Source organism: Heterocephalus glaber, unplaced genomic scaffold, assembly GCF_053883595.1.
Source record: "Heterocephalus glaber isolate CG9 unplaced genomic scaffold, H.glaber_assembly_v1.0 deba00001497, whole genome shotgun sequence".
NCBI lineage: Eukaryota > Metazoa > Chordata > Mammalia > Rodentia > Bathyergidae > Heterocephalus > Heterocephalus glaber.
Window position 1 is genome coordinate 4,249,644 of NW_028258320.1, and position 59,223 is coordinate 4,308,866.

The following is a 59,223-nucleotide window of genomic DNA, read 5'->3' on the forward strand; positions in this document are numbered from 1 at the left end:
CGCACTTCATATTTACCAACAGTGACAAAAGCATTTTTCTTCGTTAAGCATTCACGGGTCCTGATGAGGTAGATTGATGTCATCATTATTAACAATAATGACACCTCAGGCATAGAGAAAGTGGTTTTCTCCAGGATCCCAAGGAAGGCTGCATGAATTAAACCGCACCTGTCCTTCCCAGGAGAAGTGAAATCTGGGTGCTCTACCAGCCAGCCACCCAAAACTGGACCCCAGTTGTAGAGTTTGCAGAAAAGACTGAAAGGCAAATGCAGACAATTGCGGTGTGAGGAGACCAGTGAAGCTCAGCACACCAGGAGGTTGTTATGGGGCCCCAGAGGGAGAAGGAAATTGGGCCAGTGATGAGACAAAGGTCCTGAGGGGTCCAGGGACTTGCCCTGGCCACAAAGCATGATAGTGGCAGAGCCGAGAAAGAGCCCAGGGCTCCTGACTCCCACCCCTGGTCTTTCCCTACTTTCTGCTCCTCCCTCACCACCAGAGGCCGAAAGCCCCCTTCTCACTGAGCAGGTGACAATGGCAGGGTCTGTGGTGGGAGGTCACACAGACTTCTGAGGAGTCAGATCCACGGGGACATCTCCAGGTCGCTGTTTCTAACGTGGCTGGAGTGCCCCCTCCCCTGCCTGTGAGTGCTGGGTGGTTACAGGAAAGGTGACCCTAGGACACCCCAGTGAGGTGGAGAAGGGGACAGGGAAGTAGAAAAGCCGATCTAGACCGCATTCACCAGAGACTCCTGCCCTGGGCTCTGGGCTCCCTCTCACCGGAAGAGGCGGTAGAGAACACGCCTCCCTCGGAGCTGTCTCGGTCCTGAACAGGAAGTGGGCATTCACTGGCTTCTGATCTCTCTGGTCACCTCCCCCAGCCTGAGCAAGCTCTTACAGAACCGGAAAACAGAACCAGAAAGCTGAGCATGTGGGTGGATGTGTCAGGGGCCCAGACACTGTCTATGGCAGGTACAGAGGACTGTGGGCCCAGAGGATGGGCGTGAGCAGCCGCAGCCTGCTCTACTCCACCCTGATCTAGTGCTCTCCCCTCCTAGTGAACACAATCCTTCTGCCTCTGATGGCCAGAAGCCATTTATCTGATTTTCTCATGGGTCACTTCATTTTATTTATCTTCTTTAATATCTTTTCTGTCCTTCCAAATGGACCATAAGTGGTTCAGGGACAAAATCAAACCATTGTCATTTAGTCACTCAACAAATGTTTATTGAGCACCTGCTGTGTGCTAGATCCTCTTTAAAGCACAAGGGACATAGCTCCAGAGATAGCAAAAATTCCTGCAGTTTAGGGGTAGAGATAGATGGGGAAAAAATACTACAATTTCTAGCAGTGCTGAGAGGTTCAAAGATAAGCAAAGCATTGTAAGGGGATCATATATTGGAAGTGGAGTGCTCCTAGGGTCATCTGAGAAAAGCCTGAATAGAATACAGGAGTGAACCACCACAAGGAACTGGTAAATCATCCAGTCAGAGAGAACATCAATGCAAAGGCCCTGGGGAATAACAAGGTGGCACTCAGCAGAATAAAAGAGGAAATGGTAGGAGATGAGGTAAGGAGGGGCCAGGTTGCGTAGCAATTTATCTTTAAACAGTGCTTGGCTCAAGGAAGGCACTCTGAGAAGACTGGGGGGCGGGTAGATGAACAGTCCATGGTTGGATGAGTGGATGGATGGACAGATGGATGATTGGATGGATGGGTGGATGGATCAATGGATGGATGGATGGGTGATTGGATGGATGGATGGATGGATGAATGGATGGATGGATGGGTGGATGGAAGGGTGAGTGAGTGGGCTTGGGAAGAATAGAATGTAGTTTCAATTTATATTCAAAGCCCAACTTTGCAGAAAAAAGCAAATACTGGACAAAAACTCCACAATGAGTAGCTATTTGACTAAGGAAAAGTTGAAGTGGGGAATGTCCCTCTCTGGGACTCAGTCAATGAGAATCCTAGAAGGATGAATATCCTTATTTTTCTTTCTTTCCATTCCTTCCAAAGACCTAGCTTTCCCCTCATGGTGAGTGTCTGATAACATTTAAACCATTAAATCTAAAAATATTTAATGGTTTTACAGGAGCATTAATTAAACTGGGGTAGCTGCAAGCTAATGAATCTTCCCCTCTGTTATATCTGACCGTCTCTACACATCAGGACTCCATTTTTAAAGGCAGTCCTTTAATTAAAGCATGCCACCACACCCCATTAGTGAAGCACTCAGAAGAAGAGAGGTTTGTGAGGGTGTGAGCAGAATTCGATTCAGCACTTCTTTCCTGAGCATGTACTATGTGCCAGGCAAGTCAGGGGCTACTGGAGAAGCAAGTGTGGGTGCAGGGCCTCAGAGAATGTATGTGCTCAAACACAGCCAGCCTGTTCACACTCCCAAATGACCGAGGGACGACTACATGCCAACTACAGTAGCCCAGGTACTTTATTAGCAACATTTCCAGCCTAGTTGCACTGGGAAGATGAGGCCAATCCTCACAAAATTTCCAGGATTTTTTTAAAATCAAAATTTACAGGCTCTGCTGCAGCCCTGACACAACTGGCTACTTTGTGAGGCTTCTGAACCTTCTGAACCTTGGTCCATCTCTCCTGGGTAAAAGAAGAGGCTTTTCTTATCCACAAGTGAGCCAGGAGAATCCAGGATTCCAGCTGTAACACTGGCTCATTGCTGACCTCCAAACCCCAGGTCCAGGCCCAAAGGATGGGTTTCCAAGATGGCGGGAACCCTGGAATCACACCAAGAGTTCCATGCCCCAGAGAAAGGTTCTGTGATGTTCGTGACGTTTTGTTCTCTGAGTTTTCACAGGGGACCAACATAACCTCCGTGGACAGACAAAGAGCTATCATCAAAAGCATTGTCTGTGCACCGGACTGAAGAGGAACCCACTCAATACGAGCAGAATTTAGAGAAAGGCGGGGGGGGGGGGCATGCTGTCTTCACTGCATGACTGGTGGAAGGCACCTGAACTGGCCCCAAAGACTGAGCAATCATTCGAGAATATGAGAGAGGGAAGTAGGAAGCCCTTGAAGAAAGTCTCCTTTCTTTCATCTTCAGAATGCTGTCTTGCAGTAGTGTGATGTAGCAGCCATACTGACACCGTGCAGCATCACAGATACACACAGAATAGCAGAACAGAAAGGTGGACTAAACCAGGATCCTGAGTGGGCCAGTCCCATGAGGCCTTCCTCCAGTTGTTATATTCAGTCCATCCTGCTGGCTTATGCCACTCTTGGTCAGATTTCTGTTACCTGCAGCTGAAAGCACAACTCTACTTCCGGTCTGACGCTCACCCTGCCCCTCGCTTTCCTCTGCCCATGTGCTCCATCCACATGCTCTGCTGGCTGCCCTCCATAGCTGCAGCCCCTTTGTCTCAAGGCCCCAAACGCTCCCCTTCCAACTCCTTCTTCTTCCAACTCTTCTAGAGCATCCCCCTTACACATCCTAAGTCCCTAGATGAAAAAGGAATGAAAACAAGGCCACCCAGATGCAGCACCCTAAGGCCAGGAAAACCACGTCATCTAAGAGGTTGCTTTGCAAATGACTTTTTTCCTCATTAAGCCACAATAACTCTGGCAGTGACCTGAAAACAAACATTTGAAACAAGCATGGCAGAGTTTTAAAAAATAAAACACTTTGTTTGCACTGAGGGGGGAAATTGTATTTAACCAAAAAGCACCTGCAGGATATATTAACATTCCCAAATCAAGGGCACCTTGAGTCCTCCCTGCATTAGCATGGAGCACAGCCATGAAGGCATCAGAGGGCGCAAAGTGGGCTCTGTGGAAGATGTGTTTAAGGCGATGAGATGTACATACAAACACACATGGAGCACTCGGCTTCCGCACAATGATCCGCCCCCGTGGTGCGGATGCTTTGGCCACCGTGAGTCCTGTGCACGGACAAGAAGCCCACAGACGTGCTGCCAGGGCAACGCAGGAATCCAGGGTGCCTCCTCCCGCTCGGGCAGCCGCACCCCTCCTCTCCCAGTTGAGCACACCTGGCAAAGCAGGTCCTGTCTGCTCTGCTAGTCTTGCTCAGCTCACCGAACCCCACTGTCTCTCCACTCTGCTGCTTCCATTAGTTTCCACTGCTCCAAGCCATTTCCCAGGTGTGGACACTTTCAGCTGCCGAAGCGGGAGGAACCAAGTCTCAGGCTTTGTGTGTGTGCGCACGCGTGTGCGTGTGGTACCAGAGATTGACTCTAGGGCCTTCACGCTGAGCTACACCCCTGGCTCTCTTTATTTCAAAACTGGGCCTCGCTAAGTTGCTAAATTCCCCGGGCTGGGCTCGAACTTGGGTTCCCTGGCCTCTGCCTCCTACGGTGCTGGAATCACAAGCACATACTACCATGGCTGGCTTCTCATATTTGGTTTGGCCCGGGTCTCTTCTCCAACCTCCTCCATTCTTGGCAGATTCACTCAAACCCAAGAGTTAAATCCCACGTCTCCTTTCCCAGCCAGCACCCTTCTGTCGTCCCAAAGCTGCCTACCCAGAGTCAGCTGCACCTTCCTGGCACAGCACTTAGGGGGTCAGGACATCTCATTCATGCCACGGCCATAACAGCTCCTAATTCTGTGCCCAGCATGTGGGTCCTCCTCCTTTGGGTCCCAGAATTTAAATAGTTACATATTCCCTAGAAAGAGGAGAAAGTAGATATACAGTGGTGCCTAGGCTCACGAACTTCATTTGTTCTACGATTTTGGAAAAGATGGCCATGTTTGCATTCATGTGGGAAAGATGGCCATGGTCATGTTTGTCACCCGATGCAGAGTTCTCGAACAAAAGCAAAGTTTTACCAAACGCTTCTGTTTAGGAACCAAATTGTTTGTAAGCAAAAGCATTTGTGAACTGAGGTACCACTGCATACTTTTGAAAGACATATATAATCTATCAAGAAAGAATCAGTGCCTCCCTTGTCCTCATTCTAGACACACCCTAGGTTCAGGTCCCAGAACTGGCATCCTCAGTAAGAACGTCTTTCCGGCAGGATTTTAAATCCCACAGGGTGTAGAGCAGCCTTCTGCTCCCATCGCCCCCTGGTGTCTGCACTGAGCCTAGCAGGTAGCAGGCCTGCTGCAGGGTGTGTTGGGGAAGTCCTGGGCTCCCCCCACCAGACAGATGTGCAGGCTCTTGCATAAGCAGGCCGCCAGGGTGCAGGCCTGGGCTCCATGGGGTGTACACTTGGACACTCCTTCCGGCCAGGTTCTAAACTAAGTCCTTCTCCCAGGTCACCTCACAGGATTCTTAGAGCAATCCTAGGAGGTGGGCTCCTTGCTGCTCACTTTAGGGAGATAAGGAAGCCTGGCCCGGAAGACAGCAGGTCCCCAGAGGCCAGAGCCATCCCCTATCCTGCTAGGCAGCCAATGGTCACACCAAATTTGGTGACACAGGGGGACTCTACACCGAAATTCCCAGGCTCAGAATCAAAGGCCTGGGTTTACATCCCAGTGTAGCTCTTCCTAAGTAACTTTGTGCCCTAAGTTGCCTCAGTTTCCTCAAATGTCAGTTTCCTCATCTGCCCCTCGGCCTCCATAATAGACAGGGTGGGACATCACAGAAAGCCTGTCCAGCTGCTGACAGGAAGACAGCTCTACAAACAAGGACAGGGCAGCTGCTCGCTCTGGAGCAGCTGCTGTCAGTTTCCTCTGAACTTGAACTATTGCCCCACCTTCTGGAAGAAGCAAAAACCAGAGCTGCAGGCTAAGTGAGCCCACAGAGGTATTTTGTCTGACTCACAGAATGTCTGAAACTATCTTGTGCATTTGTTGAGTGACTCTTCAGGGGCTTCCTCGGAGAGCCCCGGTTTTCACCTCTTCTTGAGAGACCAAAGCTCCTATGCTGTCAGCCCGCAGTTTCTCGAAGTGCTGACTCACAGTTCACAAACACGTCCGTCCATCCATTCAACATGGATTTGGTAAGTACGCGTTGAGCTTCGAGTACAGGCCGTGGCCTGGGAACATGGTGCCACACCAGGCCATCAAGATGGCTGCCCAAGGGAGCTTCAGGTCTGGCGAGGAAACATCAGAGGGCTATAGAGTCTGCAGCATCGACTATGAGCTCGTGCTTTAACCAGAGCAGCTTATTTGCTCTTCCCAGTAACTCTGTGAGCTCAGCATGGATGGTGTTCCCCTTTCACAGATGAGGAAGCTGAGGCTGCCGATGTGGAGTGGCTTGTCAAGGTCAGTGGGACAGCCAGTGACCTGATTCATGCACATTTTCCCTGGAGGTGGCTTTTGGGGCCATAGATTGGGAAGCTACCATCATCAGTCACAGTGACAATTCCCAAGGCCAAGGCCACATGGCCCAGCCAACCCACCCATGACCCTGGGCTCTCCTCCTTCACTCCAGAACTTGGAATCACACTGGTTGCTGTAAGTGCCAGGCTGAGAGGCAAGGTTTGCAGGTCCCAAGGTAATTGGTATCTCCTGTGGGAAGTGCTCCTCATGAATGCACCAGAAATCAGTGCAGAGAACACAGCTATAATGGAGTGGCCGCTCACACCCCTGCATCTCAGAGAGATGGGCTGGTTCCAGCCCCAACACAGCCTGCCCCGGTCCTCCCGCAGGAACCCCTCCCTGCTCCTGCCAACAGCATTCAGGATGTGTTGGAGCTTTGCTTGGATGCTCTTTGTTGCTGAGGATTCCACGAAGCGAAGATTGAAGATTCAGATTCCTGAGCACTGTCCAAGCACCTCCACTTCAGAGGGAAGTAGAGAGACACCAAGAGACCATCTCAGCTCGTAGCAGTGGAAACTGAGGCACAGAGAGGGCAGGATCAGCACATCAGTCCAGCACCAGCAACTCCCGCCTTCTCAAACCCATATATGAGGATCTTCTGCAGAAAGTGCTGACCGCCATGCTGGTGACCCTGAGCTTAGATGCCTGAGCCCCGAGTCCTCTGGCCTTGGACCTTGAGTGAGTTCACTGACCTCTCAAAGAGTCTGTTTTCTCCTATATAAAAGGAGGATGACAAGAAAAGCATCCGGTCCATGGAGCTGTCAAAAACTTGAATAATACAGGAAATTGTGCCTAGCACACAGTAAGTACTCAAAACAAATGTGATGTAAAAATTTAACTTTTTAAAAACTGTATTACAGTAAAAGACATATTGCTATTAATCCCTCTCCAAATCCTTCTCCTTGCTTCAAATATATTTGCCTCGTTTTTGCCACATTCTGAAGCAGTTCTGGAAGTCTTCTTTCATGAATATCTTTAACTCTACTGTTGTGGCTGTCTCATTGTCCTGAAATGATTCAAAATGTTTACCCCTCGTGGTCATTTTGACTTTGGGGAAGAACCGGAAGCTGCCCAGTGCCAGATCCAGTGACTAAGGTGCACAAGGACACAGCGTCATATTTCTCTGACCCTCCCTTTCTGTTAGGTGGCACTGGGGAGCAGCATTCACTGTACTTTTAATCACACCTTGTAAAGACACTCACAAGACAGCATAGCCAGCCCCTGGGAGGTGCCACATGGATGAAGGATGCGGGCCATACCTGACCTACAACAGTGATACCCAAAGGGCATTGTGTGAAACATTTGAAGTCAAGTCCATGGGCAGAAAGGAAACCATCAGAACATTGGAATACTCTATTCCTGTCCCTGAGAAGATGCCAGAATTCCTCTAAAATGATAGTGTCTGTGTGTCGGGAACTCACAATTGCTGGCTATAGCTCGTTTTACCTTTGAGTAACTAAGTCTATTAGAAAGATTATATTGATCTGAAATCTATCTCACCAGAGCTTCCTCCCCGTGCCGTAATCTAATCCTATGTAATCCCTTGGAACCACAGGGATTTATTCATCCAACAAGCACCTGTAGCCTCTGCACCCATGGATACTCTGCTTATCCCATGCCAGGTGCCATGGCCCTGAGAGGGCTAATGGGAAGAAAGACAAGATAAGCCACTTATCTAGCAGCACAAATTGATTCAATTAATTGTCTTTCCTGCTATCATGGACAGAAATGCCCTTCTGGAGTGGTTTTCATCACAGGCATGGGGGCGCATCAGGAGTATCTAATTCAGAGAAACCCTGAAAATTAGTAACAAAATTGAAAGTATCCTAGACTCTCAAGCAAAGAACACAAAATTAAGATTACCAGAAGAAATACAAGTGGACAACACAGGGAAATGATTTTGTCTCATAAGCAATCAAACAATGCAAAACAAAGCAATGTAATTTGGGGTTTCATGTATCCTATTAACAATTAACCAAAATATAATGTCCAGTGGTGGCAAAGGTGTGGTAAGACAGATACAAATATTCCTTGTTGGGATAAAAACTGGTGCATCCACGGTGCACAGTGGAGCAATAAGCTCTATCCCAGAACACAGAGATTCCGACAGATGTTTATGCCATAAAAATATGGATCAAAAATGCTTGTATGCACCAGAAATTGGAACCACTTAAATACCCAGCAGGAGGGGAATGGTTACATAAATTATTATACATTGATATGCTAGAATAGATTCTGCAGTGCAATCAAGCACACCACACTGAAGTTTTGGTCATGATAGACAGCATGTGTGACATGGCCCCATGAGATTATATGGCCCAGGGACATCATCACCATCTTAGTCTGTATAAGGACACTATGATGTGTGCATAATGGCAAAATCACCTGGTAACACACTTCTCAGAACGCGTCCCCATCCGTAAGTAACACATAGCTATAGGTGAGTGACATGAGAAAGTGCTCACAATACAATGTGACATTTAAAAACCAAGGTCCAACATCAAAATGTACTTGATGTCTATTTCTATGAACCATCTACCAGTCTATAGTAATATGATTGGAAAGAAATACCACCAACTGCTTATAGTTGTGGATACTGGGGAGTAGAAGGAGACATTATCTCTATCTTTCTTTTTTTATTCTTTACTATATTTTCCAAATTTCCTTAAATGATCATGTGATTTTCTTTTTCCTTTTTAGAAAGAAAAAACAGTCTTATTATTTAAAAAAAAAAAAAAGAAAGCAGTCGAAAATTTTAAGTCACCCCAGCTCCTTCTGTCACTACCAGCTGAGTCTTCAGAGGCTTCATTGGTAAAATAAGGACAATTGTACCTAAACTGCTTCCCAGAATTGCTGCAAAGATAAAATAAGAAAATGTAAGTGACATGTTTTGTAAATTGTAAGGCACTGTTCAAACGTTAGCTGTTGTTAACGTTCTAACACGAAATTAACTCCAACAGTCTGAGAGAGAAGAAATCCGTAATAAGGTAACTCGGGCTTTGACATGGGAAGGAGGAAAATACAAGAATGAGCTAAGAATAGAAAGATGTAAAAAGTCCACAGGAATCCTGAGGGAATGTTCCCCAGCGTGGCCCAGGAAGCCCAGGGAAAACACTTAACAAGAAGCCAAGAGAAATGTACAAGGGAGCCAGATGTTAACAGCACTGCTCTGCTAATGAGCCGCACAAGATGTTCTGTCTTCATTTAAAAACAGAAAAATCTTCTAAAAACTGAGAAATATTCAAGTCAGGAGGATGGGGAGAGTTCCCTCAAAGTGAGGGGCAGATGAAAATCAGAGACAATGCAGGCCAAATGTACTGGAGGCGCATCTTGCAGGGATCTGATTCCAAAAATAAAAATAAGTACCCAAAGAGAGAAAACTGGGGCAGACTATGCTCTGCATAGACACTGCTTACTGGGAAACAATCTTTAACCTCCTGTTTCCCCCCTTACACTTATTCTAGACCAGAGGCAGACAGGTGTTTATGGGATAAAGATATTAATCAAAGGTGTTTTAGATTAGCCAGACATGGAAAAGATGCCCTCAGAAGTGACAAGGAAAAAAAAAAAAAAAAGAAGTGACAAGGACCCAAAAAAGGATAGGAGGCCTTAGCTCTGAGACTTCCGGTGCTGGCCACGCCCTCCTGTTTGAAACCTGTCTCCAGCAGCTCCCATTTCCTGTTTTTCTGCTCCTTGCTCCTTCTCTGGCTTTCTTTCCCCTCCAGCTTCACACAGGGCCTGCCCTTCCTATCTTCCTTTCTCAGGTTCCAGCTCTCCTTCAAATCTGCATCTTCACCAGGACCCATCCTCCACTAGATGCCATCTCTCCAGCTGCCTGTAGGACAGAACAGCTAACAGCCCAGTGTGTCTTCTTAAAAGCAAACTATGACGCAAACCCTGGCCCTAGGAAGCCTCACCTGCTCTTCCTGATAAGGCTTTGCTGGAAACATCAGTTTCTTGTGTTTCCTTGTCTCTTCCAAACTAAATTGAGCATGATGCAAATTCTGTTGACACAAGCTTCTCTATGTTTCCCATCTCAGGCCTTCTGCCTGACCATCTCCCAGTCCAGGTCTGTGTGGGGTACAGCAGCAGCACCCCCCTTGAGTCTGCTCCTCACTGCCTATCCTCTCCCCAGTTCCTTCCAAATGCCACTGTCAAAGGACTGTCCCAGCCAAGGTTTTCCATGGCAATCCTTTGCCTATTTGATCAAGAACAGATGTTTTGGTGGCATTCAAATCTCTAGCTAGGGGCCAGACACATGGGAACAGCCAAGATGGTGGCCAAAGTTAGACCTCAAGCAGGAACCCTCAGTGGACCAGCGCTCAGCAGCTTGCTGAGCTTGGGTAGTAAAACAGATCAACAACAACAACAACAACAAAAAGGTGACTGTAACCTTAGAGCATAAAGAACAACATCTCAAAGTGGATTGTGGCAGTGAGCTTCTTCTGGAGATGGGAAGGAAAACAGAGTTGAGAGGCAGGAGAGCTGGCTCCTGAAACAAGAACCAGCTGGGTGGAAGCTAGAGTTGGGGCCCAAAGTTCCTTCCGAGGAGAGTAGATCAGAGTGTGCATGAGGTAATCCCAGCACTCTGGGAGGCTGGGGCAGGACGATTGCAAATTCAAGGTGAGCCTGGACAGCTTAGCGACTTAGTAAGATTCTGTCTCAAAGTAAGAAATTTTTAAAAGGCTGGAAATGTAGCTCCATGCAAAGGCCCTGGGTTCAATTCCCAGTTTTTAAAGGAAAAAAAGTGTGCATGAAAATGTGAGGAGAGCCGAAGAAGCTGATGCTGGGAATTGAGATGCAGCTGAAGCCAAGCTGGCCAGGCACTGGGCCTCAAGCTCACCCACTCCTCTCCATGCACAGTGGGCAAGCGGCAGCTTCCCTAGGAGGTGACAGTGCAGCTTCTGGAGACTCACCCTGAAAGCACCGCTGCGGATCCATTTCCCTCCCACCTGCCCGACCCAATGGGGCTGCTGGAACAAAACCCCATCAACTGCGTAATTTATTTATAAATAACGGGAATTCACCAATCACAGGTATTTAATACATTTTTTAAAATTTATTACAGTAAAAGACACATTGCCATGAACTGCTGAAAAGATTCTCCCTCACTTTGAACACTTGTATCTCATCATATTTGTCCCTCTCAGAAACAGTTCCGGAAGTCCTCTCTCATGCCTTTTCATGGCTTCCTTGATGTCCTGAGTCAATTCAGAATGTTTATGATCCTGCTGGGGATTTAGCTCAGTGGTGCTGCACTTGCCTGGCAAGCACAAAGTCCTGAGTTTGATTCCTGGTACCAAAAACAATGTTCACGGCAACTTCTGTCCAATAAAAACATGACGGTTTGTCCACGTACATCTTATTCATCCTATCTGGCACTGTGCAACTTCTGGCTCTTCCCCAAAGCCAAAATGACCACAAAGGTAAGCATTTTGTACTAATTCAGGACATCAAGGGGGCCGTGAGACAGCCGACTGCAGACACTCGTGAAAGAGGACTTCCAGAACTGTTTCAGAAAGTGGCAAAAATGATGGGAAAGGTGTGCTTGAAGTGTGGAGGAGTGTTTTAAGGGGCAGTTAAAGGTAACGTGCCTTTTACTTAAAGTGGTTTTTTAAAAAAATTGAAACTGTCACTGTATTTTTTTATCACAACTGAGACAGCCCCTTCCTCACACCCTACCAGGCCCTCTACCTTCCCCATTCACCTTAGCGGTGGCATCAGGGCCTCTCCAGGCACTGCTAGCCTCAATGATCGGGCCACTGTGAGCTCCAACACTGACACAGATTCATCAGTGCTGTCTGGCATTCGCATCCCCATCCACACGCCAGCTGTCCACTTGGGAGGGTGGCCAAGAGAGGACATGCCCATGCTGACCACGATTACCCACTGAGCCATGCTCCCCTCACCACCCAGGACACTGGGACGGGGCCAGCTTCCCCCCGGGGCCCTTCCCTCCTTTCCTCGTGGCCTTTGCCCCTCTCCTGTGTGCACTTCTGAAACTTAAGACCTCTGGTCCCTCGTGCTGGGCAGTGACGCCCGTGCCAGTGAGGAAACACAAAGCAATGCTACCCTTGTCCCCCACAGTGAGCAGGCACTGGACGGGCACGCTGTGAGAGGCCTGATGGTGTCGCAGCCCCTCCCCGCCAGCAAGCACCCTGTGACCCCAGGCCCTAGCCCCATCCTAGCCCAGGCCAGACACCCAGCATTTGTGGTCCAGCTGCCACGGAGTGAGCATTTAGCAGTGCCACCCACCAAGCCAAATCATTGCTCCTGATGGCAGCTTCACCAGATGCATGCTGTTATTCTCGGGGTACAAAGGAGCTACCGCGAGCTTAAAGTCACTTGTCCAGGAGCCCACAGCAGCTACGTGACAGAAACAGGTCTCTGAGCCCCAGAATCTATGGTTTCAAACAAAATGCCACACAACAATTCCTACAAGAGACAATAGGGGCAGGGCAACAGTGGCAGGCGTCGAAGAAAGAGAAAGAGAAGGAAAAAGATGGGAGATGGGGATTGAAAGAGGAAGCAAAGAAGAGAGAGAAGGAGGGAGGGAGGGCCGTAGGAGGCTGTCACTGTGAGAAGCAGCTGCTCTCTCTGGTCCGCACCCTGGAGGTCAGAGATAGACCCTCCTGGACAAATTCTCAAGTGACCGATGAATAGGCCAGATACTCAGCCAGTCCTTTGGTCTTGGAGAGAAAGCCAATGTGTAGAAAACCCGAGCTCATGTCCACCAGCGGGGCCAGCATGCGCAGAACAGGGCTGTTCTCATGCAAAGTTGGTGTGGGGAGCGAGGACTCAGGGCCAGAGGGTGGTGAGGTGACGTTAATGGCTCATGGCGGCAGCCAGGACTGCTGGGGGTGCCCTCTCTCTCAGGCCCACTTGTCAGGCAGAGCAGAAGCTTCTGACTGCCATCCGAGGCCCCCAGGCCTGCGCAGCCCTGGGAGGACAGACCAATCCTGCTCCTTGGGTCGCTTTCCTCTCCATGATGTGCAGGTGACACCTGCGTCCCCTCGGCTAATGCATTTGTTTCCCAGAGAAGGCACATTACGATCGATGAGATTTCACAACTGATTAGGTTTCACAATCACAAACGCTCAGCTCCATTATGCATGAATCCTTCTTACTAGTTTTTCTTTCCAAAAGCAACTATGTTCTGAAAAGGGGGGAAAAATACCCTCCTCTGATCTGTGGGCTGATGGTTACCTGATTCTCCGGCCTGTCGCTGTCCTCCACCCCCAGGCTGGCTCTTTGTCCCAGGAACAGGTCCAAGGCCCCCAGGGTGGGAACACCCTGGGCAATGGTGGGAGGTGAAATATGACAGGGTGGATGCAAATCAAGACAGAGGTGAGCAGCCAAAGGCTCACTCCAGAGCCAGGGAACAAACTGAAGTTACAAAAGAAAAATTATGATGCTACTCAAGTCAGTTCAATCTAATCCTGGCTGCCTGTGAAGGCTCTGATAGGCTGCCTAGCTTAGGGAATTTGTCTAATAGAGGACAAGGACCCCCTCGAGTGCCTGATGAATACCCCTTACCAGTAACAGAATTTACTGGTACCTCTGCTCAGAGAAATATGTCAATTGACTGATTGCCCTCTATGTTCCCAAAGTGTGTGAGAGTCTTACATGCATGTATCAGCTCTCCACTGCTGTGTAACAAATTACCCTCAAGATTTTGCAGCTTCAAACAGCACACAGCTATTATCTCATCGTTGGAGAGATCCAGGCACAGTTCAGCTGGCTCCCCTGGCTTCCCTGACTGGGAAGGGCCTGCTTCCAAGCTCAGGCACACAGTGGCTGTTAAGCTTTACTGTCTCCAGCTACTGAACTGCGGCCTGACTTCCTCATGGAGCACCTGCGAGCTTGTGCCTGGAGACCTCCCTGGTTCCTCCATATGTGCGTCATAGTAACGTGACTGTCACCCACTGTGGCAGCTCACTGCATCAGAAGGACAGAGAGAGACAGAGTGTGTGCCACCCAGAAAGAAGGCACAGCCTTCTGTGACCTAATCACAGAAGTGATGCCTGTCACTTTGCCACATTCTGTTTGTCAGTATTAAGTCACTAGGTCTTATGTGCCCTCGAGAGAGGGAAGAGAAGAGTGAGTATTGGGAGGTGGGAATTATGGGAAGCTATGTCAGAAACCCATAATCTCTCAGAATATGCTCACTATACAGGATCTCCTCCAGGCCTCCCCAGGAGGCAGATGGGATTGCTAAGGGAGTTGGCCGAGGTCACGTGGTTCATCGATGGTGGAATCAGAACTCACACAATGTACATTTTTATAACCAATGACTTCAGCCCTGCCAGGTAGCTTTCCTGTAATGGTCCCAACATCCTACCAAAAAGGAGGTCTCCCCACCTGCCCGTGGGTATGGTTGTCTTCTTCTAATTTAGTATGAGATTCACCTTAAGGGAGACCAAGTAGTGATGGCCACAGCACCACGACCACGCTGTGGGCCCTCTGCCCTAAACTTGCTGCAGAGGTGCCCTGTGCTCCCCCTCCATCCTGGCTAGCTGCCCCCTCCCCTTTGGCCATTGCCTGGGCTCCCCGCTCTGCTCCTGAAGTTGGTGCCTGTACAAAATAACAGGTGCAGTAATATCTCACAAACCACTATGCTGCTGCACATTGAGTGCCACAGACAGAAATCAGACTCTCAAACGTTCACAGCAGCTCTTGGCGGACGTCTGACCACTGAGCAGCTGAAGAGTGGCTGGTCTGAAATGAGATGCGCTGCCCCTGTAAAAGAGCAGTGGCCTCCTAAGACATAATTTTTATAAATTAAAAATAATGGCACTAAAATATTTATGGGAAGTGTTAAAATGCTAATATTTGGGAGAGATGGAGTTCAGTAACATAAAAATAAATTAATTTCTTTTCTTTTTATTTTTTAATGCAACTGTTAGAGAAGTTAAAATTACACACATGGCCCCAGTGTGTGGCTCTTGTCAGACTTCTAATGGACAGCACGGGTCTAGAGGCATAGGGACAGATGATACCAACAACTACCAGGGATTGAGGGCTTGCCAACACCTGACCGGGCTTCACAGTCTCCCCATACTCTCTCCTCATGGGATGCAAGTTGTTTCACTTTGTTCTTATAATAAACTCATGCAATGGCATCAATACTCCCATTGCATGCCAAGGCAGAGGTGCAGAGCTGACGCAACTCTCCCAGAGTCACATGGTGACTCCAAAGTCCTTCAAAGAGAACCCTATGCTGTGCCCTCAGCCATGGGTGCTGTAAACAGAGGCACAATGCCAGGTTGGGCACCCAGGAGAAAGGGGCCAACTCCACCCTGGCACGAATCCACATGGTGCATTAATAAGGGCACAGCTTGGGTTTGGTACAGCCGGTCCTCAGGGAGGAAGCGAGGTGGGTAGGGACTTTGCAGGAGAGGCCTTACACTGCACACGCGAGTTTGGACTTGACCCTGCCAGATGGAAGCCTCAACTCGGGCTGCTCTTTAGCAGCACCCGAAGAGCTTGCTACCAAAGCTGATGAGATCATGCAACCTGGGGGATTAGCAGGAACTGGGTGGAGACCCTCACCACTGCACAAGGAACTCATGGAGGAGAGTTAGGAAACAGAGTCATATGACCAAGGTTCTGCCTAGCAAGATGATCCATCCATCGAGTGGATTAGTGGACAGGAGTGAGACCAGAGGCAGGGACAGCAAACAGAAAGCAGGAAGCAAGCTCTCCTCCTCCCTTCCTCCTGGGACGGACAGGGACATCGTCAGTGGTCACACTGCTTGCCCCACCACCTAGCTCCCTGGGTGCCCAGTGACAGACTGCTTGGTCTCAGGAAAGGGACAGGCTATGGAATCTGGCACACTCAGTGAGAAGGTGCAGGGGGCTCAGAGCCCGGGGTGGCCTGGGCCTCAGACACCTGCACACGGCTTCCAGCAGGCTCCCAAATGTCTATGGCTCGGTCCCCTAAATCCTCTCCTGAGACACCACATGTGTCTGAGCTGTCCCCATTTATGGCTGAAGCCTGCCATGCCCTTCTAAAGGTCTCTGACTATTCTCCCCAAAGCTCAAGGATGCAGCAGTTGCTCCCCCTTCCCACCGTGCGGAATCCTCTTTCTGTCCCAGATAACTGAGCAGCTTGGCGTCAGGACCCTGCATAGCCTGCCCCCTCCAGCAGTCTCTCCACCTCGAGCTGCCCTCTGCCCTGCCCGTGGGATTTCTCCGCCCTCCACACCTCAGCTCCAGTTCTTTGCTAGGAAATCCTCTCTCCCGGGCCCACCTGAAAGGGCGTGACCTGGGTACAGCTCGCCATGGTTCTCTCCCAGCTGGACGGGCCTCTGCCCTTCTTTCAACCCCCTGGCACTGCGACCTTCCCTTTTGGTTCTCAGCTTTCCCGTGTCCTGTCACAGTCCTCCTGGCTTGTCTCATCCCGGCCACTGGAATAAAAGCTCACAAAAGCAGGGGCAATGTGCTACTTCCTTTTGTCTGCCTTTCAGACCAAGCACTGGTACCAGCTCTGTAACTATGGGATCCCTGCCCCCTGAAATGTATCTGGATGTGAGCCAGCTCTGCTGGGACCTGCACTGCTACTGCACTAGTCCATTTTCCTGCTCCCTTAGTCACCAGAAAAGCAGGGATCCCTTCGTGTCCCTGGAACTGATGTCGTTTGTTGAATCAGCCAAAGAGCAATAAGCCACACACAACTCTATAGGGAAAATATGTTGTGCCTCAGAGTGGGCAAAACCCTATAGATTTCCCCAAACTGTGGACTGAGAGTGGGTTTCAGGTCAGCTCAGAAACCTGGGCCTTGGGGTCACAAGGTGAGCCTGGGTTGGGCTGACCTCAATGGGCTACACAAAAGTCACTTTTTGTGTCTTCACAAAAATAAGAAGATTGTAAGTTGTCACATTCCTAGAATCTAAAGGCCTGCATCTTGAGGGTTTCATCTTATAAATGTTGCCATCCCATTGAGCACCAAAATAATGAAAAAAAAACAAAGGACAAAAATGAGGAATACAGAGGAGAATGGGCTGTGTTGGGAAGCATGAAGAAAAGTGGGATGGCTTTGAACGGGGTCGCCATGGACCCTGAAGGCAGGAGAATGGAGTGGGCCTGGCCTCAGCAGAGCAGGAGCAGAAGGGATGGGAAGAGGATGGGTAGCTGTGAGCTGGGAATGGGATACGGGACCAGGCTCCTCCCAAAGAGCCCTGCTAGCTCATCAGAGTGTCCACTGCTCACCTCCCCGGCATCCTGGGGCCCAGCACAGGTGGGCTTTGTCCCAGACCATGTCCAAACCACGTGACAAATCACCTCTGCCCATTTGACGCTACTTAAGGCCATGTCTGTAACTGACCCCGCTCTGAAAGCCCATGCACCAGGAGGGGGTCAGTGCTCTGTGGGCCACTCTGAGCTTAAACCTGTGCTTTCTCCCTTTCCCTCTGCCTCTGTCTGGCTCAGGGGCCGACCTGAGCCACACCGCTCTTCCTGCCACTCCTTCTGCCCCTGCTGCCACTGTTCTCTCTGCCTTCCAGGCTCCCTCTCTCAGCAGCTCCTTTTCAATTTAGGCTGAAATCAGACTCCTTCTCCTTTGCCTTTGCTTCCCCACCTCCCGTGGCCTCTCTTGTCATTCATTATTGAACTCAATCACCATATTATATATGCACAGGAACCATCTCTGAATACGGCTGGTTTGAAACAAATGAGGACCCAAACCAGCAGCTAACTCACCCCTGTCAGCCCGCCTGGTAGCTCCATTGTCATTTGTCATTCAGCTCCAGTCCTGGGCTGGGGCCCCAGAAGAGCCACCAGCAAGCATCACATCTGACCGCCAAACTCTCTGGCCCGTGTTCCATTTTGCAGGTTGGACACAATGGAAATTTCCAGACAGCTTCTTACAGATGTCCTTCCTGAATGGGGTGTCTGAATGGCATCCGTGTAACATGTGGGTGGGAAGCACACAGGGTACGCGGTTCAGGGACCTGGTCCTATTCATCAAATGGCCATTATCAACTTACTCTTGGACCTCAAGCGAGAAGTACACCTCACCAGACCTCAGTATTCTCATCTAATAAAACCAAATTCTAAAACTCATATTTACCCAATGGAGCACAACAGTCTACTTGAGTCCATTGGCAACCTAGTCTCATAGTTAAAATTCAGCTCACTCCCAGTCCACAAGCAATTATGGAGCTCCTGCTGCACTGCTGCTCCTCATTGGAAGGGACTTTAGATTAACCTGGCAAATGTCTCATTTTACAGATGAAGAGGCTGGAGCCCAGAGAGGAGAAGCAGCTAACCCAAGGTCACACAGCAAATGGGGGACAGAGTCCAACTGCATTTCACAATTCCTAGTCCCAAAATATTCTTCTTTCCTTGCGTGGTGCTTTTAAGGATGACTTCAAATATGCTGGCCCTCCTTCCACTGAGAGGTGGGTTTCTGTCGCCTCATGTACATCTGGATGAATCCCTGACTCCTCCCACCAATACAGTATTTGGAAGTGACGCTATGTGTCTGCAGAGGCCAGGGCATGAAAGGCTTCACAGATTCTGCCTAGCTCTCAAAGACCATTTCTTTGCCCTTAGAGCCCTGAGCCTCCATGTGAGAAGCCCAACATCCCAAGAGGCCACTCATAGACATTCCTGGGAACCATCCCAGCTCAGTCTGCCCACTGCCAGCCCAGCTTAGCTGCTGGAAACTATACTGGAAGTGGATCCTGTGGCCCCAGCAGTTGAAGGCACCCTCAGCCTTCCCGTCTACCCCCAGACACCAGGGAGCAAAGAAAAGCTGCCCCCACACCCTCTGACAGTCATTGTTTTATGCTGCTAAGCTTTGGGGTGGTTTTCAACATTGCCACCAACAACCTGAACACTTAGTAAACTCTCACGGGGCTCACCAGTGGATCTCAGGCTCCCTGACAGTGACGGGTGCCGGAAGTTTGTGATGTGCCACACAGGTGGAAGCCTGTGACTCCTCACACCCTCCAGCACAAGGCATTGCACATGGGCTTTCCATGCCCCAAGAGAAATTCTCTTCATGTCCTGAACCACAGAGTAACTGGTTTATCCCTGTTTTCTCTGCTGGACTGTGAGCTCCACGAGGGCACAAGCTACTCTGTTCCTCTCCTTGGGCTAAGGCACAGCACACAGCAGATGTAAAACAAATTCAGTGCAATGAAACTGGCAAAGCCCATGTGACTAGCTGCTGGCCGGACCCCTGCTAACAAGCAGCAGATCCTGGCTTCTTCCTGGTCCTCCTCCAAGCAGGGAACGGTTGTTTCCTCCCTGGCTCTGTCTGCTTCACGTCCACTCAAGAACAGGGAACAGGGGAAAAAGGAAGCCAGAGAGAGCTCAGCCGACTGGCTCTGGGAGCAGAGGAGAGTGGAATCATCCAGGGGCACCGGATGTCTATTCTGTGGCTGTTGCCTGTATGAATGCACTTATTCTGAAACCTTGGTTAATTTTCTTGTCCAAACATTGATTTAAAATTGCTGGCTCTAGGAGAGCTACTGTCCTTCAGCAGGTTCTGTTAGAAACTTTGCAACTCCAAGGTCTGCTTCTAGCCATGAGCTGGAAAAGTTCCTGGTTGCTAAGAGACATGAGGGCAACTTACCAGCTCACAGAGACCCTGTTAAAGCTGTTGCTGTTGTTGTTGTTGTTTTTAAGTAAAACAAAGCAAAGCAGAGAATGAACCTCCTCAAAATCAAAACAAGTTAAATAAACTATCCAGGAAAGTATCTAAAAGAGAAAAATAATTATGAATATTGACCATGCTAGAATGCAAAGATACACTACAGGCAGCTAAACCCTGTGTTTTGTCCCTTGAAGGAAACAGCAGGGGATCTTCCTTTCTCATCTTGAAGTTCAGAATCTAAGAATCACAGGTAAAAACAAACTGTCCCAGTCGATAAGGAGGCAAAACAAAAAAAATTTTTAAAGTGCAATCAGCTGCCCCTTTCCTGAGGTCTTCCTGCCAGGATGAATAGGCTGCTTATGGCTGTGGCCCAGAAATGTCCCTGCAAGTGAATAAAAGCTCCCTTCAGGAAAGGATCCCTGTTGATCCAAGGCCTCCCCTCCCTCCCCCAGGAGTCTCCAGAAACTTCCATATCGGACCCTAGCATAACTCAAAGGTGAGAATTAACCTGGCTTGGAATGGAAAGGAGCAAAGAGAAAAGTTCTGAAGGGTCCCAGGTGTTTGTTTTGTTAAAGCGCCTTTTAAGCTGTGTTGGCCGTCATTTTCTTTCCTGGCCAAATGATTTAGTAAGATGTTGTATCAAAATTTTCTTTCACAACGAAGAGAGAAAAAGTTGCCCATCTTTTATCTAGGGATGGAAACTCAGCCCCTCAGACAGAGTCTTCCTTATGCTTAGCTGCATAAACTGCAGGGGAAAACCCCAAGTAAAAAGTGCCAGGCTTTTCAGAAAGGGATAGGACAATGTTAGGTGACCACAGAGGGGTCACAGTTATTTGGGATTTGGAGACCAGAGAAATGAAGTGGGGCATAAAAAGGGGGGTGAGGGAGAGGGAGGTAAGAATTAGAAGACAATGAAGCCAGCCTACAGGTGTATGTCAGGGAGTTCTGGAGCAATGTGGCTAACAGCAATGTAACTGAAGAGCTTCCACTTATCAGTGTTCCTTGGACAGCAAAAGGATTTCAGAATATGATGGATCCAACAAGCATGAAATAATCTTTAGGGGAGAAAATACAATTCCCCACATGGCAGCTTCCTTCAGATCTTTTCTGACAATCTGGTTTGTCAGACTTCCCAACAGCACAGAACTGCTATATTTTAGGTCGAATGAGTAGCACCCAGAGTTTTCTCTGCATTATTGTCCCAAAGATGGGTGTCCCGCCCTGTAGGAAGAATAGGCAACCTCCTCTCTGCTGGGGTCAGCTGTAGCCATAGGTCATGCTTTGATCCATGAAATGTGAGCAGTAGTCCCATGTGTCACTTAGCGTGTGGTTCTCCAGCTGTTGTCTCAAGATGACCAGGAATGTTCTGGAAGGGCCTTTTCTAACAGCCTCGGGCCCCAGGAGCTGCAGCTGAGCCTCAGGCACACATAGCACAGAGAAGGACGGAGCACTGTGGGAAGCCAGAGGTTTGTGAGGTTATCTGTCATCACAGCAAGGATCAAAAGTGGCCCGAGTCATCCTCACCCAAACCCCCTCACCACCTGGCCATGGACTCTCCATGAGAGAGTCTCCAGTGATGGAGTTGAGGAGCTGGAAGGTAATCTGCAGGGCAAAAAAGCCACATCAGAGCTGGCTCATCGGTGCTAATTTAACAAAACAAAACAAAAACAACAAAACTCTAGAGCTTCTCCTTCCTACCTTTAGAACTTTACAGAGGATTGATTTTTAAAAAAGCAAAACGTGACTCCTTAAACCACAGGAAATAATAAGTCTTTACTGGAAAAATGGTTACAGTTCCCCCAAAGCCTCTTTACCCCCGCATAGCCAGCAGCATCTTGCTCTTCAGGGCTGCTCTGCTTCCAAAGCTTCCTGTTTTCTTTCTTTCTTTCCAAGCTCCAGCCTGAGTCTCTCACCTCCCATCTGCTTGCCAAGAGCCTTTCTCTTCATTGTCCTTTCTGTGAGATTTGGTTCACCTCCTTCCTGTTCTCCTCACTATCATCCCAGCCAGCAGAAGCCAGGAAGCCTGGGTGGGGTCCTATAGAGAAGAAAGGCCAGGGATTCTCCTACCATTTTCTTCCTTACTGTGGTGTGACAGCAAGATGGGGTCACGGGCAGGAAGTCAACCCTGGTGACCAGCAGCAGAAAGGAGGAGCTGAGAGCTGCTCCCAGCACATCATAGGAAGTCAGGGGAGTAGGCTGTGTATCTAGGGCACAGGATCCAAGTTAGACGAGCTGGGCAAGCGGGTCCCAAGAAGGGGACCCAGCCAAGAAGGAAGCTTGAACACACAATGGGGTACCGAATGGGACCTGTCTCACAATCTCAGAGTATCTGCTGAGGCCCCAAAGTGGAGGACAGTGGACAAAAGTGCCCCACGTTCTAAACAGGAAGTGGTCAAAGCACATCTGCCAATGATTTATTTAAAGTTGGGTGATCCAACCCAAAGTTGGGTGATCCAACCAAGAGAAGACCAGAGGACCGTTGAAGTCAGGGCCTTCCTAAGACGAGCAGGGAGTTGTCAGGTGAGCAGGAAAGTCCCAGCTGTCTCTCTCTTTCTCCAGGGAGCCAGCAGGGATGTGATTCTTGCAGCCCTTGAGCCAAGCCTAGGGTCCAGGGGAGTGGCTGGGGACAAGTAGGCTGCAAGGATTGAGGGAGTCCAGGGTCCAACTGGATTCTGCCTGGGCCACAGAAGGAGGAGAGATAAGGAAAAAAAGCTTTAGGCTCCACCAGCCAGGAGAAGCCACCTTGGACCTTGGTCTGGAAGCAAACCCAGAGCTCTAGGTGCTGTGTCCATTTCACTGGTGATGCAAGTGGCCCAGGCTTCTTGGTTTCGTGCAGGCAACGTCAAGTCTCTTCTTGGCATCCAGTGCCAGCCAACTTCCCTTTGGGGAGAGATATGAAGACTAAAAGGTCTGAGAAATGAATAGATGGAGGCTCTTTGGAGTCCAGAGAGGCATTGGAAAAAATCTGTTGACTCTTGCAGGAGATGGATGGTTAGCGATGTTATGGACGAATGGCTGAACCAACCATATCAAAGAGGAAGGTGATGCATGTGTCGCTATGTGGAAGGAGGCCTCCAGTGGTTTTCCAGCTCCAAGCAGAACTGCTCTCTGTGAATTTGCTTCCATAGCTTGCCCTTTGAGGACCTTGACCTCCACCTCTCAAGATGTCCTTTTCATAAAGACCCAGAAAAGAACTTCCTTTCAGATTTCTCTGAGCCATGCTTCTCCTGAATAGATGGTTTATCTTTTATGATTCATCTTTCGTGACACTCATTATGCAGATCTCAAATTCGATTCAGTTTCCTTCCCTGCTTTGGCCAGGGGAGCTGAGGCCGCATCTTGGAACAGCTGCAGAACTGGGCAGGATGCAGATTTAGGACTTCATCTTTGTTGTTATTTTTTTAACTCAATGCAGAACCAAAACATATTCCTTTAGGTTTTATTTCATCCTAACTTTCCAAGATTTTAAGATCACCGTGAAAGCCAATTCTGTGACCCAACGTCTTTGCTCACATGGCTGGATCCTGTTGCAAAGGCTGCTAAAAGGCTACATTCTGCGGATTCTGCCATGGGGAGGAAGCTCCCACACATAGGGAACTCAAGCAAGAATTAGAGCAGTCAATACTTAGAAGGTGCTAAGCAGTCAGGCAAGATGCCAAATGTCCCTAGAGTCCCCGTGGAGAACACAGCTGCTCCACCAAGCCCGGCTCCGTCTTCTGTCTCAGGCCCTACTCCAGCTCCCACGAGAGGAAGCCAGATTGTCCAACGAGGGTCAGGTGCTTCCATGGCTGGTTCTGCTATTTTGGCCAGGGCTGTGGGGGTCAAGTGATATTGCAAAGGCATCCGTGCTTCTCCTGTGTCATCTCAGAACCTTAGCCAGTCCTGCCATGCTGCCATCTGAGCCAGCCAACACCTGAGCCTCCATGTCATGCAACAGCTCTGGGGCTGACTCATGTCCCTAAGGCATCCGGGCCCCTCCTGTATGAAATAGCTCTGAAAGGAGACTCTACCAACATAGAGGTGCCACTGAGAGACTCTGCCAAAGTTACCTCTGTGGAACTTTGCTGCATAGCACCTCCTTCCCTTTCCTGTTCCATGTCCCCTGGGAACACTTCTGACACTGTCACACAGATCCTCCAGCCTGCTTCTGGACAAACCAATGTAGGACAAACAAACATGGCTGCCGGAGGTCCATGGTAGTCAGCCTGGTGTCACTACAAGAGGGGTCATGGGAGGAAGCCCCTTCCCAAAGCATCCATCTTCCTCCTAGGTTTGATCGTTTCCAGACCACCGAGCTCTAAAAGAGGCAACCTACCCACCCAATTTCTGCCCTAGTCCAAAAACAGAGCCAAGACTCAAAACCAACTTTGCCCAAGGTGCACACACCTTCCTGTGATCCTGCTGGGAGAAGATCCCAGCACTCTGTGACTTCCAGAATTCACTCGTCCCCCTTTTGAATGTCAAGAGCTTGTATACCCATCTCTTGTCTTTGAGTACAAATCCCTTCCTCTATAATTTATCAAAGATTAATGACAGTGGCTCTGAAATCACATGCCAAGTCCCTCCAAGGCTGCAGGACATAATTCATCAGGCCCAGAGCCCCAAGTTCATTACCGCTGCTGCTGCCAGCTTTACTGCCTCCTCACCTGTCCTTGACTTCAAGCCCCTCTTTGCTATGTTTATTCTACCCTTTCCAGTTGGAAGACCAGTTTCCTCACTGGAGAAGAAGGAGGTAAAATAGTGATTAGGCACCAGTACCCTGGCTTTGTCTTCAGTGAACATTAAATCATTTTTCCAAGCAATGCCTGCCCTTAATGCCTCTTACATGCTGAACAGAGATAAATGGGACTTGTCATGCAGTTACAACCCTTAGGTCATGGGAGGCCTCGCACATCCCCGACTCCATTCCTACACAGGGGGCCGTCCCACTGGATTCAGCCCTTACCCTGTATCATTTGGGGGGCCTTGGGGGCCATTTTACTCAAGCTTAATCTCCATGGTCCCTGCTGAATCCTAAGCCAGTTATTTTGGGACACACTTTCTGATAGCTGTCCCTCCTTTATCCCATCATCTCCCTCCATAACAGCCAGCCTAAAGACTTCCTTCTTAGTCATAACCCCTGCCCTTCCACTCCCCTTCACCTTTATTCCCGAGAGCCTGACTCATGCCTTTCCCTGCCATCACCTTGAGCGGAGGCCCTGACGCTCCGTCCTTGGAAGCACCCTCCTCTGGCAGGGTCAGCCCACAGACAGTGGTCTTGGGGGTCATCTGAATTCTCAGACATGCAGCCTGGGAGGTTTCCTGGTTCTCTGGCATCTGGGGCCACCTCCACTTCCTCCTACTATTTTTTCTTTGATTTTTGTACTTTTCCTTTAAAATCTAACCATAAGAGAGATTCACCTAGTTCCTTTAGCTAAATTTCCCTTTCTCTCTCAGTTGAATCAATGCTACTTTCAAAGAATGACAATGCCAGGAGGAGAAAATCAGAATCTAATGAAAATAGTTAACTGTGGGGGTGTGGGTAGAAATGTAGGGGAATGGTTAAGGGTGGGAGTGAAGCTTCCCCAAGTGGACCTTTTATATATTCTTGATCGTCAATTATTTAAATGTTTTTACATACAGTATTCAGAACTAAAATTAAATCAGCAAAAATGAAAAGAGCAAGATCGAAAGTTGAATCGTCACAAAAATAAATAAACCAGGCCAGGGATGTAGCTCAGTGGCACAACGCCCACCTCGCAAGCTCGAGGTCCTGAATTCAATCCCCAGTACCAAAAAAATAAAAATAAAAATAAATAAATGAGCCTAACTCTCTGTCAAATCATATAGAAAAAGTCATAGTTCAAGCAAATTTAGGGGGATTTCCCTGATTATCCACACTTACTGGGATATATAGTCTAGAAAATAAAAGGAGCTACAAAGAAACCTCCCACCTGACTTAGTAGGTTTGTTGTTGGTGGCATCACTAGTATGATAATTCTGAAACAATTTGTGTGCATTGTAAGATAAAGAAAAATAGTGAATACATTGACATAGGTAAAAACGAAGTTCTCACTCTGAGAGAAAGATACTGGGGGGGGGCGGGGAAGAAGAACTCAGAGTGTTAGATCAGAGTTAAAAGTAGAAAAGTGAATTCAAGATTTTATTTTCTAGTTCCAGCCACTGAAAAGGCATAGAAATGATCAGGCCCCAGTGGTCACAAGCACCCCAAGACCCGGATCTTACCATTTTCAATACCATTCTCCCTAAAAGGAATGAGGCTCCTCAGAGAAATAACTGATCCCATTCTGAAGCAAACAAAGTCCAAGGTGAGCCTAGAATATCGACTTGTACTAAGAACTCAGAAAGTGCTCAAATGCTAAGGGACACCTGTCAAAGGGACTCAGGAGCCAACTGGAAGGGGACTCCAGTGGCCAAAATTGGGACGAGATAGCTTCAATATTTGTAATGAATCATGACACACCAAGTTACAAAACTCCTAAAACTCATGATGATATTCAAACAGGTAGAGAAGTCTTCACAGAGGAATGCCTGCTAATGAGATAGAAGAATGACAGGGTTAGAAAATTGCCATTTTGCAATGTAATAATTTACTAGCTAAAGGTCATCACTGGATTCTGTTACCATTGGATAAAAGAGTGGTAGGGTAGTTATACAATCAAAATGCAAAGCCTAAGATTACTTATTAATTAAAAGGGGGTAATATTCAGTGGGTAGACACTGAGAGCTACACACCACTTAGATTAGTTAACTTTCCTGTCACTGTGATAAAAAACACTCACAATTTAAAGGAGGAGGGGTTTATTTTGACTCACATTTTCAGCGGGTTCAGTCCATGGTTGACTGGCTCCAAGCAGAAATAGCACGGTGGAAGGGTATAACAGAGGAATGCTGCTCAACTCATGGCAGCCAGGCAGTGGAAAAAGAGAGAGAGGAGGAACTGGGGAAAAGATACACCCCTGTCTTAGTCACTTTTCTTGTCATTGAAATAAAATTTGCAACTTAAAAGCAGAGAGGTTGATTTGGGCTCACATTTCAGTCCATAGTCAGCCAGCTCCAAAGAAGAAACAGCATGGCAGAGGGTCATTTTACAGGAAAAGCTTTCACCAGAAACTGAATAGTACCACTGCTCACTGAAGGAACAGGTACAGATGCAGCCGGAGGCCTGGAGGAGACTGAAGAAGCAGGAGGGATCCTGAGAAGGGGCTGTGGGCTGGTGGGGAGGTCAGAGAGCACATGTCCCCAGAGCCCAAACCTGAACAGCTCCAGAGGAAACAGAAGAAAGGGTCAGAGGGAATAAGAAAGGACTATTTCCCTTTGGTTAGGGTTGTTCCCTTCAGTGTCAGTGTCCCCAGCTGCAACTAGAAGCCTCAAAGTCATGTCCCTGTTTCTCTTCTCTGTGGATCTTCCCAGGATATAGTGCTTCCGGATCAAAATTTGCTGAAATTGACTCCCCTGAGATGTCTGTTCTAACAACTGAAGCAGAATCTACTAAGATGCCCATTTACCACTGAGGGGGGGCTGGGATTTCCTCCCTTCTTATCCTCAGCTCCAGGCCTTGGAGACTGCAGGGCTAGCTGCCAAGCCCCACACTCCGCCCAGAGGTCTCCCTCTCAGGAAGTGTCAGCACATGTGTCCAGCAGGGCCCCCAGTGAGCTCACACCTGGCTCTCTGGGTCACCAAAGGGAAGGGGAAGAAATAAATGTTCAGGAGCAGGGAGAGGACATGGCTGAAATAAAGGAAGAAATTGAAACCATTGAACAAGATGACAGCAACCACAATCATTGATCAAGATGTTGTTCTGTGCCAGGCTCTCGGCTGGGACCATGCCTGGGCTGAATATATCTCTCCCCTCGCCCCCATGGGTGCAGCCCACACTCAGCCATACCACAAGGGAGCATTATCTACCCACCCACCAGTGCATGACCCTCCTGCATGCGGGCACATGGTCAGTAGGTTCCCAGGCCAGTCTTTCTAGTCCTCTATGCCAAGTGTTATCACTGAAGGGAGGAGAGAATGGATGCAAGAATAGTGGGGAATAAAGGCAAAGAAGGTACGTGGATAGCCTGGGCATTCCCTGTGTCCTCCTAGCATCACTTTTGGGGCTGGAACAACAACCACAGAACTCTCTTCCCCTTTGGGCTGTATCCTCAGGGATAGAGCCCTCCTGTCCCATCAGCGATCCTTCAACCAATATTCTCATGGTGATATCTTCTCATGCAGCATGATTGAAGAGGGCAGAAAAGATACATACAACAAAGCTGAGCATGGTGATGCACACCTGTGATCCCAAGACTCTGGGAGGCTGAGGCAGGAGGACCTCAAGTTTGAGCCCAGCCAGGGCAACTTAGCAACTTAGTGAGAACCCATCTCAAATTTTTTAAAAAAGGACTTGGGGTGTAGCTCAGTAAGAAGGCTCTAGATTCAGTTCCTGACACTGCAAAATCAAAAGAAAAAGAAAATAATCCACATAACACAAAACATACACACGCATACACACACTCAAAAAATCCCACTGCCTCGCCTCAGCACCAAAAATTCTACCTCGTTAAGGTTCAGTGGAAACCTATGTAGCTTTTGGTTTTTATCAATACATGTGCACTGGCCACACTGCTGGGAAGCTGAGACTTAAAAGCTTGAGAACAGGAACCAAAGACATCAGTGGTGCAGTGCAAGGAAAAGGAAAAGAGACAAACTGAGCTCTGCCACAGAAAAGGCAGCCAGGGGGCTGGGGATTTAGCTCAGTGGTGCTGCCGACTGTCTCGCATGTGCAAGGTCCCAAGTTTGATCCCCAGCACCAAAAAAAAAAAAAAGGACAGGCAGCCAGGGACTGGTAGGAAGGTCTCTTGAAGAGGTAGAAATCAGGCATGTTAGAGGGGAGGAGCCTCAAAGGTGCTTGGGGTTGTGATTGAGAATGTGAAACCAGACAGTTGGGGCTGAAGCCCCACCCATGCCATTAGATTATTCTGTAGCCTTGGGAAACTTACTCATCTCTTGTATTTCTGTTTCTGTACCTTAGAACGGGGATAACAGCAGCCCACAATAGCAGGGTTGTCTTGCCGTTCCAGCGAGCGAGCCCATGCTTGGTGCTCAGCAGTCCCCAGCACTGAAGGAATGCATGGTAAATGTTCAGTCTCCCATTCATATTAACTGAAGCCTGTGGCCTGCGTGCACCACCAGCTCTCCAGCTGTAAAGTTCCTCTGGAGTCTGCCAAGACACAGGCGGACTCCCATCTCTTGTCTGGGGAAAGCATCTTCCTTCCTTCCTTGAAACATCTGGAGACTTTCCTGGGAGAGGAAAGTTGGAGTGCAAGAAATCCGGGAATCCCAGTGCTCCCTTGGACTGAGAGGGCTGCATCTCAAGGGCACCTTCTGCAGATCTCCACCTTGGCATAACCCAGAGGAGCACTGCAAATTGGTACAAACCCCACAAATAGCAAAGTGCTAATAACTTTCATAATTCCAAATGCACATCCCTTCGACCTAAAAATTTGTCTTCTAAGGGCTTTTCTATAAATGTGCTTATGTGCATGCAAGACAATGTAAATGCTAGGCTATCGAAGAAGGGTTGTTTGTTAGGGCAGAGAGCAGGAGATATCTAAATGTCCATTCATCTGCTCAGTAACTGATGATCCCTCCTCACAATAGAATATTATGCAACTAAAAATATCAAGAAATGTCTATAAATATTATGGAAAGATCTCCAAAACCCACTGTTAGGTGGAAAAGCAAGAATATGGGTAAAGTGAGAAAAAAAGTAACATGTATTATTCCCATATGTATTTCATATGAGAATAGCTTGGGAAGGAAACTCAAGAAATGATAATATCATCTCTTAGGAAAATAACTAAGAAGTCAGAAGACAAGATGCTCATGGACTTCTCTTTCGTACATTCTGAATTTTTAAATGTTGAGAATAAGAGGATTTGGCTCAAAAGCACTGCACCTGTAGTCAGACAGACCTGTTCAGCACCCAGATGCACCCATTTTATCACATTGGACAAGTCAGTCCCATCTCCCTAAGCTTTGGTTTCCACTTATGTAGAACAAGGATGAAAATAATACATGTATTGCAGGGTGGCTGTGAGTGTTCACTGAAATGGTGCTTCCACAACACACTGCGAAAGTGCTGGAGAAAAGAGAGCTTGCAATAAGTGTCAGGTAAATCTAAATCCTATGTGCCTAGGAGGGCCCTGGAGGGTGAGGTTGGGGGCTGAAAGTGGATAGAACAAGAGAAGTGAAAGTAAAGTGCATCTAACACAAGGAGCAGAAGGGCAGGGCCCTGACGCCTGTGTGCTCAGGAATCCGCCAGGCTGTGCTCACCCTGCCCCATGAGAAGTGAGACTCCACTGCCCCGGGAGCTCGTTTCTGGGAGGAAACAGAGCCAAATCTGGCTGATCATTTCATCACACCACACCCTGGCTTCTGCACCCACAAAATCAAGGTCAAAACAGCTGCTCTTCCGGATGTCACAGTGAAGTGTATGGAAGGGGTTGTGTGTGGGCTGGGGGGAGAAATGGGATTCTTATGGGTGACAGGTGCATGGATGCTCAAAAACTGCCTTTACACTTTAATAAAGACTCTTTGCCCTCACTGGGCTCACAGTCTAATGAGAGAGAGAGCAACAGACACAGACACTGACAGAGAGAGTCAGAGAGAGGAGGAGGAGGAAGAGGAACAGGAGGATGAAAAGGAGGGAGGGGAGAGGAGAGAAAGAAGAGGAGGAGGAGAAGAAGAGGAGGAGGAAAAAGGTGAAGAGAAGAGAGGAAGATGAGAAGGGAGGAAGGAGGAAAGAGAGAATTAGAGGTGGATTTGAGTAGATTAGTCCCTCCCCAACCACGTTCCCCTTAAAGAGAGACCTGGTTTACCCGCGTTATCTCCATATGTCGTGAACTCATCGTGGGTGGAATATAAGTTGCTACCACTGACCCCGATTTCAAATGAGGAGGTGGGTGTCAGTGCAGGGAAAGGGTGGCACAGCAAGATGCAAACCAGAGAAGTTTTGTGAAGATCCTGGGGATAGGACAGGAAGGTGGGAGACATCTGTGAGGAGGGGGCACAGTGAGCCATCTTATCCCAGGGCTGGTGAGGCTGGGGGCAGTAACTTTGGGGTAGTGGCAAGTGTCTAAAAGAGGGGGTGATTTTTAGCCCCCCATGTGCTGGGTAGGTCATAAGCAAGTTCTCCTACCTTCTTTTATGTCTTTCTCATGAACCTACAACCATGCTCACAGATGAGATTTCTAACATCCTTTTTACTGCTAAAAGCAAAATACATATAGAAGGGGTGGTGGTGTACATGAATCTATGCATGTGATTAAATGCCATAGAATCGTGCACAAAGACACATCAAGAAAATGAGTACAGCAATTCCCAATGAGAAATGTAATTGTGTTGTATACCTACAATGTACCAAAAAAAGAATTTAATACAAAAAAAAAAAAAAGAAAGAAAATGGGTACACTTGCCGGGGGTGGTGGCACATGCCTGTAATCCCAGCACTCAGGAGACTGAGGCAAGAGGATTGCCGTGAGTTTAAGGTCAGCCTAGGCTACATAGTAAGCTCGAGGCCAGCCTGAATTACAGAACGAGACCCTGTCTCAAAAAAATGGGTACAGTTGTCCCTCAACATCTTTGGATCATTCTCTTCAGGACCCTCACAGATACACAAACCCACCAAGGCTCTCCTGCCAGCAAAATGCCAGAGTATTTGCATATAATAACCTATGCATCTCCTCCCATATACTTAAACCATCTCTAGGTTACTTATCGTACATACTATTGCATAAACTGTTGTTGTGTTTAATTGTTTGGGGACGAATGACAAGAAATGAGTCTGCACAAGTTTAGAATAGATGCAATTTTTATTCCAATATTTTCAGTCCTTGCTTGGGTAAATCGTCAGATGTGAAACTCACAGGAACAGAAGGCCGGCTGCAAAAACTGTACCTGAAAAAGCTGGGGAGACCCGGGGGTGGTCCCTGGTCTGGTTAGTTGTGCTACACTGGTGTTTGTTCTCTAGTTCTGATAATGCACTGTAGTCAGATGCCATCTGTAGAGGAAGCCATGTGACAAATCTGCAGGAGCTCTCTGCACTCATTTTTCAATTTCTTGTGTGTCTATAATTTGTTCAAAGTAAAAAGCTGGGAAAAATCTTACGTGGAAACAGCCTGTTGAAATTGCAGGGCCAAGGTAGAGTTGTGGGAACTTTTCACAGAGCCAGGTGAGTGAAGAGCAGGACATTAATACAGATGGTCCCCAATGTACGATGGTTCAACTCAGGGTTTTTCAAATTTAGGATGATGTGAAAGTGATATGCATTTGGCAAAAACCATGCTTCTTTTCCCGGGTTAGCAATAGGCAGTGAGATCCTCTCTCACATTCCTGGGCAGTAGCACCTCCCTTTCAGCCACAGGCTCACCAGGGGGACAAACCAAGACCCACAGCAGATGGCATTGCTAGCTTTGGTGGGCAGTGTGCTTTGTGTTTTCATATTCCATGGTGTCTACAAAATGACGTGAGTCTTCTGCTTCTGATGAGAAGACAAAGGCAACTATTCTCCAGATGAAATAAGGTAATTGCCCAGCATGAAGGTGGTGAAGCATTCCCATTGCTAGATCCAAATACCCAACACTCACAACTTAAAGGAGGAGGGGTTTGATTTGGCTCATTGTTTCAGAGGGTTCAGTTCCTGGTTGTCTGTCTCCAAGAGAGAAACAGCATGGTGGAAGGACCTGGCAGAAGGGGATGGCAGAGGAAACGTTCTCAACTCATGGCCGCCAGGAAGCAGACAGAGATGGGGGAGGAGCTGGGGACAAGAATGCACCTTTTCAGGTCACATGTTCAGGGACCCACCTCCAACCAGGCCCCAACACCGACCAGCATATTCAGCCATGAGCTCATCCATGGATTAATTAACCCACTGATGAGTACAGGACCTTCAAGATCCAATCACCTTCCAAAGGCCCCACCCATGAATACATGAGACTTTGGGGCAACATTTCATATCTGAAGCATAAGAGGTGACAAGCTAGGAATAGCCACTGAATGAGAGTTAGGACTTTCACCATTGACAATTTCAACCATCTTGAAGAAAAAGAAGAGAATCAGTGATGTAGTGAAATTATCGGGATTGGTTAAATCCACTGTCTTGTTAAAGAAAGGAGCTAGGTTGACTTGATATGGAAGAGTTACTTCTTGGGTGGACAGTACACCAGATAAAGAAGCACATACCACTCAACCTACTGAGGATCCAAGCTAAGCAAGAAATCTTGTTTCCAGCAAGTCCTGGATGGTTCCTAGGCTTCAAAAGGATCACAGTTCTCCTAATGTGAAGGTTGATGATGAGGAAGTAAATGCTGGTACCAAAGATGCCAAAGCTTTTAAGGAAGAGCCTTCTAGGATAACTGTGGATGAGAACTATTTGCCAGAGCAAATATTTAATGCTGATGAAACAAGCTTGCTGTGGGAGTGTGTGCCAAAGCATACATACATCCATCAGGAATCCAAGGCAATGCCAAGTCTGAAGGCACTCAAGGATGGCACGACAGAGCTTTGGGGTGGAAATGTTGCAGAGTTCAAATGAAAGCTTTTCCTGTTCTACCACTCAGAGAACCCTAGAGCACTGGAGGTTGTGAGCATTTCTTATTTATCATCCCCATAACGGGAAAGCCTGGGTGACATCAGCATTGTTTGAAGACTGGTTTTTGAGCAGTGTTATTCTGCAGACTAGAGAATGTTGGCAAAACAACATGCCACTCGTGTTGTCCTGATCACAGACCCACTCCCAGCATTCACTGTGTATTGGCCACAGGTCCTGATGTAAAGGTTTTATAACTGCTGAGAAACACAACCAATGCACCAGGCTCAATAGCGGAGTTTAATGCCAGCCGGTTATACCAAATGTCTACATGGAGTGCTGAAACCACAGAATCTGGTCAACAGTTCTGAGGGTTTGGGAGAAGCCTTCACATCTAAATGTGAACTGAAACATTGCAGCAGCCGGGAAGAAGTCGCATGACTGGCATTTGGAAGGAAGTTTTGAAGACTTGGGTGGACTCATTCAAAGCCATTAGCCTCCTCCATGCAGGCTAGGCTTGGTTGCCAAGGCACTAAAGCAGGGGTGCACGTGTCCGGCAAAGCCTTTGTGATAAGAGCTACTCCACAGTTCTCCATGCAGAGGTTCAGAGACGAACACGAGCTTTCGAAACACAAATAGCCATAGGAAGAGCTAACATTTACTGAGCATTTACCAGGAGCCAAACTTGTCAAATCCTTTTGGAACAGAGACCTGAGTAACCCAGTCATTTAGGAGGTCGGACCTGTCTGTCTCCCATGTAACTCAAGAGAGTCTTGCTGCTCACCTGGCGACTGCTTTAGGCAGAGAGTCAGAGACTCAGTTTTTTTCCATGTTATTTCTCCACCATCACCCAGACTCAGTCCTCACCAGATGATGGAAACTGGGTCAGTGCCATCCCTGTCTGCACACGGTGGGAGGGAGAAGGGCAGAGAGGCCTGAGGCACTGGGCCTGGCACTCAACTCTGTGATGAGAACTCTGTCACCTGGGTTCATCTAACTGCTGTGAGGCTGGGGAGACTGCGAAATGTTTGCCGATTCGACTCTTACATGACTCAGTACGAGGGGGCATGGGAGTTGGTGGGCAGCTGCCCCTCCACCGCACTGCCCAAGGATGCTGACAGCCATCTGATCCATTAGTGTCAGCCAAGAAGGGAGAGCTGGACCCCTTTCAGATAAACTAGATGCTTTGTGCATCTTAACAGGAAGCTGATGGAGATGCAAAAGGCTCTAATGGCAGTGGGGGTTAGGACGGAGCTTACTCCTGGAAACAGTGCAGGATTTACAGCGGACAGGCTGGGATTTGAGGTCAGGTCCTTCAGTTGGGAAAATCACTGAGCCTCTCAGCCCTGGGCTCTCTGGAGGAGGAACTTTGGGGAGATCACAGATATGGCACAGGCTGGTAAGCTGTAAGGAGCTGTCACATGTTAGGTGTTGGTTTGTTCTAAAGATACCCAACATCCCACCACCAAAGCTGCCCTTTGGGGCATAACAGATGGCCTTGTCCAAGGTCTAGGATGAGGAGGAACAGGCTGCAAGGCGCGTGGCAGGTGTGTGTGTACATGTATATATCCACACGTGTGCATGTATGTGCACACACACACTGCTCCAGCCTTCTGGGGACTCTATCATTCACAAGAGTAACTTGATTTTGAGTTAACAAGTATTTATTAAACAGTTGGCTGAAAGCAAATTGGATGTTACACAGGAACCTTATAAATTTCAACAACCCTGCATTCTTCAAATATTGGAACAATATGCAAGACACCTGAGGGATAAGAGGGAGGAGCCCTGGGATGAGGATTACAGAAGGGTGGTTGGCTGCCCTTTTCCCAAGCTCCAATGCATGTGTCCAGCACTAAGTACAAACCAACACATCTTCATCCAAATGACTAAAACACACAACGTGTCCTGGTCTGAAGGAAGATGTACCATAACAGCCCACTTTTGCTGAGTGCTTAGCAATCACCAGGTGCTCACACAGTATCTCATTTCACCCTGGGCACCCTGAAGACTAGCACTACTAGTGTGGCACTGTGGTTGGCACAGTCTAGAGATGCAGAAATGGGAGTAGACGATATTAAACAGGCCATTCAAAGTCACACAGTTAGTAAAGGGAAAACTCAGGTTTGAAGCCAGGCCTGATTGCTGACGCTGTCCCTTAACCACCATGACTGGCTAGCACTTGCTGGCCACAGGCCTCGGAAATGGGCCACTACATTCCACTTTGCTCACCTTGGAGGCCTGTTAGGAGGGTCCATTTGAGAAATGATTTCCAAGATTCACTGTGAGCTTACAAAACTTCATGAAAAAGATTTAAACATCCCTGCCCCACTGTAAGCAGCTGGAGAACATAAAATTGGGAGAGACCAAGACCAAGCCTTTCCTTACTAGAGTTAAAACCAATGTCACTCGCTGTGTTCTTGAAAAGCACAGTGAGAGTGGAACTTAAGTGTTCTCATCATAAGAAATAAGCACATGGCGTAATGCATATTTTAATTAGCTCGACCTAGCCATTCCACAACGCACACATATTTCCAAACATTGGATTGAAAAAAGAGATGGATAAAGCAATCCTTGTCCACTTGCAAACAACTGGAGAGGAAGATGCTGTTGACTTGTCAGGCAGATCAGCTCTAAGCCTAAGCGTGCACAGCTGTCCTCACTACACCCTAGTCAGAAGACCCAGGGATGAGGCACCATGTCCCCACGCTGTGAGGTGTATGGGGAGCCCCTTGTGGATGAAAACAGAGCCCAGCCAACAATCAGCACCAACTGGCTGGCCAGGTGCAGGGTCCCCGGGAAGGCAGCAGCCTCCCAAAAGTCCCTGCATTGAAGACCACTCTGAAACCACCCCCACAGGTCGGGAGAGATGGCCAGTGTCTGCGGTTGGGCTGAGCCACTGAATTTGAGGGTAATTTGTTACATTGCTACAGATCACTACTAGGTAGATCAGAGCCTGTCATACTTCACAGCCGACACGCAAGGTTGAAGGGTATTCATCTGAGTTCTTGGTTTCAAGAAAGAGAAGACATTTCTGGCAAGTGTAAGCCAACAGTGAATGTGTCAAGATTCACCAAATCCATGAGGAAACTGCAAGTCCAGGCTAAGGATCCCTGGCCAGCTGGTGACAGAACTCCAGCTCTGGTCTAGGGGCAGCCAGGCGGGTACACTCATACCTCTGAGGAGCCACCAGCCCTGCCACACACCTGCCTCGGTGCACTGGGGCTGCTGTAACAGAGCCCCATTGGTGAGGTGGCAGAAACAATAAACATTTATTTCTCAGGATCCTGACAGCTGGGAAGCCCAGGACGGATATAAGTGCGAGCAGCACCCATGTCTGGTGAGGGCCAGCTTCCTGGTTGGCAGAACCCCCTGTGTTCCATCCTCACTCTGTGGGGAGCCCAGAGGAATCTGGAGGAGAGAAGCAGGCCTTTTGTTTTGCTTTGCTTTGTTTTGCTTTGCTTTGTTTTGTTTGTTGTTTGAGATGAGGTCTCACTCTGTAGTCCAGCCACCAGTTTGAGCTCACTGTGTAGCCCAGGCTAGCTTTGAACTACAGATGCATCCCAAGGGCTGAGATCACAGACATGCGCCACCACACCTGGCAAAAGCAAGCCTTCTTCTGCTCTTCTTATGAGGCACTAATCCCATTCATGAAGACCTAATTACTTGCCCGAGGCCTCACTTCTTAATGCTATCACATTGGGCGTTAGGGTTTCAACACTGGAACTTAGAGGAACCCAAACTTTCAGTCCCTAACACATCCTCAGTCTACTCTCTCAGGATTCAGTGTCCGGAGTGACAGTGACATGGCTCGTGTCCCAGACCCCTGGCTGCACCGAGGGCAGGAGAGAAAGGATCTGCCCCTTGGTGGAATTCTCCCCTGAGACTTCTCCCTGTGGGGAAAGATGATTTCTGAAAGGAAGTTGGGATGTTACTGGAGAGGGGAGGAGGGTGTTCTGCAGCCAAAATCAGCAGCTGTGCAGCCCAAGGGCCGCTACAGGTTGGTACGAAGAGGAAGGCTTTTAATACTGTTGAACCACACCGTGCATACACTGGGAGTGAATGCTGTGTGTTTGTGGGAAATTGGTCCTTGCAACAGCCTGTCAAGGGAGGTGGCACTATGCCCATCATGCAGAGGGAGAGACAGAGCCTCAGACACATTAAGCAACCTGCTGGGATCTGCAGGGAAGGAGATGAAGTCTGTGAACGCCAATGTCCTTACTCACCACTTTCCCAGGCTCCACAGCTGAGCCTCAAGGGACTGAAACCACATTCTGCTTTGATGAAATCAAATAAATTAAAAGGAGTTCATTAAAGGAAAGAGACAGAAGTGGGATGGAAGAAGTCACCTGATCTTCTGACCAGCTTGGTCGGGGGAGGCGGGGTCCGAGGCAGAGAACCCAGCATGGCAGGCAGGAGGGAGGTTTCCAGAGCTCACAGCTTCCCAGGGCTGCCACCCTGTGGTCTAACAGTGGCCACTCCTGCCTCCAGGCCACAGACGGCCGCTGCAGCCAGAGCCCTCTCAGCCCAGGTTTGTGGAGCCCCAGGGTGGGCTCATAACGGGTACAAGACAGATGTGAAGGCTCTCGTGGTAGGTTTCTGAGATGACCAATGCCACCGTGTCCCCTTCTCCGTCACACACTTTCCTTCTATCCATTTAGGATTCCCCGGGAAAGGATGGTGAGGTGGTGGCTCTTCTCCGTCGCCCTGTCTACTTTCCAAGAAATTTTTCTCTAATCCACTCTTCCCCTCACAGCATTCCCCAGAAATGATTCTGCATTTTCTGATCTCAGCTGACCCAGCTTGTTTGGAAACTAAAGCTATTCCCACCTGAAGGTTGCTAACAAATATTATGCATATTCCTGTCTTTAGGCTGATATCTGTATGACGTTATGAACTAAACATCTAGGATTGATGTTAGCTCTTTGTTGGCCAGAAGCTATAACATCTCTACCAACAAGAAACTAATACGGGCTGGATTACAACCAGCATGAGAAAAATTACTTAAAGATAAGAAAATAAATGAAACCCCACCAAGATTCTAAGCACATAGGCAGCAGTCAGATATGTGCTGAGGAGATGAATAAACATAATTGTATAAGGCTTTAAAGATGATGACAGGTCTCATTAAAAAAAAAAATCTTAGGCTTTTGTATTTCACCATGCCTTATATTTTTGTTTTGTTTTATAATTTGGAGTGGGAAGATCACCATGTGATTAATGTATTTTTAATTTGCCTGTTGGGGATGTTTTAATACCAACATCTCTCTCACTACCCTTTCATGGTATCTTAGACTAATGCCAGTGAAATGGGTAGGGTAGGATACAGAATAAACAACAGTATGACCAGAGAAAGAATCTTTGGCACTGTGGCCTGAGGTCTTTATTGCACACTATACAGTCCCCCTCTGACTAGTTTGAGCAGGAACAATATATTGCAGAAACTTGGTAGTTCACAAATCACCAGACGGAATGAAGGAACACAGTCTAAGCCATACTTCTAGCTCCTCAAGATAAGCACCAGCCTCGTGCCCTATTCAACCCTCTACATTATTCATTTCCAAATCAAAGTCCTGCCTGAGTCCAGCTGGTTAGCAGAACATAAATACATCCTCCATCTGCTAAAGGCCTGGGAAATGTAGTTTGTCTTTTCAGCCACGGCAGTAGAGAAGGCACATGGGGCTGGAGGAGGCTTGTGCCGGGTCCTCACTGTCTTAGTCTGTATAGCTTGTAGACCACAGAAATGTGTTCCACCCAGTTCTGGAAGCCAGGAAATCCAAGATCAAAGTGTTAGTACAATGGGTGTTTGCTGAAGGTTGTTCTATGGCTGATAGATTGCAACCTCACTTGGTGGAAAGAGTGAGGAAGCTCTCCGGGACTCTTACATGCAGAGATTAGTCCCATCCATGAGGGCTTTGACTCCCGACCCAATCATCTCCCCAAAGCTGTCACCTCCAAATACCATCACCTTGAGGATGAGGAGCCCAATGCATGAATGTGGAGAAGATGCAAGCATGCAGACCCCTGAATTACAGAGCCACAAGAGGGGCAGAGCTGTGAGCACCCCCTAAGCCATGTGTGCACTCATGCTTCAGTCAAAGCTTCTCAAAGTCTGCAGTGTTGCCTAGGCACCTGCTGATGGCCTGGCTCTTCTTGTGAAGAGAGTTTGTGGGCTGGGCCATAGCATTAGCCACACCCTGAAGTAGTAGACATCTGTCATATTTTTTGCTTCCCACCAGCTTTGGAGCAGCTTTTCCATGTTTGGGGAACTTGCACATGAGTCTCACCTCCCAACTACTGAAGTCAGAATTCCAATTTTCAGGTGTCTTTCCAGCTAGGACTCAGGCATGTGATCTGGGCTCTGACAGCCTCTTGAGATTTGATGCAGAATGGCATGAACAATCAGGCAGTACATGGAGCTTCCACTCTGGCCAGCATAGACAGCAGTAGAGGCCTCCTCATTCAAAGGTAGTGCTTCCTGACTCAGAAGTTGGCCCTGGTATGGTGACAGATGTGGCTGCAGTGAGCTCAAATTCCTGACATCTAGTGCTCTGTAGCAACAGATGTAGTGGTCTGAGTTCCCTCCTTGAGCTGCTGCTACAACCCAGTTGGAGGCATTGTTCCTGGAAACTACCTCAAATCTATTTCCCAGCCCTTCCAATGATTGCTTACTCTTCAGTATCTTTTAACAAATTCTATCAGCTTTCCATAGAAGGCTGCAGTGTGAACTACGCCTGCACAGAGAGGTGGCCTGGACCTTGTCCCCCATGTCTTTCCTGAGCAGGTGTGAAGAAGCATAAAAGGAAAGTGCCCTTCCCTCTCACTCCCACATCCCAGGAGCTCCTCCAGAACAAGAATGCTCTTCTTCATTGAATTTTTATCACCAACTATTTGTGCAGGGCTTAGCATTGAGAAGGAATTCATTGAGTAGAAATGTTGGATGGATGAATGGATGGATGGATGGATGGATGGATGATCAACTACACTATAAAGTTATACCCAGCTGGATCCATAATCCAGAACTTTGCTCTCCATTCACAGAAATCACTGACTGCACATAGCTACTAAGTCCTTGAAATGTGGCTGGGACAGTTGAGATATTGAGTTCTTATTTCATTATGTTTCAATGAACGAAATATATTTGGGTTTTTTTGGTTGGGGGGGCCAAATCACTTTATTGAGGGGCTTAGAGGTGGGGAGAAGGAGCTGAAAATACACTGAAGACAATGAGATCTGACGTCCTTGGTAGGGCTGGACCTCTCCCATTCCTCCATCACCAAAAGGGAACTAAATATATTTGAATGAATTTAAATTTTAACTTTAAATCTTAACTGATTCCTAATTTCATTTTTTTAAACTTTTCGCTTGGCCAGGAGTGGTAATGCATGCCTGTAATACCAGCACTTGGGAGGCTAAGGCAGGAGAATCATCGCAAGTTCAAGGCCAGCCTAGACTACATAGCAAGACCCTGTCTCAAAAAAACAAAACAAAAAAAAGCTTTTAGCTTCTTTAACTTGTCCATGCAAATGTAGCTTTTCAGCTGAAAATTTTATGAAAGTTAAATATAGATCAAATATTTCCAGTGAAAAGTCAGCATATGTGCTATCGTCCCATGACTGTGACAAAATACTTGTGATAAACAACTTGTAAAGAGGAAAGGTTTACGTCGGATCTTGGTCTCAGCCTATATATATAGGTCTATATATATAGGTCTCAGCCTATAGTTGCCCAGCCCTGCTGCTTTGGGTCTGTTGTGGCACGGTACATCTTGATGGAAAGAGGTCTGCTTACCTCACGGTGCCAGGAAGCAGAAAGAGAGGTCCCAGGACCAGGGACCCAACACCTCTTTCATGGGCACTGGTTCCTCCCACCACCCCCAGTAGCACTGCACAATGGGAACCAGGTCCTGGCCTTGGGGGACAGTTCAGATCCAAATCATAACAATGTACAGATTAGGATGTGCTGTAATTGTAAAGTAGATGCCGGGTGCCAGATATTTAAGATGAAAAATAATTTGAAACATGGCATTCATTTTCTAATGATTATATGTGGAAGTGATAATATTCCGGGTACATTTGGTTAAACAAAGTACATTATTTAAATGGCTATCACCTATTCCTCTTTACGTTTGTGAATGTGACTACTAGAAAACATAAAATGACATTATGTGGCTTTTATTGTATTTCTGTAGGACAGTGCAGATCTGGACATTAGCATGAACCTTGTCCCTGAGCAGTCAGAGGGACACTGAGGACATTCCTCCCCCATTACAGACCAGGTCCTCCTACCTGCTCATCTTCTCCACTTCAGACTTTAGACCTGGGCCTCTATGGCATGCATGCATGAGAGTGAAAATCATGGATTTGGGGGGGACCAGGCAGAGAACCAATCAGGGAAGGGCTAGAGGTAAAGCCATAGCAGTGATCAATTGTTCTATCCAGAGACAATCCCCAGCGGAAAACCCCATGTAACTGTCCCTTGATCACCAGTATGCCACCTGTAGACTCAAAGGAGCCCTTGCCAAACCTCTCCTATGATCGCTTCATTCAAGGGTGAAGAGATTGAAGTTCAGAAGGAAGAGGGCTCTCCTGACCAGCCCAAGAGCCAGGGCTAAACACAAAACCTCTTGATGCCCACTTTAGATGCCAATCCACGTGCTCACTGGGTTTGATTTGAGAAAGGAAGGGCCCCCTACAGGAGTGGTACAACCTGCCCCTACCCCAGGATTCCCAAGCCTCCCTTTGCCCACCCTGGGAACTCAGGCTGAGAAACTGGGGTGGTGGGGCCAGAAGCATTCCATTCCATCTCAGGAGCCCCGTGGCTTCTATTCAGCACCCCTGGAGACCTGAAACCCTTAAAATGGTTTGTTCTGGGGTAGGAAAGAACACAAAGATCCCTCTGGCCTGAGACGGAGGAGAGCCATGGGACACCATGGTGGTCTGCGGGGAGCCAGGTGTTCTTCACAGTCCAAGTCTGAGCTGAGTGATGGGGAGAAGGCTAGGGCACCAACCTGGGGTGACAGGACCAAGAGGAAGGTGGGAGAAGATGAGTGGGGCCAGAGGAAAAGGTAGGGGACAGAAGGGCCAGACTTTCAAGGTTTGCTCCTAAGAAACAGGGAAATAACCTGTCCAATTTACCCCACCGGACAGTTTTCATACTGGAAATACCAGCCCCAAAAGGCTTCCCTCCAATCCATCCCCACAGGTATAATTCCACCACATCAAAGCAATCATACCCACATCCAAACCTACCAATCCGAGCAAAACACAGTAACAAAGAAAGGCAATTTTCATATTTTCCTATACAATATTGTACATCATAAAAACGCATTCATACTTTTATTAAATATAGAAGCAAACTCTTAGGGTTACCAGAGATATTGCCTGCCCTTGAACAAATCATGAATAACTGTTTTCAAGCAGAAGCATCGCTAGGCCGAGTGGGGCCCTTTGTTCTCTGCAATGCCCATCTTTTGCATACCGTGTCTTACACACATGGTAGTATTTGTTATCTATTAGTCCCGTTCCTTTATTTCCTGGCCCCAAACTGGATCTCGATCCATGGGGAGAATGTGCCCATTCGGTCATTGCTAGGGTAGCGCAGGCTCTCTCGAGAGCCTTTGATATATCACGTAAGTTTGGAGACACTCGCCCCGGGGGAAACGACTGAAGATTTCAGATAGAGAAAGCAACTCGCAAGGACAGGGTGAGGTAACTAGGTTGAGACGAAAAGATACTGAGGTACTGGGTAACAGAATGACATGTGGATTCTGGGATGGAGAAGTCACAGGGAAGAGAAGCAGCAAAATGAAGTCAGAGGCTTAAAACTCACACAGATGGAGGCGAAGGGATATAAAGGTTGAGCCTGAGGTTTCTGCTCGGCTTTAATGCCTGATGATAGAGATGACGGCGAAGAGAGGAAGACAAGGCAAGTGCACAGGGAGACAGAGGGAGGTAGAGGAGGCGGTGAGCAGCAGGGATGTCCAGCCTGATTCTCCCTCCTCTGGCCAGAGGGCTAAGCTCCTTAACCCCCCACCCCCTTCTGACTGGCCCCACCTAAGGCTCTCCCCCTCCATCTGCCTGGGGCCTTCTCTTTGCTCCAGCCCACACAGCTCTCTCCCTTCCCAACTCCTCCTGCAGAGTACAGCTCAGGCCCCTGCTGTCTTAGAATCTGCACTGAGTGCTCATCGAAGCACTTTGACTCTCCAAAAGAGCACTGAGGCTATTCCGGGCTCCAGGCCCCACCTCAAATACTCCAGTGTCCCCTTGGAGTGTTAGGACTTACCAAGTGCTCCGTGAATGCTTGTGGACCAGTTGCCCAGGATTGCCCAGGGGGGCTACCTGGCAGTCCATTGTCTATAAAAATAGGTGCCGGGAAGCTGGCCAAGCTGTGGTCATCTCCTGTGCTCCTCCGCCCCCTGCTGGCCAGGAGAGAACCTGCATGCAGGACAAAGTGGCCCTGATGGAGGTGGCTCACAGGTAGCCCTGGCATGGTCAGCAGGTTTTGCTACCGTGTTTTTCCCAGGCCACCCATCCTGGTGGGTGGTCAGAGCTTCTCATCCAGTTCCAGTTCCTGGTTCTCCCGGGAAGGACTGTGGGCCACAGCCGGGCTGCTGCGGGGCATCATGTTCAGGTAGCTCTGGATGACGGAGGCGCAGTCCAGCCGCTCCATGGAGGTCATGAGGCTGTGCAGCTCCTGCAGGCTGCCATTCTGCTCCTCAAAGAGCTCCAGGATGGCTGCAGCAGGGCTGCGCTGACACGACAGGAACCTGGGTGGAGACAGAGGCGCTAGCAGTTTGGGGGTCCCCTCTTCTCCAGGCTCAGTGGGTGACTTTGGTCTGGCCAGATGCTCCAAGACTTTGAATCCAGGCACTGTCCTGACTTAGAGACTCACTCCCTGGGCCTGGTCTCTCTAGACCTCAGTTTCCTTTGGGAAGGAGAGGACCTGTAAGCTTGCTCCTGGCTTGGGGACTTTGTCCTTGTCCTCTGCACCTCCCCCAACCCAAATACCCTCCAGCCTCACCCAGCCCTCTCCACTGGTCCTTTTCTGTCCCTCACTGCATACGCCACACCCACGGCCACCTCTGCGGCTCCCCCAAGACAGAAAGGCTTCATTCCTCTTCCCATCACAACCTCCATAAAGCCTTTCTCATCCCTTGCTCCTAGGAGAAGGCTGCACTGCACCGTCTGCTCCTAGCTCAGCTCTCCTTGCTTCAGCTCCTTTGTGCCTCTCTTTCCAATGTGGGTGCAATGCTGGATATGCACAAGAAGGCACAAGGAACACTCGCCTCAACTTTTAAGCTCTCTGAACCCTCAATGCATAGACTGTGAGCTCCTGGGAGCTGGAAATAACCCTCATTCTTCTTGTATCCCAGTGCTCAGCAGAGCCCAGCAGGTACCTGCTGGATGCTTAAATAAAGGGCGGGTTTCTAAATCCACCCTGAGTCCAAGGTCCAGCCCTAGACCTTTGCATGGGTGAAGTCTTCCCTGACCACCACACTCAGCCTGGGAGCAATCTCAGAATTATTCTCCTAGGATTTCTTTGTGAGTTCCTTGGCAGGGACCATAGATAACAATGGTCTGCTAACATTTATTGAGTTAACATGTGCCAGGCACCCAGAGGCAAGCTTGGCACCCAGAGACAAGCTTTGCACACAGTATCTGTAACCTGCTATTCTGCTCCCCAGGCCACACAAGGCAGGCACTCACTCACTGGTGGCTTTGCCTGGTGACAGAGCCACTGTTAAATACGAATTGTGTACCTACTGTGAGCCCGGCATCGCTCCAGGCCCTGAGAGCATAGGGGTGGATAGGAAGACCAGGAAGACCGGCCCCTGCGGTGAGGAACACAGTAGGAGGAGCCATTCTCCGACTTTAAGTCCTCCCCTCGCCTGTGGCCCCGTGCTCCCCACTTCCGCCTGCAGACTGCCCCATCTTACCGGATTTTCATGCCGCAGAGGCCCAGGTGGGAGGCCAGCCGGCGCCAGTCATTGCCTGAGATGCTGTTTGGCTCTAGCAACATCCGCAGCTGCTCAAAGAGCTCTGGTGGCAGCCTGAGGTGGGGGGAAGGTAGTTCTTGGAGGACCCAAGTCTGTGTCTCTCACACATACCCCACGTGCTATATTTTCCTGTGGATGCTGGGGCAGGAGCCCAAGCGCCCCTCACCTCACCTGTTGCACAGAGGCAGCTGGGAGACAGGGGGTGGCGTCGCCCAGGACTCCTCCTCTGAAGCCTGGAACCTGAGGATCTCCATGTACTTGGTCTCCAAGCCCTGAGTCAGCAGGAGGCCAGGGAACACATTGGGCGGTCACAAGATGCCCCCTTAAGAAACTAGGGGCCACCTCCATTCCTGTGTTTCTTTCAGCCGGTCACCCCAAGATGCTTTACCAGGAGATAAAACCTGACCTCTCTACCTCTCCTTCCCAGACCCCAGACCCCCACATTCTGTCCAGGTTTGCCCACTTTCAGAACGGGAACATGAGGATGCGTCCTGAGCTACCAGAAGTCCCGGAGGAAGGCACGGGGCACAGGGAGGTCCCCCGAAAACAGAGACACAGCCCTGGGCTTTGGTGCCCATCCCTCCATCCCAGCTTGCTCACCACATGACAGTGCAGGGGTGTCTGCCAGCTCCCACCAAGATGCCACTGTGGCCCCCAGACTCCTCCCTGATTTCCTCCCATCCTCCCCGGAGGCATCAGATGGAGCCTAGGGAGAAGCCCAGTCTTCTGGATGTCCCCGGTGGCCCCTGAGCTGGGAAAGGCCTTAGACTCCAGCTGGGGTCACCCACTGATAGACAAGAGTCGGCCATGGTGGGCAACTTGGAGGCCAGGTGGCCTGCGACCCTCAGAGAGCGGCACGGCTGCCCTGTGGTGGTGCCACTGTGCCCCGCTTGTTTGTGTGATTAGGGCCATCGTCACCAGTGCCACGGCCCTCGCCCGTTTGCCCAGGACTCCCGCAGGCCCTGCCCTTTCCTTGTTCCTCGGCAACAACTCACGTCCTGGAAGGTGTGCATGGTGACAATGATCTCATTGGTCAGGGCCAAGCAGTCCTCGTTCTCATTGGCTACAGTCAGTGAGAGGAGGCAAGACTTGGGGTAAGAGCGCAGAAGTCAAAGGGCCCCACAGAAAGACCGGGGCCAGGACACTCACTCCTCCTTCTCCCCGAGTGGGACACAGAGCACCAGGATGACAGGGAGTAGGAGGAGAGGGGAGGACAGGAGGTGGCCGCCAGGCTCCAGGGCTACCTGCTTTTCTCCGGAAGCAGAAGGAGCGGAAGGGGCACTTCCCATGCCAGATGTGGAGATGGGGAACCAGCTGGCAGCTGCTGTCATCCACATTCTCCCAACCTGGGGCAGGAACAGAGACAGGGTGGAGGGCCTCCCAAGGTGCTGGGGAGGCACGAGGACCCGCAAAGCCTGGGGGTCTGGAGTGGATGGGAACCCCAGACCTGGGCAGCCTGGCTCCTATGCCACATAGCCCTTCCTGCACACAACACAGCCGCTCACCCTCTGCTGCATCCTCCTGCCTGCACTCCATGCCCAGAAGTAGCCTTGCCCCATGTGCCCTGTGCACAGCCACACACACGCATGCACCCTGTGGGCGATGCCAGGAGCCCGGCCACAGGAAGGGGAGGCCAAGCAGGAGGACTAGGATCGCCTCCCTGTCCAGCCCCCCTCCCTGGCTCCTGCCACCTGCACCTCCCCTCCTCTCAGGATCACCCCGTCCTGGCCGGGCAAGGGCTTCAGTGGACAGCATGGGGAGCAAGAGGCCTTGGATGGCTGGGGCAGAAGCCAGGGGTCTGCTTGAAGCTGCTCCTCTTCCCTGTCCCCAGGCTGGCGCCCCTCACCCTCGGAGATGTACTTGAGTTTCAGGCACTGGTCGCCTCTGGCCCCAGTGAAGTCAAAGAGCTGGCAGGGCCCTCGCAGGCGCCCCCCGTGGGGCTGCTCATTGGTCACGGCCCACTGCAGGGCGCAGGGCGTGTTGTTGAGGAAGTAGACGCGCAGCTGCAGGTGCGTCTGCCCCGGGGCCAGCGGGGAGCAGAACACGGCCAGCTGCAACCACTTGCGGGCAGCCTGGCCCACAGGCGCCTCCAGCACGCAGGTGTAGAGGCTGCAGGGGAGACGGGGCAGAGACCCCAGGACATTACCTCGGACTCCTGTCACCTAGGAGTGCAGGGGCTCTGTGCTGGCCTCCAAGGAGACAAGAGCACTCGGGGGGGGGGGGGGCGCTTGGGGTCCTGGCCAGGGGCGGGCAGCTAGGAGTGGAGAAGGGAGTGTGTCAGAAGGCCACCACCAGGCAGAGAGGAGAGCCAGCGAGGACTGTCGGGCAGAGAGACAGAGGTGGGAAGGGGACAGACGGCTCCAGATGGATAGAGGGACAGCAGTGGGGTGCACAGCCCTAGGCAGCCGCCATGGACATCAGGACAGAGGACGCAGAGAGGGACCCAGGGGGACCAGGGACCTGCAGACCCAGATGAAGGCCCGTTCTGTGCGGAGATGAGGGCGAGGTGGTACTGTGGACCAGGGAAGGGGGATCTGGGTGCAGGCCTACCTGAAGTGGGAAAGCTGGATGCGACACTCGTCCAGGAAGGTGTGGGCCCCCGGCCGGCCCAGGGGCCTCCAGGTCTTGGCATCCAGCAGGGGCGTGTTGCTGCTGTAAGTGCACGCGTGGCCTGGCTGCTGGGCGCAGTGCTTGAACGTGAGGCTGCAGGGCTTCAGGAAGGAGGCCCCGTGGGGCCCGCATGCCACCACCGGGCTCACTAGCCCCTGGGCTTGGGACAGTGGAGGGGCATCAGACAGGTCCCACACCAGGATCAAGGACACCCGCTCCTGGCGCCCCACGGCCACAGCACCTGGGGAGGCAGAGAGCTGAGAGGGGCCCAGCAGACAGGCATCCCTCACCCCTGAATGGGGCCAGTCAGATGCAGCATGTAGCTCAGGACAGAGAGCACCTGGCAGAGCACTCAGAGGCCGTGTGCACTGACCTTTGTGCAGTCCTAAGCAAGCCATCACCCCCTCCCTCCCAGGGCCATAGGGTGCCTGGTGTGAATTTGTAAACCTCTCTCTCTCCTTCCGTGAGGTAATTGTCAAGGCACACTGAGTCCTTAGAACAAGCTACTTTACTTCCTCCTGCAGGAAGTTGTCCTATAAGGTACATAACATGTCCATCTTTGGCGTCAACAGTTATACTAGAAACATCAGTAATTTTCAGAGTTACAGAGAGGATGTGTTGGTGCACGCCTGTAATCCCAGCACTCTGGGAGGCTGAGGCAGGAGGATGGCAAGTTCGAGCCCAGCCCGGGCAACTTAGTGACTTTAGTGAGACTCAGCCTCAAAATAAAAACTGAAGAAGGGCTGGGGATGTGGCTCAGTGTGAAAGCCCTAGATGCGGTCCCAGGATGCTCACTCAAATACCGTCCCCGAGGACACGGTCTGAACACTGTGGGCCATTACCTGGCGGGATGACAAGGGAGATGCCCATGTCCTGCAGCAGGAGGCAGCCCCCACGGTGATCCACCTCTCGGGCCAAGAACACCAGCAGCTTGTGCATCAGCTGCCGGGTGACAGTCTGGCCCTGAGTGGGCGTGTGCAGCTCCTGGTAGAAGGCAGCCATCTCCGGCAGTGTAGCAGGCGCACCCTGCCCTGGCACCTCGAATTCTGGTGGCGGGAGGGATGGAGGCACTGGCTCCCCGTGGCTATCTGGCTTCCAGCAGGGCCTGAGCAGCCTCCGGGGACAGTGCCACCGGAGGCACTGAACCAGAAGCAGGGCACTGGCCACAGGGACTCCCACCAGCAGAAGGAACTGGGGTTGTTGGAGGGCAGTCTCCAGGGGGCACATTGTCCTGGCCACTCCAAGCTGCTGAGTGTCCTGCACCTGGGCCAGCCAAGGCCAAGGGCCTAGGGGAAAGAAGGGGTGAGGACCAGGCTAAGCCTTAAGCTGCGGAGACCAACATTGGCTTTCACATAGCTGCAGTGGTTCTCAGGCCAGCAACCTCCAATCAAATCATTCCTTATGGCGCCCTCTCTCTCTCTCTCTCTCTCTCTCTCTCTCTCTCTCACACACACACACACACACACACACACACACACACCCCTTCCACGGATCCCCGTGATTTAACATAATTCATCAATATAAACTGAGGCAGCAGAGAGAATTTGGCTTTGGAGTTAGAGGATGTGAGTTCAAAACCCTCTTGATCACTGTGGCTATGTAAGCTTGTCATTTTCTTAATGTGCCTCCATTTCTTCAGCTGTCAAAACATCTACTTTGGTCTACAAGAACTGCTATAGCACCATCCATAAGTGAGGGAATAAAAAAACAGACAGAGATAGAAATCTCCTGATCTCATTAATGTAAGAAAAAAGTATAGGCTACGGGTATAGCTCAGTGGTGCAGGGCTGCTTAGCAAGTGAGAGGCCCTGGGTTTAACCCCTAGCACCACAAATAAAAATACAGAATATGCAAGTATAGTATAGGTAGAGATTTATTGGATATATATGTATAGAGGGTACAGAAAAAGGTCTGGCATCGTGGTATGCAATCAAAATATAATACAAGCTAAATATATGATTTAAATTTCCTTAGGGGCCACGTTAAAAAATAAAAGCAACAGGGGAATTAATAATGTTTGTATTTAACCCAACAGATCCCAAATGCTATTTCAGCAGGCAATCCTTATAAACGTATTAATTTGATGTTTTCCATTCTCTTGTCACGCCAAGCCGTTCTCCTCCGTGTGTATTCCACTTACATGTATGACGCATCTTGACTGGGACTTGCTATGTGTCAAGTGCCATGTGTTTTAGCAACTCCTGTCTTACTCCGGGCTGGTTGGGAACCATCCACACCCAAACTGTCCCATTGTGATCAAGTCACAATTAAAAGGCTGAGAGGATGGAAGGCATAAACAAGGACTTTGACTTTTCTTAAACTTTTTTTTTTATAGTCCATGAATTTCTCACACCAAGAACGTATTTCATAAAAACTTTGTTATTCTTTTTTTTTTTTTTTTTTGGTACTGGGGATTGAACTCGGGACCTTGCGCTTGTGAAGCAGGTGGTGGAACCACTGAGCTAAATCCCCGGTCCTATCATTCTTTTTCAAAGTTATTAAAAGTGGAGGAAAAAACTGCCTCTCTGGAGACTGGTGAGATGGGGGACCCTTAAGGATAAAATGTGTCCAAATGTGTTTATTTACACCCCTCCTTCTCTGGGACACACAATCCAACATGAACAACAAAAGTTGAAAGTGGAAGCAATAAAAGAAAGAAAAACAAAGGTGAGGGCCCTGGGGAGTGAGGCAGGCAAAGGCAGCAGGCCACGGATCACCTGGTTACCTGGCGGGCACACACAGACTTCTTGCAGCAGCACCACTCATCCTAAACCCACTCCCGGCCCCTTTGCCATCCAAGATCCGGGTCCGTTCTAGCCTTGCCTTTCTCTCCTGCCTGCTTTCCGCCTCTCCTCACCTGCCCATCTCCCAGCCACATCTCTCCCCCAGGTGCAGCACTTTGACCAGCTTCCTGGCTGCTCCCTCAGTCTCTGCCCCCCCACCACACCACCCTGGCCAGCTCCTGAGTCCCCTGTCTCCCGGGGCTCCCCAGTCCAGGTACATCCTCCAGGCACCATGGGAAGTTCAGTCCTCCCAAACATGACACCTTAGCTCTCCCGGAGCTGCCCAGGGAATTCACTGGCTGGCGGCTGAGTTCTAGGAGACACTCTGTCCTCCTCCAAGGCCCTGCTGGTGGATTTGCCAGAGGCTGCATGGGACAAGCTCCCAGCATCCTTCCCTCCCCATTCCGTTCTCTCTCACCTGGAACCTGAAGCTGAGGCTCTGCCCATCTTCCTCCCTCAGCCCAAGAAAACTACAACCCTTGCCAGCTCCTTCCAGACATGGGCAGAAGCTCTTTGGTATCCTCAGGATTGAGCACCGCCGCAGAACCTGTTTCCCCTGTGTCCTTGCAGGAAAGGTGCACAGGAAGGGGAGGTTTGCCATTGTTCCTTTTGCCTTAAAATCCAGCCCTACAGCCAGTGTCCCCCCCTCCTCCTGCCAGGCCACCTTCAGGGCATACCAGTGAATCAGGTGGGTTGGCAGTACCCCAACCCCGGGGCAAGGTGGATGGGAGCAGCAAGCTTCCCCTTGTGTCCCATTTGTTCCTTAGGGTTTTTCCACTTGAGTAACATCGGTGATAATGCTAATAGCTCCAAAGCCTCTGCGTGGTCTACCCCATTTGGTCCTCCAACGTGGGTCCCCTTTAATCTCCCTTTCACAGATGAGAACACTGAGCTTTCTCTCCTCACTGAGGATGGAGGGGGCATCTGAGCAACCACTACAGCCAGGAAGGATGTACAGGGACAGTGAAGACTTCCAAAGTCCTCCCACCTCTCCCCATCCTCCTTTCTGCCCACATTTCCTCCTCTAAGGGGAATGAATTTGGACGAGAAAGAAACAAACTAAGGAAAAGTAAATGAAGGAACTAAAAGCACCACTTCCGTTCCATGGTGAGTGATGCCCTCCGCCTCCTGCCCACCAGGCCCCATGGCAGGGCACGGCACGGGCAGCTAAAGGGACAGAAAGGAGGGGACCTATTCTGCTTCTATAGCAACCACCTTCCTGGGGCCTCCAAAGACCAGAGTCCAAACCCCTCCACCCTCGGGTGGTGCAGCCGTGTCCCCTTGCCCAGCCGCCTAGGCCCTGGGCCTCTCCTGGGAGCCCATTCATTTAGCTGCCCTGAGCAGGTTAACTCCCCCCCGGCTCAGCCCGGGAGGCTGAGTGCCAGCTCTTCCGGGCTACCCCAGCACTCACTCCATTCTCCCCGCCCAGGAGAGGAAGGGGTTGTCAGGTGCAGAGTGGAGTCTACAGCATGGCAGCCCCATATGTAAGGACTGGACCTCCCCACTCCATGCCTAGCGCCTGACCGCCCATTCATTGCTTGTCCTGACCATGCCCCGGGGTCATCCTGGGTAGCAATTCCTCAAGAGGAGCCCTTTAGCAGGCCACCGCCAGCTATCCCTGGGCAGCTCCTCCTCCAGCAGAAAGATCCAGATGCCTGCTGTAAAGCCCTGCTCACCCCGTTCACCCTCCCCCATCTCACTGTCCTTGCGGGTGTTCCCCAATACCTTCTAGATCCCCAGGTATCACTGCAGGCCTCGGAAAGTCCTGGGAAGGATGCGTCCACACTGAGTCACAGCGCCCACTAGCACGGCACGCGTGTCCACACCACAGTCATCTTGGTCCTCACACCCATCAGCTCTGAAGTCCCCTTTTCCTCCCCTCCTCCCGCAGAGGGTCCCCACACGGCGGCAGAGCCCCATGTGACCCCATAGCAGTGCCAGCCTCTAGCCTGCCCGGCGCCGCTCACCTTCTGTCTAATGCTCCCAGGGGGCGCTGGCTTGTGCAGGACCCGCAGTTCCTTCTTCCAGAAACAGGTCGTCCAGACCCAGTGGCCAAGCCAGCCCGCAGGTGGCAGTGGGTGGGGACTCCAGGTGGGAGAGGCCTGACGCTTTCCGGCAGAGTCCTGCCTCCAAGCCACCCTAAACAGGGGTGGAGGCGAGTGTCCCTGTCTGCTGGCAAAGTCCAGCTGGGTAGGGGAGTAGCTGAGGACCTCAGAAGGCAATGAACGTATCAGCGTGGAGCTGCAAGGGAAGAAGGAGGGAGGGAGATAGCTTGTGTCAGCGCGGCACCTTGACACCCTCCCTGCAGCGCCCCTGCTGGTGAGCAGCGGTTCCCCAGCCAGTCCATTCAAATAGAGGTAAAAGGAGGGATCCTTAGCCAGAGCCTCTCAAACCTCATGCATGCAACATGCACAGGAGTCCCCTGGGGGTCTTGTTAAAAAGCAGGTTCTTTTTCTGCAGGTGTGGGGCAGCACCTGGTGACTCACTGCTGCCGGTCTGGGAGCTAAGACAGCACAGAGTTCCAGCCCTTCCTGCACAGGAAGACGTGCAGACATCAGATACAGGTAGCATCTGGCCCCCACACGCTGCCCTTTCCATTCCCCTCACTCAGAGTAGTGTGGACACTGCCTCTTGCAGCGAGAGCTGAACTTGGGGCCCATGTGCCAGCCTGGGCCCTTAGTCACTCCACCCAGAGAGATGGCACCAGGAAAATGAAAGTGCCCAGCAGCAAGGGGTTTTGCCCAACTGTCCTCTGCTGTCTCCTCAGCTCCTGGTGCACGCTGATTCACAACAGCTGCTCCAGAGGGACTTGCATCACCCACTCAAAGGGAAGAGGAGGCCAACAACTCAGGGCCATGTTGGCTGCGTGATCTTGGGCAAGCTACTTAACCCCTTTCAGCTTCAATCCCCTTGTCTCACAAGTGCAGTTAACAACATCTACCTTGGCTGGGATAATAGCTGTCATTTATGGAACCAATAAAGGAAAAGTGCCTACCACACAGGACGTGTTATCACCAAGGTGAACTCTGAAGCTCCCAACTACCACTTCCCACCGAGAACAAGCAACTTCTGCTGCTCTTCCCGCTGCTTCGTGCGAGCAAGTGTTTAAATTCTGCATGTGTGTGTGATTGCGTGGTATCTGTCTTTCAGTGCCTAGCTCAACTCACATGTCACACATTGCAGGGCTTCCTTTGGTTTTTTAAGGCTGACTAGTGTTCTATTGTGCGTATGTGACATTTTCTTTATCCATTCATCTGCTGATGGATACTTAGGTGATTCCATATTTTGGCTCTCGTGGATAGTATGCCAATAAACCAGGGAGTGCAGGTATCAGAGGCTTGGGAGAGTTGGAGATAAGGGTGGGGAGAGATTGGCCAATGGGTACAAGATTGGATTAATAGGAGGAATAAGTTCTGTATTCTTTTGCACAGTAAGGTGACGATAGTTAATAATAATGCATTCTGTGTTTCAAAATAGCTAGAAGAAAGGATCTTGAATGCTTTCACCACTAAGACATGGCAAATATTACATGTGATGAATATGTTCAGGACTATGACTTGATTGTTACAAGATGTGTATATCATATGGTGTCCCATAAGTATGTTCAACTGTGTGTTGAGCAAAAACTAAAATACAATTTTAAAAAGATAAGAAGTGGCTTCTTCTGCTTAAGTCCCAGATAATGATTCTCTAGCCTCTTGTCCCTGACTGCAAACCCTCCCCTCTATTCCTCCCCTGGGTGGAGGGGACAAGGTGGGACAGAGTTTCAGGAGATCTGTCAACTGCAGTTCCAAGCCAGTAAGCCCATGCCAAGGGGGAGGCCATGGCCAGGGTCCAACCTCGCAGGTCATGAATTCATTTCCAAAGCTGGCGTTTGCCTCACTTGGGAACAGTCGTAGTGACAGAGAGCCTCTGGAGAAATCTGAAGTCCCTGCCACTTCTGTGGACACAGAGCAGTTCACAGGACACAGAGACCACAGGCAGCAAGAACGCTGTCGCTGGGGGCTGAGCTGCCGTCAGAGGCATGGGTGTCCCAGTGCCAGACTATGGTGCCTCAATTGCCCCATCAAGAGTTCCTCCAAAGACCAGGCATCCGGAAGGACCTAGCAGGGGGAGAGCACTTATCTAGCATGCATGAGGCCCTGGTTTGTTCACCAGCACTGCAAAAAAAACAAATAAATAAGAATGGAGCAGACCCGGGTGAGCCCCCACTGAGTGGAACCTTTGGGGCCATACAAGCCCCAGCCTGCACTCCCAGTACATCACCACCCCTGGCTGCTGAGAACAACAGGCCAGCTGGGAGCCCTGCTCCACTCTCCTCCCTGTCGCTCCCCCTCTGCTGCCCTCCACGAGTCCTAGATCATCAGGCACCGGCCTGGGAGCTGTGCTGCCAGAGGGAGGACATGCAAGGCCACAGGGCCAGATGGGTGACAGGAGAAAGAGGGTGAGGGTGGAGATCCCCAGCACTGGACAGAAAAATAGGAAAATTGAGCCAGAGAGCTAGGAAGGCAGAAGACGGGCAAAGGACAGTGAGGAGCCAAGAAGGAGATGTGGAAAGATGAGCAGGCAAGCAGGGTGGCCAGCCCGGTCCCAGGAGCCTCTGGGACTCGGGTCCCTGACCCTTGACAGAGAAGGATGGATCAGGCACTCACTCCAGAACATTGAAAATAATCAAAATTTTTACCTTCAAGTCCCATCACAGGGAGAAGGTTGAAATACAAAGGGTAATAGAAAAAATACGGTGACTGGTTTTAAAAAGTAGAAAGAGATGTTTACAGTAAAAGACACGTTGCCATTAATCTCCTCCAAAAAAAATACTTGTCCTCACTTTCAGTTCATTTATCACATCGTCCTTGCCACTCTCTGAAGCAGTTCTGGAGTCTTCTTCAGTGTCTTTATGAGGTGTGATCAAAATTACAGTGAATGCTGCTGCCAAGCACCACCAGCAGGAAAGCAGGCTCGTAAAACCGTGATGCTGTGTCCTCATCCGCCTGATTCACCGGATCTGGCAGTGTGCAGGTCTGGCTCTTCCCCAAGGTCAGAACGACCATGAAAGGGAAACATTCTGAATTGGTTGAGGATATCGAGGCAGCCATGACAGTGCAGCTAAAAACGCTCAAGAAAGAGGACTTCCACAATTTCTTCAGAAAGCGGCAAGGACTATGGATAAGGAGTATATTAAGGGGACTAAGTCCAATGTGTCTTTTACTGTAATAAATCCTTTTAAAATTTAACATTGACCACAGTTTTTGATCATACCTTATATCAAGAGCAAATGAAAATGATATGGGCCTTCGGTTGGAGGAGGGTCTATACATTATCCCACATGCAAATGACATGCAAATAAAGCAACATGCAAATAAGCAAGGCAGCTTTCTAATTAAAGGCCAAGTGGATATTTTCTGCAGAACATGGCCACAAGAAATCTAGATGCTCGGTTGCAGCCTGACCCCCCGGAAATGGGGAGGCTTGGGGGAACTGTGTCCCTCACGCTCCAGCAGCAGACACGAGCTAAGGCTCCAGAGAAGATCCCCACAGTGGCGGTTGGCTGTTGTGGATTTGGGCAGGTCAGCCTGGGTGGGCCCGAGACTGCTGCTCTGCTCTAGTGAGATAAGCCTGGGCAGATGGGCAGGCCCGTCCATGACTAGAAAAGGCCTGGGAATCTCTGGCTCCTGCCTTCAGAACATGGGCCTTCCAGGTCGGTCACTGTCAGCTGAGGTAAGACAGTGTCCTTGAGAGGGCTGGCTATGTAACTGCCCAGGTGAGGCTCACTATGGGAGGTTGAAAAGGCGGTGACACCCGGACCTGACCTCAGGGGTCAGATACCTGGAGAGGGAGGGAAGCTCTGAACTCAGAAGCAGTTGCCATAACCGGACAGCTCCCAATGACTGGTGTGGGGGAAATTAGTCTAGGGAAGCCAGAAAATGGGCTGGGTTGGACATGGTTCAGAGGGGTGGGACTGGAGCTGGGCCCAACGTGGCAGGTGGCAGGGAGGACTCAATGACAACCTCCTAAGAGGGGTTCTGGCCAGGAAATAGGGTCACCTTAAAGGTGGAGGCAGACACGGAGACACAGGACGAGGACAAGGGAAGTTTTGTCATCGGCAAGCTCTCTGCCCCCCAGGTTCTGCCCCTTTGAGGCAAATGCAGCCCCAGGGGCCCATGTTTGTGGGCCTGCCTCACCTGGGACCCATCCTCTTCTGGTTGTTCACCCGATATTCAATGACCGACTGGTGCAAGGACTTGAGGACACTGTCCTGGTGCCCACCCTACAAGACCATATTGCTGGTGTGGACAACCGTCTACTCTCTCATGGGGTGAGCACGCGCTCCTCACATACAGCCCTGCATCCACGGGGGTGGAAGCAAGCTTCCCTGTATCCAAGCTCTTCCAAAGGAATGCACCCCATCTTGCCTCTTCAAGGGGGTCCCCAAGACAGCCAAGGGTTCCGCCCAGTGCTCCTTCACCCCTCCATGTCCAGCCCCTCCCACAAGCCCCAGGCCCTCCCTCAGAGGATGCCCACACCAGCTCCTCCACATCCTTACTCCAGCGAGCCTCCTCCCACTGAGTTTCTGCCACCTTCTCTCCCCAGCTACGCCTCCTACCTGGTATGGAAGGACCTAGGAGGGGGCTTTAAGTGGCGTCTGGCCCTGCCCCTTGGCCTCTACGCTGTCCAGCTGCCCATCAGCTGGGCCGTCCTGATGCTCTTCCTGGAGGCCGCCAACCCTGGGCTGGTAAGGCTCCAGGAGCTCAGTGCTGGAGGGAGTGTGGAAGCAGATAACTGAGCAAGATCAGGCCCTGGCGGGGAAGTGGTAGGCGGACTCCTGGGGGCTCCCAGGGTACGCAGAGCCCAAGGACCTGGCCCACAGAGCAGAGGGTTACAGAAAGGTGGAGGAGCCTGGCTGCTGGGCAGCGTGCCAACCCCACCCCTCTGCCTAGGCCCTGCTACACTTGCTTCTGCTCTACGGACTGGTGGTGAGCATGGTGCTGGTCTGGCACCCAGTCAACAAGCTGGCTGCTCTGCTGCTGCTGCCCTACCTGGCCTGGCTCACGGTGACCGCCGTCCTCACCTACCGCCTCTGGAGGGACAGCCTTTGCCCTACGGCCCAGCCTCAGCCCACAGCAGAAAATGGCAGCTGAGGCCACAGGGCACAGGAGTGAGGGAGAAGGCCAAGGTTGGGGGCAGAGCGTGCCAGCCAGCCACGGGGCCAGGCACGGCCAAGGCAGGCAGTCTCCTGGGCCCCTGCTGAGGACCTTCCTTGGAATTCAGAGACATGGGAAGGGGAAATGCTTTTATACTTTGAGAATAAATTGGTGTGGTGTGAAGTGTGCATCTGAGTGTGCGGTATCAGGGTTGCAGAGTGAGGATAGCAGTTTCTGCCCCTGGGTGTGACAGGCACACGGGGATGGAGGTGCAAACCCACGAGGGAGGTAGCACTATCTCGGCTCCCCTCATGCCCTCCCAAACCTGCATGAGAGTTTAGTACTTCCGTTTTTAACCACCAGAAAAACAATATCTTTTTGAAATATCACATAAAAGCTAAAGAGACACATAAAGCAAAAAAAATGATACTAACATCACATGCTAAGATTATATATTCCACATTATACAGTGTATTCATTTACATATCATATTTATAGACTACATGGAACATATAACATGGCTGTACAATACATGTCTCGCTAAGCCTTTATGGGAGTATTACTTATGAGTGTCTTGTATACTCTCTGAATTTTTTCATCAACTAATCACTATTATAAAAAGAAAAGAAAAACATTTAAAAACAAAAGGGACATAGCCTCAGGGAGCTGAGAATTGAATTCTGTAGGAACCTCTTATGGGGTCTTCTCCCTTTTCTAGGCCATCCCAGCAGCCTTTAATCTGTGTCTTCTCCCTCCTCTTCTTTTCTTCTGCTCTTGTTTCCCAGCTCTGGCGGTGGCAAGGAATGGCTGCCCCTGGGCTGTCTCCCCTGGCCTGATACATGCCAGCTGGAAGGCTCGGACACCTTATGTCCAGTGTCTCCACCTGCCGCCTGGTGGGATCAAGGTGACACTTTTTAAAATTCTGTCCAGACCCTCCAGGGATGAGGCCTGGACATCAACATGTTTTATACCCCCAGGGCCTCCTCAGAGGCAGCCAAGGCTGAGAACCACCGCTGAACCGTCTGGAGCCAATGTGAAGCTTTGTAAACTATGCATGTTCCTGGGGCTGTCGAGACCGATGCATCAGAACTTTGGGAGTGGGCTCCTGGCATCTTCAGATCTTAAAAGCTTCCCAGCACTTCTGTGAGCTGCTCCATGAAATTCAAGTGCTCCAGGCATGGCTCATTTCTACAGGTCCATTTAGCATTGACAGTCGCCAGTCCAGTGAGCTGAGTTTGGGGGCTGAAACAAACT

The 59,223-nt window shown here is 50.0% G+C and overlaps 2 protein-coding genes and 1 long non-coding RNA gene across 5 annotated transcripts; 2 read left to right on the forward strand and 1 right to left on the reverse strand.

Annotated features, from left to right (window-relative positions):
* Window positions 1-42,740: 42,740 nt before the first annotated feature.
* Window positions 42,741-53,106, reverse strand: Unc5cl (unc-5 family C-terminal like). Of its 3 annotated transcripts, none has more exons than XM_004846623.3 (9): window positions 52,795-53,106; window positions 48,887-49,330; window positions 47,985-48,285; window positions 47,281-47,543; window positions 46,679-46,780; window positions 46,430-46,497; window positions 45,606-45,706; window positions 45,375-45,488; window positions 42,741-44,204 (listed from the first exon to the last, which is right to left on the reverse strand). In XM_004846623.3, exons 2-9 carry the CDS (start codon window positions 49,269-49,271, stop codon window positions 43,982-43,984), a joined length of 1,557 nt encoding a protein of 518 aa, XP_004846680.1. In that variant the 5' UTR covers window positions 49,272-49,330; window positions 52,795-53,106; the 3' UTR covers window positions 42,741-43,981. The 3 variants fall into 3 exon arrangements, with proteins under 3 accessions (XP_004846680.1, XP_087040618.1, XP_087040616.1); XM_087184492.1 differs by having other exon boundaries at window positions 52,553-52,803; XM_087184490.1 differs by lacking the exon at window positions 42,741-44,204 and adding an exon at window positions 45,050-45,269 and having other exon boundaries at window positions 52,795-52,976.
* On the forward strand, window positions 53,069-53,724 carry LOC147825525 (uncharacterized). Its single transcript, XR_015440238.1, has 3 exons — window positions 53,069-53,184; window positions 53,288-53,391; window positions 53,595-53,724. It is a non-coding gene; the product is annotated as an uncharacterized LOC147825525 (long non-coding RNA).
* Window positions 53,725-56,444: 2,720 nt separating this feature from the next.
* On the forward strand, window positions 56,445-58,152 carry Tspo2 (translocator protein 2). The gene is made up of 4 exons (XM_004846626.3): window positions 56,445-56,545; window positions 56,951-57,143; window positions 57,419-57,560; window positions 57,766-58,152. The coding sequence occupies exons 2-4, from the start codon at window positions 56,971-56,973 to the stop codon at window positions 57,964-57,966; spliced, it is 516 nt and encodes a 171-aa protein (XP_004846683.1). The 5' UTR covers window positions 56,445-56,545; window positions 56,951-56,970; the 3' UTR covers window positions 57,967-58,152.
* The last annotated feature ends 1,071 nt before the right edge of the window (window positions 58,153-59,223 follow it).

What these genes read in the sequence shown, in the direction of transcription:
- Unc5cl (XM_004846623.3), bottom strand. Translation starts at nt 49,271, where the DNA reads ATGTGCCCCCTGGAGACTGCCCTCCAACAACCCCAGTTCCTTCTGCTG. An exon ending in CTCCCTTGTCATCCCGCCAG is followed by an intron (nt 48,286 to 48,886) that starts GTAATGGCCCAC and finishes CTGCCTCCCCAG; the next exon opens with GTGCTGTGGCCGTGGGGCGC. An exon ending in CTGCTTCCGGAGAAAAGCAG is followed by an intron (nt 46,498 to 46,678) that starts GTAGCCCTGGAG and finishes CACTGACTGTAG; the next exon opens with CCAATGAGAACGAGGACTGC.
- Tspo2 (XM_004846626.3), top strand. Translation starts at nt 56,971, where the DNA reads ATGCAGCCCCAGGGGCCCATGTTTGTGGGCCTGCCTCACCTGGGACCC. An exon ending in ACCGTCTACTCTCTCATGGG is followed by an intron (nt 57,144 to 57,418) that starts GTGAGCACGCGC and finishes TTCTCTCCCCAG; the next exon opens with CTACGCCTCCTACCTGGTAT. An exon ending in AGGCCGCCAACCCTGGGCTG is followed by an intron (nt 57,561 to 57,765) that starts GTAAGGCTCCAG and finishes CCCTCTGCCTAG; the next exon opens with GCCCTGCTACACTTGCTTCT.